Source organism: Aythya marila (assembly GCF_965140915.1).
Source record: "Aythya marila genome assembly, chromosome: 1".
In the NCBI taxonomy this organism is placed as follows: Eukaryota; Metazoa; Chordata; class Aves; order Anseriformes; family Anatidae; genus Aythya; species Aythya marila.
This window is the reverse complement of record NC_139042.1, coordinates 160,460,378-160,529,155: the sequence shown is the minus strand read 5'-3', so window position 1 is coordinate 160,529,155 and position 68,778 is coordinate 160,460,378. Positions and strand designations below refer to the sequence as shown.

General features: G+C 43.9%; 2 protein-coding genes across 4 annotated transcripts; one reads left to right on the top strand and one right to left on the bottom strand.

Annotated features, from left to right (window-relative positions):
* Positions 1 to 28,420: 28,420 nt before the first annotated feature.
* Positions 28,421 to 46,992, top strand: USP44 (ubiquitin specific peptidase 44). Of its 3 annotated transcripts, XM_082784425.1 has the most exons (7): positions 28,457 to 28,477; positions 31,574 to 31,636; positions 32,833 to 34,347; positions 42,703 to 42,901; positions 43,404 to 43,512; positions 44,275 to 44,480; positions 44,872 to 46,992. In XM_082784425.1, the coding sequence occupies exons 3-7, from the start codon at positions 32,914 to 32,916 to the stop codon at positions 45,066 to 45,068; spliced, it is 2,145 nt and encodes a 714-aa protein (XP_082640551.1). In that variant the 5' UTR covers positions 28,457 to 28,477; positions 31,574 to 31,636; positions 32,833 to 32,913; the 3' UTR covers positions 45,069 to 46,992. The 3 variants fall into 3 exon arrangements, with proteins under 3 accessions (XP_082640550.1, XP_082640551.1, XP_082640552.1); XM_082784424.1 differs by lacking the exon at positions 31,574 to 31,636 and having other exon boundaries at positions 28,421 to 28,477; XM_082784426.1 differs by lacking the exons at positions 28,457 to 28,477; positions 31,574 to 31,636 and adding an exon at positions 30,055 to 30,276.
* A 2,251-nt stretch (positions 46,993 to 49,243) lies between these two features.
* On the bottom strand, positions 49,244 to 68,277 carry METAP2 (methionyl aminopeptidase 2). Its single transcript, XM_082775356.1, has 11 exons — positions 67,975 to 68,277; positions 67,386 to 67,487; positions 64,139 to 64,204; positions 63,708 to 63,810; positions 57,313 to 57,474; positions 55,431 to 55,612; positions 55,255 to 55,349; positions 55,071 to 55,167; positions 54,477 to 54,580; positions 52,169 to 52,284; positions 49,244 to 50,921 (listed from the first exon to the last, which is right to left on the bottom strand). Exons 1-11 carry the CDS (start codon positions 68,141 to 68,143, stop codon positions 50,669 to 50,671), a joined length of 1,449 nt encoding a protein of 482 aa, XP_082631482.1. The 5' UTR covers positions 68,144 to 68,277; the 3' UTR covers positions 49,244 to 50,668.
* Between the last annotated feature and the right edge of the window lie 501 nt (positions 68,278 to 68,778).

Here is a 68,778-nt window from a genome sequence, read left to right as displayed (position 1 = left end):
CCCAAGATACACACAGGAGACCTCTTTGCTCTTTCTGGTGTGTTCACCCATAAGCTCTTCAGAGAAGGGGGACACCCAGTCCTGCCAGTGCAAGTTTACGGGATTTCAGTCCCTCCTTCTACTGTGTATCTCCAAACCCAAATCCCGTGACATGAGGGTTGTCAGGACAACATACTAAACTAAATAATCTGCTGAGCATGTGCAGATTTCTCTGCTGTTGTCTGCCGTCACTGCTACCTGTGGAAAAAGAGCAGGACGAGCCACAAAGATTTGCCCAATAGTTTTCACTAACATGGCGCTTGGTGTTTGGAGAAGGCCGCACCCCACATGTTCTTGGGATACCCCACGTCCTCCCTCAGGGACATATGTTACACACACAGTTTCTTGATAAGTAAAACCCTGCCGGCAGGGTGAGCTTTCCCCTGGCTCTGCAGGGCTCAGGGCTGGGCTGGTGGCACGTGCGCAGGGCCCGTCCTGGCCAGGTGTTGCTCTCAACAGAGGAAGGCGCTCCTCCAGCCACCATGGAAAGTTACAGGCGTGTTTAATGTAGATGTGCTGTGGGGAGAAACCTTCTGGGATGCGACCGTGCTGCTGAACGTGACTGAACATCTGGTAGTACCAGACTGCCCAAACGGAGAGCAGGGCCAGTACGGGTAAACAGAACAACTCGGGAACAAATAGCTGCAGTGTTGTGTTGTTGGGTTTGCTTTTTTGTTTTTGTTTTGCTTTATTATTTTTTTAATCTCTATTTTTAGTTATAGTATTGACTTTCAGTATCAACAGCGGACAGAATAAACATCTCAGAAATGTCCAGTGGCTGCTGCCCCGGCGTCCAGAGGAGCACTGGCTGTGGTACGGCAGGAGGAGGCCGGCTGCCTGAGGCCCTCCTGGACGGATGTGTTGATTTTTCGATGACGGTGTTTCCAAAGCATGCCTGTACCCAGGGGTCACCGCTTCTTACCGCTCTTTTCCCACAGTTCAGCACGGAAACATTACAAATGCCTTTTATTGCTGCAAGGGAGGGCAGTGAGGCCTCAGCAAGACTCACGAGCTGGGAAATGTACTATATATGGAAAACTTGTTGGCTTATTGCAAATGTTAGCGTGGTCAAGAGGGTAACGTGCAGTACCAGGCACTGGGGAGCTGCTCTGCATGCCCAGCCCAGCTCCAGGCCGTGCCCAGCCCCTCTCTGCTCTGTCACTGCAGTGGCTTGTTCAGAGCAAGAGCAATGCGGGGTGCTCACAGATGTGATGTGTGCACAGACGTGCTGTACTCATGGAGGTGATGTGCCCACAGAGGTGATGTGCTCACAGATATGTTGAAGCCCCACTGATGCACACAGGCCAAAGAAGATGTTGGCATGCCCAAGTCTTGTTCCCTGCAATGTGACCTGCAGTTCAAGGCATTTCCAAGCTCTATGGGGACACTTTCTGAGCAGTAGGAGAGGCATACAAGAAGGCTGATTTGGATGCCATGCATCCCAATGGGATCCTTGCTGCTGCATTTCTCATATATCTTTTCTCTGCTCACATTTCCGAGCTCGCTGGCCTGGGCAGGCTGCTCACACTGCCAACATTTCTTCCTTTGGTCTGTTCTCTCAGTGCTGTGCGTAGACTTCATGTGCACTCACTGAATACAGGACCTACATTCTAAGTCATCTGGAAAGCAGGGCTGGCAAAAGGCCCTTGGGTCTGTATGAAAATTAATGAGAAGAATAAAATTGCTTCCTAAAACATTAATGACGTTTCCCTGAACTGATTTGCTGTGGATGTGCACCCCTTTCAGCAGGTGCAAAATCCAGTCCAGCTTCAGGCATGGGACACATGCTGAGATACTGAAACAAAGGAAAAAGAGATTAAAATCAGGCATCCATCCATAAGGCTGGCATTAACCTCTAAGGACAGGAGTAAAGATCTTTCATCACTGTATTTCCCATGCCTGTATTTCCCATGCTGGATTCACATGTCTTCTCTATGTGGTTCAGTAGGTGATATCTTTAACATCATTACCTTAAAATTTATAGCTGTAGAAATGCAGTTGCTTTGTTTCTGCTCTTCATCAGAGCTGGTTCTCCTCTCCTTTGTTTGCATCAGGTGTAACTCGTGTTTGGACCTTGAGCGTTTGTATGGCCTCCATATGGTCACATCTGCTGCATAACCTTTATGTGGGCTTTCCTAACACCTGCAGAAGATAAGCAAACTTCATTCCACATACAAAGACAGGGACCGGAGCTTTGCCCCCCTGACATGAGGTGGCAGTGGCAGGTGCCTGTCATGCAAGAATCCCCTGCACCCACCGCAGCCGTAGAGAGACCCAGAAGCATGCTGAGAGGGGCGTTACAGCTGCCCACTTCCCCCTGCAGGGACAGGTCTGCAGGCCAGAAGACACAAATGTCCTTTGGTAGCTCAAAAAGTGCCACCAAGGGCGCTCAGAAAGCAGAGCAGGGGGCTGAATCCACCCTCACAGGGGCAGGGATGTTAAACAGAGCTGAAGCACAAGCGGGGACATCAGCAGCTGCCCGCACTGCTGCAGGCAGGCGCAGGGACGTGGGACCCCAGCCGTGGCTGCCCTCGCCCCTTGTGTTCCCAGGGCTGAGAGCTGCAGGAGGGCTTCCTGGCCAGCGAAGCGGGGAGGCCACAAGCTGGTGGCTGGTCACTGACGTGCATATGGCAGGCGGCCAGCCGCAGGCACTGAGCAGGCTCGGCCGGTCGGCACCCGGCGGCCCCCCTGCGCCGCCAAAGGCCCTCGGCCTCCGGAGCAGCCTGGCCGTGCTGGGGCATTTCGGGAGTGACCCCGCGGTGGCCGTGCTGACCATTTTGTGGTATGGTGGATCACGTGCCAGCCAGCGGAAAATTTCCTGAAAGCCGTGCAGCTGAGCCGCGTGTCCGTGCCTCCAGACAAGCAGCACATCCTGCCCCGCGCCTTGGCTCTGGCCGTGGCTAATAGCTCCACAGGCAGGAGGAAAAAAACAACAACAACAAGAAAACAGGAGCCAAGTTATGCGGCCAAGGGGACAAAAATATTTTCCTGGTCACGGCGGGTGACCGGCAGAAACCCTGGAACGTGGTGTAAATACCATTCAACGTGACGCGGAGGCAGCTGCCTGCAGCAGGCCGGTCTCAGCGCTGGCTCCCCCTTTTTGGGGGGCCCTGGGGCTGTCCCAGCTGGTACATGGGGTCTGGACCCCTCCCCCTGCCAGCAAGGTGGGGTGGCCAGCACCGCCAGTCCTTCTCGGGGACGTAAACAGGACACCCCACCCCGGCTGATACCGATCAGATGGACATTGCAGAGCGGGGAAAAGGTTGGGCCCCGCCGCCGCCACGCCGGGTTTTGTCGGCCCGGGTCTGTTCCCTTGCCCTCGCTCTGTGCTGGTGACTATTTAACTTTGACACATTAAAAGCAATAACTACCGAATGCTTCTGAGCAAAAAAGCACTTATAATTGGATAATGGCCACAGAGCATCAGTTGCTCGGTTGCCTAACGCCTGAAGGAAAGCACGAGAATTTTTTTCCACCCACAACCCTATTATGAAGCTGACAAGGTCCTGCTCCCTGCAATTCCCATTAATTTTACTGCTGCGCTTAGAGATTTATGACAGCTTTGTCTGACATTCGTGAGCCAGACAGGTATTGTTACATGCCGATATAACCCCAGCAGCAGCCAGGAGTTCTCCACAAATGACTGCGTCCCAGGCAGGCTGCAGCAGCGCTGGAAAACTCCCGGCTTTTGTACAGGGAAATGCTAAATAAGTGAGAACCGCCCTGAACTGCAGTCTCCCTTTCCACCCCCAGGGAAGCCCTATGCATGCCGGAGAACAGGAATCGCTACTCATCCTGTGTTCAAACAGTAAGCAAGCTTAAATCCTTAGAAATCCTTGAAGAGCTGGCAGATGATGACATGCACCAAGGACATACCATACATGTCATTTAAACCCCCTGTGATCTGGAAAAAGTCAAGCACGCACCAGTTATACTACCCAGGAACACAGGAGGAACGAGCAGCTGGCACGCTCAACCTTCTCCTTCCAGCACTCAGTTCTCTATAGATTCAAGGATTCTTTCCTTCTTTATATAATGTCCAAAATAGAGAGAAAATAAACAGAACTAATATAGCAGCAGTAGAAGAGAAAATACCATTGGGGTTCCTGTTCACAAGGCTATCCTGGCATTTATCTGAAGCTGTTGACATATTTAAGAGCCACCCAGGCCCTGCCAGCTGGATGCCAGCATCAGGCTCGAACAGATGACCGACATAACTTGGTGCTTCATCCTGCAGGCTGTGTGAGGTAGCAGCCGAGCGTATTCTGGGGCACAGCTCTTCCAACCAGCAGCACTCTCATGGTGCGGGCACCGCCGCACTCGCTTGCTGCCAGCTTGACACAGGCTTTGTAGGATGCTTGAAAGTCAACTGGGGTTACCTATGGAAAATCAAGGATGCTGTGTGGTCTTACTTGTGGCCAAGTGATTTTGTCCTAATGACTGCGTGCTGCTGAGCATGGCCTCCAGGCCCATTCCGTCCTTCCTGCTACCTGAAAGAGCACAATCCTAATAATAATGAGCCATAAAGGTTACTGGCTCATCCTTTCTTTTTTGGTTAAGGAAATGAATTAGTCAATCATCTTAAGCATTGAATAACAACAACAACAACAAAATCCTGTCAAGGGATCTACTGCATTGCCCATTATAGGCCGAGAAACAAACCTCAGGTATTAGTTCCCAGACTTTTTTAATGTGAGGGGTACACAATAAAATCCATTTTGACTCCCTATCATGTTATGTGACAACAGAAGAGAGAACAAACACAGATAGTTGTCTTTACAGTGCAAACAGCCACAAAATAACACAGTTTGTACATTTTTTCCCTCAGCCTTGCCTCCCTCACATTCCCAGCCTTGGAGCCCTCTGGTATCTTTACCCGCTGATATGGTGGCAGCTCTGAACCCCGGGGAGGTGCCTCCTGGCACCAGCTGCTGGCATGTCCTTCACGCAGGACCACCAGCAGAGGTCCTTGGAGCCGTCCATCTGGGACATTCGCACGGCAGTGGTGGCGATGGGGACACCCTGACAGGCACCCAGGCCTTCATCATCCTGCTGCTGAGCAGGGGGACACACGGCTCTCGCTGGGCATCAGGGTGCTGCCACGGGGACACAAAAAAAACAGCTTGAAAAAAACAGCTGTCATCATCTCACAGGAGCAGTACCAAGGGCTTGGGCACCTGAACGAGCTGAACACCCCACACAGGGCCAGGGGCTGGCTGGCTCCTGGCCGGCCCTTCTGCGGGCAGCCGAGGGCAGCGCAGGGCTCGCGGTGCTGGGTGCCAGCCAGGGCCTGCAGGGCACTGCCCACGCTCCCTGGGGGGTAGGGGATGTGCGGCCATCGGCCCTCAATTTGCATTTAAAGAATTCATAAAAATTCCAGCTTCTGCGGAGTTTATAACCTTGACATTTTTTTATCACCCCCTGGCTTGTTTCTTTTTCCCTTTGTGACCAAACAAACCCATACAAATTAGTATTCAAAAGTATGCAATTAGCAAGCTGCTCCTGCAGCTATGTGGCTCTCCTGCCACCCGGTTTCCCAACGGTGGAAATCAACAATAAAGAACAAAGAAAAGAATTTGCTGCCTCATATTAATGACTGCTTTTGAGGACAGCATTTGTATCTTAAATGAATAGCTTGCTGAGGACAAAAAGGTCAGAACTGCAGTTTACAGTGGCGAGAGAGGAGCAGGAGGGCAGAAGAAAGGCAAAAGCTGCAAGCAGACAGGCAGAACAACATGCTTTGCTTCTGGAGAGGCTGAGACCAGCAGCCAGCCACTCTGAGGCCACACGTTTAGGGATCAAAATATGGGCACGGTCCCATGAAGTGCTGGGGAGGGTGGTGGGAGTGGAGCACACTCACCTCCCAGTCAAATGAATAAGCCCTGTGGCACACAGCATGGTTTGGAAGCACTTGGCACAAAGGGTGCTGCTCAGATCCCCTCAAAATCCCTTCCCTCTACCAAGCCACAGAGATCCATCTACCTACATGTAGAAATTTTTCATCAGTGCTCAGCTCCAATGCTCTGAACACACTGTCCGCTGAGACATTGTCTGTGGTTGTGCCATAAAGACCCTGCCAAGATCCACCAAGAAAGTCAGTGCTTACATGTTGAGTACAGCTACCTGGGAATGTGTCCTTTTCTACCTTAACTTCTTCATATTGTCTAAAGGTAATGTGAATTGAGAAACCCAAATGAACCGTGATTCTGGTTCAAGTTATACCATGAAACTCTAGGCCTCATCTGTGGGCATCTGTCAGGAGATGATCTCAACCTGCTGGCTCTTGAAATGTGCAAGCATGGATCCAAGCATGATCCAGCATGGGAATATTTTAACCTATAATATGCAATGAGAATGAAATAGCCACACCACATGTGGTGGCAAAGCCAGCTGGAGAGGAAAGCGGAGGTCTCTGAATGGGTCCTAGGATGCCCCAAGGTGGACACCTGTTGTGGTGGGTGCAGACTGTGCAGTTAAGGCTGGCTGATCGCCAGCTTCTGCAAAGGCCCGGAGAGGACCATGTGGCTTCTCCAAGTGCAAGGGGTTGTGCCACTCATCTTTCCACAGCACTCCAGGATAAAGCAGGCCCATGACCCCCCAGGCCATAGGAACTGGCTGGATGTCTGCAACAGGGCCATAAAGCTCTAGCGAGGGCTGGACCGTCAGCAAAAGCACCCTGATGCACTGCTGGGGAGGGCAAAATCCACCCATCTTGGGCCACCCTTGGAGGACAGAGGTCCCTTTTGTCGCCAGTTCACTACAGCACTGACTCCAGGGCAAAGCTTTTCAGGAAAAATTAGGATATGCTAAAGCTGACTGACTGCTGAGCTCTCTTATTTACTGTAATAAGAAGTAGAATAACATTTAATTAAGTGCATGTTTCTGCCAATGCAACAAGCCCCTACCTGTGATTGTGTGTGAAGCACAGATGGCCTAAAGGCATAGTACCTGAAGGAGAAATTCCAGTCCCTTGAATAACATATTAACATTTTTAGCATACATTCAAAGCATTTAATGCAGTAGGAGAAACATGTGTTCTGGTCTCGGTGTCCTTGATAAGAGACAAGAAGGAAGACTGTAGCTTTCAACCAGAGTCTTGGTACACATCCCTTTTGGAAATGTTAGAGCCAAGAAAGCAAGCAGAAAATCATCTGGAAAATGTGGCTGACCAAGCAAAGAAATGCACCTTTCAAACCAGACCAGTTCTGAACATACTCCTGGAAAGAGTGATTGCAAAACTACAAGCCAGATGAAACCAGTCCTCTGCCACCCTGACCCCCACCCCAGTGCTGCTGCTGCAGCTGAATCACCCAGTGGCTCAGAGCTGCTGGCACCAGGCTTGAGAGTCTGCCCTGGCCTCTTTCTAGGCAATTTGGCACTATGTGAAAAAAAAATCTTTGGCTAGGAAAAGGAGTAGCTAAAAAACTATCGCTTTAAATAGGTGTTCTCAAGGTACATATTAGTTCCTGCTTTGGCCCTGCTTTTTAAATTCAGGCAACCTTAAAATCATGACTCATTTCAGACATGCACAAATCAGTAGGAGCAAGGTGTGTTGGTACAGTTAAACCACCTGCAGAGTACAACTTGCAGAGATGACTTAGTTTTTGCCTTTTTTTCTGTGCTTGTGCCAAGGTTTTGCCAAGCTACAGCCCAGATGCCTGACCATAACACCCCTAAATACTCTGCATAAACTGTGTTGAAGTTCAGCAAAACAAATTTGCCTGGCACAAACAGGAGAAGGGAGGCAGGAATTCTTGAAAAGGCTAATCATGTCTCAGACTTGAACTATTTTTGCCCTTCTAGCTGGGAAATCATTCTGCTTTAAAAGTGCAGGCAGAAAGATGATGAAGATTTTTTATTATTATTTTTTTTTATCAGCCTAGGAAACGGTGGATGTGCATAAATTTTGTTCTGCTTCGGTGGCTTAGAAAACCCATTTAACCCCTTTTTTGTGTGTGCGTAGGTGAGCTTCACACTTTGAGACTGGAAAATAAAAAGGTTGCTGGCCTCTGCTTGCACCATGAGACTCAGTAGTGTTATGGAGATGGAGACACCTGGTCTGCACCCATTTTACTCCGTGTTGCAGTAATGTGAATGATACACATTTGCAGTGTATAAATAGTGGACTTAGTGCTCCCACTCCGCTTGCATGAATAAGTCTTTTAAGCTCCCCTGCCCTTTCTGCCCCACAGCTGCATAGAGGAATAAAGAAAAGGCCTGATTATATTTGTGGTGGCTAAAATTAAAGGCCCATGATAAACCTGGTAAAATAAGCCTTCACACTTGTTCCCTATCACTTTCTGCTCCTTAAATCCTTCAGCTGTGGCTCCGCAACCTAATGGGAGAAGACTTTTGGGAGAGTGTCAAACAGCAGCGGGGCGTTTGCCAGATGTGGTGCCAAAGCCATCCGAGCCTCCCCTCTCCTGCCCCCGCTGGAGGTGCCCCCTCCAACCCCAGAGCTCCCACCTCTCCTCCTCAGCTCTCCCTTATTCCCCCTCCCTGGGTGTTTTGGGGAGAGCAGCCCATGTCCCCTTCCTCTCCCTTGCTTTGTCCCCAGCAGGGAAAGCAAGGCCTGGGCACAGCCTGGCCCTGTGGAAGATGCGCTCAGCAAGGTACCAGCAGCCATCTTCAGGAAGGCCGTGCAGGGCAGCCCTGAGCTGAGGAAGGCATGCGACCTCCCTCAACTGTGGCCTTGCTGCCAAGACACACTCCTACATCTTCCCTGCAGCTTCCAAAAAGCACAGTCCTGGAGCTGGCCTGAGGGAGTGGGTCCATGGGGCAGCATCCGACCCAGAGCTGCACCTTACCTACAGATACCACCCCCCCCCCCCCGCGAGGCTGATGCCTCTGGGCTTCACAGCAAAGATTGAGGCTCACTGGGACCTGTGGTCCCAGAGCTGTGAAACCCCAGCTTATGGCAATGTGTGTCGTTCAGCAGCTCTGCAGCATCGTGATCACTACTAGGTGGAGCTTGAGCTTCCAGGGGACACAGAGCTGGAGCTGGGATGTCCAAAGTCCCATACTGTTAATGCCTGCCTATGTAGGTGTTAGCAATATGTAGGATCTTGCTTCTTGCTTGTCCTGTCCTCCCTGTAACTGCCTGGACTCCTTTGTGCTGTACCCATCCTCTCCCCAGGAGTTTGCTTTGATTTCTGTTGTGGAGTGGGAGAAACAGCAGGGGATGGACCTACAGCTTGGTGCCCTCAGTCACCCATAAAGTCAAGAGAGTCAAAAAAAGAGTCAAAGTTACCCATAAGAGTCAAAATTAGGGGCTGAAGGGCACAGCAGAGAAGGTGCTGGAGGGGAGTGGGATGGACACCCTCATCATCCCTCTGAAACCCTCAGAAACACACAGCTTCCACAGCTTGCTTCAAACTCCAGTGTTAAGAGATTTAGACACCTAATGGCTGATTGAGCTCTTTGCAGCTTTGACAGGTGCCCAGTGCTGTCATCTGCATCCTTCCCCCACAACTCCTCCAAATACTTCTCAGTTTAGTGCCTGATTCCGGCATATCCATCTGCCTCATAAACCTTTCCTTTTGCAAACTCACGGGAGTCAGAAGTTCCTGTAGACACCTGGCCAGTAGCACACTCCTGGCTACAAGCCTTAGCATGACTCTGAGGTGCTCAGCTCCCTGTCAGAGGAGCACAAAATAAGTTCAGCCCAATTTTTTATGTTATTCCATTAATTCCTTGGGAGATGAGACCATCTCAGTGGACAGACAAAGACCCAACACTAACACTATGCTGCTTCATCTTTCCTATGCTTACTGTCATTACAGCAGAAATTTTCCTGCTTTGCTAAAGGGATTAAGAATATCAGTATCCAGGCACTAAGAATTAAGAAAATATGGGTTAAAAAAGCCATGCAGTTGGGTCTTCTTTTGAAATGTCTGTACAAACATACAAATGATTAGCACACAGAGATCAAAACTTCAACAGTAGTAAATAAGAAAATGGACTTGGCACTTTTTCTTAGACTAAAATGTTATGAATGTAGTGAAGTTTATTTGTAGGCAAAGACATTATCATAAAAACAAATAGGTAAATAAATAGAACATAAACTTTTAAACCAGCCAGATATCTGGAATCATAATTTTGTCTTTCCTCATTAACAAACATCAGCAAATCTGTGATGTAGCCATCAATATTAGAAGTGTCGGGTACAGTGGCTTCTTTGTGAATGAATGTGCTTTCTCTGAGAACTGGACCGCTGGTAATTAATTATCTCAGTGTCTTTGATCTATTTACTCCGCACATATTTCATCTGTTTTGGTTTGTTACTTGCATTTCAATGATCTCACATTAAGGACTAATTCCTTCAGTTGGGAAAATTGCTTTTCCCTTTCCCATGGGAGCATGCCAGTGAACTAGCTGCTCCTCCGAGATGACAGATCCATTTTTTACTTCTGTGAGCATGACTGCACAGATTTAAGGAATCTGCCCGAATACAGCTGAGGAATGTTGTTTGCTCTTAGGAAGCCTCTGCATGCATTTATAGCCAACTGCAGACTCCCATTTGACTGTGAAGCTATTGGCTCACTCTCTCACTTTGAGTCTCAATTTTAAAGGTAAAATGGCAGACAGAGATGACAAAGAACCACTGTCATTAAAGATTTTCTTTTGCTCATCAAAAGCAAGATCACCTCTATTTCTAACTATTGGCTAACCCTTAACTGTATTTAACAAGAGTAAAAATTACAGTAAGACTCAGTACATATTTGACTGACCTCAGATTCTCCCAAGAACAATTTTATTAAATATTTCATGTTGTGTCTTTGAGCTCAATATAAAAGATTTGCACCTTTTTTAAACTTTTTTTTTGGGGGGGGTCATGTTAGACAAAAAAACAATGCTGATGGCATGGGGGTGAAATAGCATTTTCTCCTACCCTCCCAAAAATTTTGAAATCCATGTAGAGTATTTTTCAGAGTATTAGTGTCAGAAGAGGCTGTGACATTTTTGATTCCTTCCTCCCACAGGCAGCTATTTCTGCGTATCTGGTGTTTTATCTTTAATAATTTATGTTATTACATTATATGTGATAGTAAAAGTAGACTTAAGGAGAGAATGTTGATTTTGTTTGTTTGTTTCTGTTCTTAAAAAAAAAAAAAAAAAAAAAGAAGAAGGCACCAAAAAAAAAAAAAAATCTTTAACTGGAACTACCAAAACCAAATCATAGCTAATTTTGTGTCAGAAAACTATGGCAGAGCCCAGCTCTATCTGTCTATAACCCTGCCTGTTTCTTACTAAAATCCTGCCTCAAAGTTAGCTCCAGGTTGAACTAGAGTGGAGAGGCTGAGTCCAAGACAAGGAAAATCTAAGGGCATGTTAACGGAAGAGAGGTTTTTCATCATGTCACTGCAAGAGAGGGACTGCTGGACTCTGCAGACGATGCTGATGTACAGGGTGAGCACAGGGAGCAGACCACTCACCAGGCAGGCATACCCTGTGCAGGAAACACCATCAGGCTTCACATACTTCCATGCCTGAGCTGGGGGAACACATACCCAGAGGTTCATCGCCAAATATTTGTAAGACAGGACAAATCCAGAATCAGCAACTTAAACTTCCAGATTTCACTGTCCTGGCTAAAGGACATCATTAATTTATGCAGTAGCACTTATCTAGCAAACACACACCTAAGATTGCAGTGATTGTGTCAGATTCACCAGAGCTTTATTGTCTTAAAACCAAAATTGTATCCAAAGTGGTTCTATGGTGTTTTAGGTGCACGGGTATTGTTCTCCAACATCAGTGGTCAAACTCTCCCAGTGCGTGCTCAAACTTCCTTGCTCAGTTGGTTCAATAACATCACAAGGAGCTATTGCAGCTTTCCCAGCCTGATGGTCTTTTATAGCACAGCCCAGAGGGCACAGCTCTTTGATTTCTATGAGATCAATTCATATCCTGGAGCTGGAAGCCAAAGCTTTGGTTTCCTGCCCTTGGGTGCTACTGTGATTTGAACATTGAACCTGCTCCTGTGCTCCAGTATCAGTCACCAGCTGGCTCTACAGTTGTCTCCCTCAGTTGTTCTTCTTTCAGAAGAGGCTGAGAAGGATTATTTTTACCCTTCAGGGTGATACTGGGACACAAACATTTGCTCTCTCTTCATTTTTTATTGAATGAACAGCTGCCCCTAAGCTGTGCTATGAAACAAATGTATTTGTTTGAGCTAACAAAAGCATGAAATGTACCCTGCATTTGATAAAGAGCATAGAGAAAGGATGTTTTTGCCTCTGAAAGTTTTGGGTTTGGGCTGAGCCACCAGAATACTCAAGCAAAGGAGAGAGGAAGATGTGATATCACACCAGGACTCACAGCTCTGGAGCTGAAGCCAGCTTCAGGGTTGTGCTCTCTGCTGGCTGCCCCACCAGTCCCTCAGCAACACCTTGGGAGGCAGCAGCTTCCACAGCTCTAATCTTTTCTCTTGGATTTACCTACATTTTGTGCCAGGGAATTGGGCAAGAATGGCAACCAAGGGCTGAATTGTATTATGTATCTGACTGAAAGAGCGGCATCATCAATTTAAGGCGCCCTGCAAGAGGTAGCCAGTGAACAACGCTGTGGGAAGTATCCAGCATCCATTTATCAGGGGCTTATGCTTAGGGGGGGCAAGTGCCTTGCCCAGCTCCACAGGAAAACAAGTCTGGACTTAAGGAGGATGAGATTTTCTCTTCCAGACCCCAGCAATCAGCCTAGCAGCAGGCAGCCTTTCAAAGTCCTGCACCAGGCTGAGTTTTTCTTTTCTGACATCAGAGATTATGTGCAGTGGGAAAAACTCAGCAGGGACTAGCAGGCTAGTGGTTGCCAGCCTGCTTTTGGCAGGACTCAGCCTCCTTGCCAGGGAGCAAGACCTAAGAGATCCTTACAAACGTTTCTCTGAAGATACCACAGTAGACCACATAGTTTTCCTGTGAAGAGACAATTCCAGCCCCATGTTCCTAGTATGAAAATATGACTGTACAAACTTGAGTCTCATCCCTCTGACTCCTGAGTTCAAGCCTCAGACATCACTTTATTTCTCTTCCAGGAAAGGAGGAACTCATTGTATTTACTGTAAATGCTCCCCTTTCATAATCATTCTATGCAACTAAATACAAAAAAAAAAAAAAAAAAAAAAAAAATCCCTCTAAAGTTAAAGTTAAGGGTTTGTTTTGAAATAAATCTTTTTTTTTAATAAGAAAAAATTGTCTGCACAAGATAACTTATTGTGCGGTTATCTCAGGCTGCCCTCTTATGGCAGAACGTTAAACTGTAGCTTTCTTTTATTATTATTATTTTCAAAGGTTTTACAAGCTTGGTTGTTGAAAACTCTTGTCTTAAAAATTACTGAATAATTACTGAACGTCAGAGAAGGTCTGACAACAAAAGTGCATCTCTCATTTACGAAGAAGGTGGCTGATGGTCTCCAAACTCTGCAGGACTTTCTCAAAGCCCAGGGACAGCTGCTGATGAAGCTTTGCTGAAGCTGTGGACAAACTCTCCCTACTGTACAAAGCCCCAGCAAACCAGGGCAGCAACATTGCTGGCCGCTGAGATGATCCTAGAGGCTGTCTCACCTGGCTGCAGATCAGCCTGTGGCTGTGAGAGAGCTCAGCACGTGTTAGCAACCCCAGGGCAGCCTGCAGCCTCCTGCCCAGCCCCACAAAGCTGCTCAGCCCACTTGGGTTCTGGCTGCTCCTCCCCAGGCACCCATTGCACCCCCACACGTGGGACTCGGATGGGGTTGCAAGTGAGGAGGGTGATGATACAAAGCAGTTTTTCACCATTTTAGTGCAGGGGGGAGGAATTGGTCGAATCTATGGCTGCTCAATGTCCATTCAATGTGCAAACACTGAAAAATAATAAAAAAGTGATCTCGTACTTGAAACACTCTCTGAACCATAAATGGTAGAGAAAAGACTGCAGACCATGCTTTTGCCATCACCTAAGCCCTCTTGGTCCATGCTGTGGTGTCTGCCTGGACACATGGAGCCTTGCAGTGGTGGCATCCTCACACCTCACGTTCTTCGGATCTGAGGGCTATTACTCTTGACTTTGAAGCATTGCCACCAGAGATGAAGTCTTGCAGCATCTCCCGGCTTTTCTGAACACACCCACTAGAGGACAGCAGGATCGCAACGTAGCCAGCTGTTTGTCACAGCCAGGCATCTATGGCTGGTGCACTCATGTGTGTATAAATACATCAAAAAGAGAAGAAAGTGGCCTGTATGTGTGACTGCAAGTAACCAGTAGCTTGAGTGACACTTTGGCAGTAAGGCCTGGCTCATGGCTGCCCAGGAAAATGCAGTTCTTTTGCTCGTTTGGGGCTTACTTTGTAAAGAAGCCAAAAAAAAAATCTGCCCAAAGTGATACCAGCTCAAGACACCACTTGTTTCTTTTAGGACAGTGCCCTAGGTCTTCTGTAGGTGTGTGACTATGAAATGGGCCAAGGACTTTGCCTGTAGTATACAGACCCAAGCAAAATGCTCAAACACCCAGGACCATAGGGGCAGTGCTGCTTGTGATACCAGTGACCTGGAAGAAAACCCTGTCTTTCATTTCCAACACATCAGAGCCATGGTTATTTAATGCACAGATGTATTTACATCCTCCCAGAGACCAACAGACTCTGATGTAGAGCAACAACTTCTGCTCTAATGCAGGGACATCTATCGACCGCACGGCAGTACAACCTCTGGAAAGAGTTATTCCCTCTCACAGATGATTTATATATAGCGATAGGTGGAGCAGGTGAACACGTATTTTAGTCATTGACATATTTTGCAGTCCCATTTGGCTCCTGGCTCTAAGTGTACATTGCCTTGCCTGAGTTATGAAGTCTTGACATGACCGCTTTTATTTAATTAGTCAGTCTGGAAAAGCAATACCTTAGGCTTTTGATTTCTAAACCAGGAGTAGCATCTGGTTTATGCATTTCAGTCCTGCAAGGAGTGAGGAAGGAGAGCATTTATAGCACCAAACAACAATTTAAAACTTTTCTAAGGATTTGGCATGAGAAACAGTTACATTGCATAAATGTCAGCAGAACATCTTCCTTTGAAATTAAAAGAGTATAAACAAGAAACCACTGAGTTGCCAGGAAGCCAAAATTCCAAGTATTAAACCACTAAGGAAGCAAAATAAATAGAGGTCTGGTTCCTTTGTAATGAGGGGGTGCCCTGCTGCGAGAGCTGTCCCCACCAGCAGATACCTGCTCCTGCTCTCCTGCTCATTCCTCAGCCGGGGAAATGGGTGTGTGCCCTGCTGCCGTGCAACCCACAGGGACCTGCAGTCGGTCGTTTCTCTTCCCCAGCCGTCTGTTTTCCTGTGCACAAGGTGGAGATGATAATCATCAGTTTTACTGCCTTTATCCATCTTGGATGATGGATTGAACGAGCGTGGGGGCTTTTATGGGCTCTGCTCTGCTTGCGCAGGGAATATAACATTTCAGCCTCTGCTTTCCAGGCCACCAGCTTTGGGATGTGCAGTGCAGGCTCCAGCCCCACGAGGCACCCCAGAACCAGCAGCAGGTTTGAGCAGGACATTGCCCCTGGGAGCCTTTTGAAAACTCCAATGCCACCCTGGGGCTCCTGCAGGCACAGTGGCGGAGGTGCAGGCCGTGTCGTGACTTTCCCCAGCTGCTTTCCTCCCCCATGGCAGCATGATGTGTGTCTCTCTCCCCTTCCCCTTGACAGAGAGGCTGGCAGCCCTCGGTGCTGCCCACGCCTGCCTGCTTCTCCAGGGATGGGGCTCCACATAAAGAAAGTCAAACAAGGCTTTTAAATCACTGAAAATGTGAAATACGTGACATTGTTCCTTGGTCTCCATTCTCTTCCCGGTGTCAGTGACCCACGTCTCACACTTTTGACACTAACATCCCAGGCTGGAAGGAAACACGCAGCCAGCGAAGCAGCACGCAAGCACTCGCTTGAAAGGAAAGGTGTTACCTCATGTCTCAGAAACTGTTTCCAAATGGAGCCTTTCCAAACCTATCCCAAAGCACAGAGAGCATGGGGCAGGCAGCATAGGCCCACACATAAGCCCTAAATTCAAGACAGGCCAACTCAGTGCAGTGCAGCTGCTGCTTGCAGCTTGCCCTTGTTCCAGGCTAACCTCTCCTCCGCTACGGGCCTGGTGCAGGCCTAGCCTCACCCCGACGCTCAGGGATGCGCAGCCTTCTCACTCACACCAACTGTTACATTAACCAAGATTAACCAGAAAGACAGTGTCGTTTCCCCATGAAATTAAAAGATTGAAAACCCTGCTCCGAAGGAAGCCTGCAAGACCTCACCGGGCACCAGGGAGCAGGAGCGGTAGCTGCAGCTGAGGGCCCATAGGGGTCAGTTCATACCAGAGAAAAAAAGGGCAAAGTCAGGATTTCATAAAGAATGCTGGCTGGTGTTTAACAAAACTGCATGGGAAAAGAAAAGAAAAAAAAAATAAGAAGATAATCACAAGTATTTTTAAATTTAAAAATAGTGCTGTTAACTGAGGACACCCTCTAAAAAAAAAAGTGGATATGTTTGCAGCCACATTGACTCCTTTGTTTCCCATACAACAGCCTGGATGTCTTTGCAAATGCCCACAGACTCCTGCTGTTTTACCTTTCACTTTAAATGACTTCATTTTAAAGCTGTTCACTGTGGTTGCCTTCCTCCCACCACAAAAAAAAAAAAAAAAAAAACTACAGTGGTCACCCCTGGAAAGCCCCAGCACTTATCAGCAGTTACCACAGTGTTTAAGGCCCCTGTACACTGCAATTCTGCAATTCACTGTGTGGGAGCAGATCAGCAAGTCTGTGTGATGTCGTGTCCCCCCCACACCCCGATCATGCCCAAGATACCACAGCATCTATAATTGGAGCAGGAAATGCCTGTGGCATTGCCCTGGTGAGCACCACAAACAATTTCCTTTCTACTGCTGCTTGCAGAAGCTGCTGCTGACATACCCAAGGAATTAGGTTTTCTTTTTGGCCCTAGCTGGGTTGCAAGAGCAGTGTTTTTTGCTCCACCTTTCTCCCTACTTTGCTGCTTGAATGGTGATTTTTTTTTTCCTTGTTTTTTGAATGTCTCAGTGGAGGGACCGTCCTTTTGTCCTACAGGTGCAGTACCTATGGCTGTGGGGCACCAGTCCCTAGTGGACACAAAGGCAAGATAACTGCCCTGGCTTAGCGGTGTCCATCCTGCCATGAGGCTGAAGAGCAAGCACTGACCACCCACCACAGCACTGCAAACCCGCTCACCATCAGGCTGGCTCTGCAAGTCACAAAGGTTAAAGCTGACTTGTGAAGAGGCCTCCAGTGCGTATCAGTGAGCCCCGAGCAGACAGCAACAGTGTAGAATGCGTAGGTTATACAGGAGAACAACCTTGTAGTGTAGGAGTTATCCCTCTATTTCCTAGTTTAAGCTCTAGGAAAAGAGGTTTGTTTGTTTGTTTAATATCCCCAAAGATGTCATTTTCATAAAGATTAAGCCCCTGAAATGTAAGATAAAAGTAACAGTCTTGTTCTCGCCCCAGATCGCACCATCAAGTTCACAGCATTGGCTTTCATGAGCCAGACTGCAGAGAAGACCACGCAATCACAGGCCCTGTGACCACTTTGGGGAGCAGGCAAGCCACAAGCAGAGGTGTGAGCAGAATCCCAGCTCCTGATTCCCAGGGCCCCAAGGGAGAAATGGAGAACAGCAGGACTAGATGGGCCCCCAGGAAACCCTGAACAGAGGCAGCAGTAAACCACTACCAGATCTGCTCTGATACAAATGAATCTTTTTTTTTTTTTTTTTTATTATTATTATTTTTAATTCAGTGGCAGCAAGTCCATAACCAGTCACTACATTGCACCTCCTCAGCTAGCACTGGTTTGGCCAGCTTGAAGGGAGACACCAATCTCATCTGTCTCTGCCCCATGAGAAGAGCTTCAGGGACCTGGGATGGTGCCTACCAGGGTGTTATTGAGGAGAGGCAGCTGGGCTGCTCGCAGCCTGATGGGAGAACAAGAGGCAATGGGCAGAAGGTTGAAGCACAAGGGTTTCACATGTAGGATATAAGGAACATATTTTTCCCTGTGAGGACACGCAAACAGGGCTGCCCAGAATGGCCATCCAGTCTCTGTCCTTTGAGATTTTCAAGACTCAGCTGGATGAGATCCTGAGCAACCCGACCTCACAGCTGCTCCTGCTTTGAGCAAGAGGTTGGACTGGATGCTTTGAGCTCCAGGGAGGCTGGACTGGAGACCTCCTCACATCCCTCCCAACATGAACTAAGCTGTGTTTCTGTGAGGCTCTGATCCTCCGTGTGACAGAAACAGATAGATATGTTGTATAAGCCAGTCTTCATAGACAGTAAGTATCTCAAGTAGAAATATCTTTGAAAATAGGGCTCCTAAGGGTAGAAGAGGACCTAGTTCGGTGCTTTATTCCCAGATCTGCATACTCTTCAAAGAAAGGTCTGATGAAGTTGATACTGGTGAAAAGCCTGGCAAATTAGAAAGATACAATTACGTTTAAATCTAGTCAATTGAAAATAAAAAATCAAAGTGATTTCAAAGGTCTTGCATGTCAAATGCCCTTTGCCACCATAAATGGTTTCACAATCCCATTTTATTGCATGACTTTCTCACTTTTATTGCACGGAAGTCTCACCCATTTGGTGGAGCACCGAAAAAAAATGAACAACTAGAGAAAGGAGAGGAGCAGTGAACTTCCCTAAACCCAGCATGTCGTTGAGGGTTTCAAGTAAACAAGCGGGAAGGATGTTTCCTTCAATTGCTCAAGTTATAGTACACCGAGGAGGCGGCTGTTGCCGTATTAGGTGAAATATTTTCAGAACTGCGTTTCCAACTAGTATTTCTTAAAGTGACATCTCAAATCCCTCCCTGCTGCTGCCTCCAAACAGCACAGCAGCCTGTAATAAGCTCTGGTTCCTGAGCCGCTTGGCAGCAGAACCACGACAATTGCAGCACCACCCCCTCCACGTAAACCACAGCGTCTCATCTGTTTTGTAATTGCAGCTTTCGTGAAACCTTGCAGCAACAGGACTGAGCGCCTCCGCAGCAAACTGTGCGAAATGTCATTGTTGTATAACCAGGAATGGTCAAAATCCTGGGTTAGGCTGAAAAGTCAAAACTTTGTTTTTTGCATTTTTCCCCGTGAGCAATAAACAGCGGAGGAAAGAGAAGCCTCCAGAAAGTTTCAAAATATGAGACAAATAAAAAGTATTCCAATGCTGACAGATTTTGAAATATTCTTAAAATAGCACAGAGACAGTTGTTAATAGGATCAGGCATTAATTAAAGCACATAGACAGTTGTTATGTGTAGGAAGGTGTGCGTTCACACATGTATATGACAGCGGGGGCAGGCATTATGTTCCCGTCCTCTGTGGACTGCCTCCTCCACACCTGGATCTGGCCAGGAAGGTACAATAGACACATGCACAAACACACACACAGCCCCCAAGTCCTGCCAAAGCTAAATCCCAAAGGCCGCAGAAAAGAGTTGCCAGACAAACAAGGGTGGAGAGCTGCTTTTCCTTGCCTTCCTTGCCCCAGACAGGAAGGTCCCACAGCAAGGCCCCACAGCAAGGCCTGAGGTGATCCTCATTGCATTGCCTGCCCCAGGGCCATCGCAGCGGTGCCAGTGCCACCCTCTGCATTTCCAGGATTGGGCAAGCCAACTATGACTCTGTCCTCACCTCCTCCCCTCCTGTCAGCAACTAAGGCTGGGCTGAGCAAGGGGAGGAACCCCCCTGCCAAGGAACCCAGCTTTGCCCCAGCCCAGCCTGGTGGGCAGGCCCCCAAGTGTCCATGGAGGGGGACACCAAGCTCCTCTTGTGACGTGACTTGGCCCTTCCAACCTTACCTCCAGCACTGTGCGGGGAGGGAAATTCCACCATATGGAGAAAACATAATTAGCTTTCCAGCATGTTTCCAGATGTCCATTATTTTCCTCTTTTCTTTACATGAGGGCTTTCAGAGAGATACCTCAAGTTTTGGAAAGTCAGCTGTCACCCAGAACTTGCTTGTACTTAGCCCCATGCAGGTGAAGCTGCCCAAGAAGCATGACAACTATCATAAATTAAGGCCTTACACTTCCTCTCCTATCCCCTGTGTCTATGTAGTCAATTTAAAACGCAGGCTCCTCACTGTAGGAACTTCCTCTTGCTATGCATTTGTACCACGTCTAAGGGAGCAGGACGCTGCTGGCATCCTGTCACATCTTGCAAGAGGTGGACTTACGTGACTGCTTCCTCACACGTGGAGCAGCATCTTCTGCTTCCGCAGGGCTGTGCTGCAGCTCCCCGCCTACCCCCTGTCCACCCATGAGCCCCACTATCCAGACACAGCAGTGATATGCCAGCATTTTGGGATCCAAATGGAGGGAGGTAGTGCCCACAGCACATCCTGAATAAAGCACAAGCAGAGGGAGACCTGGTACCCCTCTTCCAGGATCTACTGTCAGCTGCCCACTGCTGGTATCTGGCTGGCTCACACATTCAGACATCATCTCGTGCAGAAAATCCACTGTCAGCATCTGAGGCTCTTTAGCCCTGTTCTGATACAGGTGAAAACTCATCTTGCATGAGACACCACCACCCTTCATGGGTATGTGAGCATGCACCCATTCAAATACACAAATACAATGAAAAAAAAAAAAAATAAAAATATATATATATATATATATGAAGCATAAACCATCTTTCAAGACCATGTCTGTACTTCTTGTAAATCCTCAAACTCCCACCGGATTCAGCTGGAATTCAGCAAGCACAAAAAGTACACATTGTGTAGGAGATGTTTCTGTGCTTTTATTACTGCGTGATGGTCTCATGTGAGGCAGCTGTTGGCTCTCCACTGTCAGTGTTTAGGCAGTAACAGAAAGGAAGCAAAACAAAATGTGGCCTAAAACCCTGGAAACACACAAGTAGATATTAACAGCTGGGATGGAAGAGAACCATTTTTTCTAAGCCCACGCTGAGATTTTAAGGTCTTTGCTTCTTCCACAGAGGGAACGCTGGGTGAACGGCACTGCAACCACCAGAGGATATATTTGAACTATTTGGAAGTCATGAGAAGTTGGTATGAAAAACTGTGTACCTAATTGCTGCAAGTTGGAGAGCTAAAACTTTCCAAAGGTGGTTTTTGTTGTTGGGTTTTCCATCTAATGCAGACTCTTTCTCCCTGACTCAAAATACTCATTTAGGCATGCATGAAAAGTATGAAAGTCGAGTGAACACGCTGCAAGCATAGCACCAAGTCTCCAGTGGTTCATTCTGGGGGACGACATCTACGCCAACAGCAGATCTCACTGTCTGATGTGGACTTTCTGCCTGACCCTGCTCTGGTGAGGGGCAAGGGGAGCTGGAGGCCCCCATCACACTGCGATCCACACCACATGACAAACGCGCTGTTGCGTTGCCTCCCTCTTCTGTACCATTCTCTTACACACCTATCTTACATTCCAAAACTGGGCATCACGATCAGCAACCATGCAAACCAGTGTTCTGCAGTCAGGGAAATTACAGAAAAGTTCACTTTTACATTTGGTTATCAGAAAGAAAGTGCTTTTACGACAACACCGCTATTATTTTATGTGCTGCTTTCACATTCTGTTTTTTGTTTCCTTTCTCTGTAATTTACTCAGCAGGAGAGAAGCATATAAATTTCCTGTGCATGCTCTGAGCATTTTTGCCCTCAAGAGATCAGATCAGCATGCAGTGAGCGGGGGCTCTGCAGAATTGACACAGGAGCGGCAAAATCAGCACTGCAATCTGTAGGAAGCAAGGAAGCAATGAAATTGCATTAAGTTGTTATGGGTGTAATTTAGGAAATCTCTCGTTGTCACATACCTTGGAAAATAACAACCACAAGACCCACAATAAGTAAGAGTGATAGCAGCAGTATATAATGGCATGTTTACAATTCAAGTTCAAAAAAAAAAAAAAGGAAAAAAAAAAAGGAAAAAAAGTCTTTTATTGTTTCCCAGGGCTGGTTTCTTGCAACTTGAAATAAAGTACTGGAGCAATGTAGTGTTCTCTTGGGGTTAATGTTACATTAATCAGAACTGACAAGCATGAAAATCATTCTTTGTTGTCTTTAAATTGCTAATTTAAGATTGAAATCTAAAACGCTTGAGCACTGATCGTTAACACAGACAATCTTCTCTCCAATGGGCCGCTACACAATTGTTTTACAGTTGGTTGAGAAAACAAATGCAAAGTCTGTAACTAAATCCTAATGTATCATTTAAGTGTTTCCATTCAAAGACATTCTTTGACTAAACTTCACCGAATTGTACTACAGTTTAATTTAGAAGCAGCATTTGCACAGGCATTTACATCTGAAGGCAGAAATACTGTCATTGTGTCACGCAGTGTGGTGGCAGCAATAATTTCCCCAAATCCAGATTTTTTTTTTGTTTCCATTTACAGATATATTTTATTGAGCTCATTCTCTGCTGACTTACCAAGCAAAGGCTGAGATACTCAGGAACAAACAAAATAGTTTAAATGCTTACTTAAATTAAAAAGAAAAAAAAATAATAATAATAATAAAAAACACAAGCAAAATTATTAAATGATACAGACCAAATTCAGTGCAATAAGGAAAGGCACAAAATAAAATATAGGGGAACAGAGCACTCTTAAATGTGTGGATAAAAATCATAGTACCTAGTAGCAAAACAAATGGGATACCTGGTTAATGGAATTACAGATTGTGTTGGGGGCCAGATAAAGCCCAGTTTGAGATGTGTGAATCTTTACAGGTTCAGGTCTCCTCTCAGCCCCCATGAAGGCCGTGGATGTATGCACTCAGAGATAAGCTGAAGTTCAATCTTCAGCTTGGCTAAAGCTAAAACAAACTCTGTGACCTAAAACCATTTTTTTCACCACAAAACCCACCAGCAGATCTCATCTGGTGTGGCCCCACGCAATAAGGAAGGAAGGGGGGCGCCATTTTGGCAGAGGGAAGGCTTGGGAGAAAGAAGGCCGGGGAGAAGAAGGCCGGGGAGAAGAAGTCTGGAGGGAAGGAAGGCTGTGGGGAAGAAGGCAAGCTGTGCCCTCATTCCTGCCCCTGAGGAACAGGGGAGGCAGGAGCTGTGGCACCCAGCTGCCATTTATCACGGCTGAGCACTCTGCCTTTCTCAGCAATTCCAGTGAAGCGGGGCTGAAGTGCGCTTACTGCATCCATTGAGCTCGATGGGAGATCCGCAGCAAATCCCGGGGCAGGACTTGCCTCACAAAAGATGCGTTGAGACACAAGCACTGTCATGCAGAACAAGCTCTTAGAGCAGAAGAAAAGGGCTCAGCATTTGGCCAAGGAGTGGGGTCATGCACCAGGAGTGCTTTGTGCGCGGGGGAGGACCGGGTATGGCTCCCCAGGCTCACACCCAGCAGAGCCCTGGAGCACTGGGTTCAAAGGACAGGAAAATGCAGAGATTGTGCACAAGGACGCTTTGGGCACCCAGCTACCAAGTACAAAGGTGCTCATGGGCAGTGCCTGCACCAGGGGGCACTTCTCTTTCCTTCTTATCGACAGAGTAGGCGCACAAAACTGCCCTTGGATGTAGAGGCAATCTGAGAAGCATTCCTTTCTTCATTCAATCAAAAATCATTAAGAAAATTGTGCATGGCTAGCCTGAAGGCAAGTCCAACACAAGCATAACAAAATGTCCATCATGTCCCATGCTCCTTCACAGCCCCACTGTGTACAGCACTAGGGCAGACCCCAGAAGTGCAGATCAAGAAAATATTGACAAGTGTGTTGTCACACTGGATTCAGAGTTGTAGGGGGCTACTCCTGAGTTTGAAAATCAAACCAAACCAAACAAACAAACAAAAAAAAAATCACCAGACAGATGTCCTGACAAGGAGCATTAGCAAGATTTGATTGGCACATTTTTGTTCCGTTAAATCCCATCTCTCAAGATTTCCTACATGTGTTTATTTTATGTGTATGGAAGAGCAACAGGAAGAGGATCTGTTTGAGCATCTTTAGTAACAGTATTTGCAGTGCAGCTGAGACTCAGAAGCTGACCACCTGCACAGAGACAGAAAACCAAATGCGTAATAATGAAAAGGAACCTCGGTCTCAGAGTCAAAAACTACAGCACTTGCCTGAACAACTGTTTGTTAAAGTTCTGCTTTTATTTCAAACTATTTAAAAATGAGAAATTATAGGGGAAAAAGAATCTAAACTTCTATTAAGCATTTAGATACATTTAACATTGTCAGTAGGCCTCAAGAGTCCTGTGCCCAAATAATTGCTAAATGTTAAACAATTTCAGGCGCGGGGATGAATTTGTTTTCATTCACCTGGACAAACCAATGTGAAGAAGGGAAGTCAAAGGTGATGAAGAGAAGAATCAGCATACCGTTATCTTTGTCAATAAAATATTTTCCCAAAATTAGTTTTAGAATGAGTATTTTCTGTTTTCTTGATTCTTAAGCAGAAAACTGTAGAAATGATTGGAAAAGTATCCTAATGCCATGTTTACACATTTATTGACTGACTAGCAGAATTTTTGGTTTTGCTTTTAAACCTGGAGATCATTTAGAGACTCAGCAATCCTCCCAGACATTCATCCCATTTAAGAAAAATATGTATTTGCAAAATGCATCTTCTACTTTTGGACCTAACCCAAGTTCAATGGGGTGAGTAGGGGTGGGAATCAGTGCACAAGGCAGACACCCAAATTTAAGTACCTCCCCCCCCACAGAGTATGGGCAGGACTCGGTTGCCTAAGCATAAAGCACCCATTCTTACTGAGGGAGCTGGGCTGGGGACACTGATCCATTTAAGTAACCATCAGCTGCCTGCTTAGAGTTTGCCTGAAGAGATCTCCAGTTCATCTGTCCCATCAGCCAGTGCCATCTGAGGAGCTTTTGGCCATCCCATCTTGTCCCCAGCCACTGCTCCAGAGGGGCACCACAGTCCTGCGGGCCCTGTGCCAGACTGGCCAGCCCTGGCTGAATGCCTCGTACATCAGAAGTACCTCAGATGTAGCTGGTTCAAGCCCCATTGACCCTGATGGGAATTAAAACACACAGCTTGTATGGATGTGTGCATTGTCATCTCAAACTCAACTGCAGCCCAAGTTTCACAGATGCTGGAGAAAATCCTGTGTTATCCTCAGGGTCTCACACAAACAGAATTCCTCTCTGAGCCCTGAATCTGTTTATACACAACTTAAAGCATTTTGTTTGTATTGCGGAATATTGCAACACAACAAACGCCCAGTGATGAAGGTAAGTACGCAAATATTCCCAAACTGTGTAAATATTGGTACATGTATGTATCAAGCTTTTAGATGAGCTCACCAAGATTCCCCTTTTCATGTACTGTTTTTAAATGCTCCCATCGTTTTAGAGAAAAAAAAAAAGAAAAGAAAAGAAAAAAGAAAAGAAAAGAAAAGAAAAGAAAAGAAAAGAAAAGAAAAGAAAAGAAAAGAAAAGAAAAGAAAAGAAAAGAAAAGAAAAGAAAAGAAAAGAAAAGAAAAGAAAAGAAAAGAAAAGAAAAGAAAAGAAAAGAAAAGAAAAAAATTCCTATTTATCATCTAGAGCTGAACTGGAAACCATCAGGCTGCTCATATCAGTCTATGTAGTTTCGTGATTTATTATTCCTCCCCTTGTCCCATCTATATTCTGTGCCTCAGATGTGCAATTAACTCCATACCATCAGTCCCATCTGTTTATGTCTCCACGGGACATGTCTGTACCGTCATAAAAGTGAAAGAACAAATTTCCTGATGACCAATATTCCTTAACTATTGCCTCACACTTCAGGGAAGATGACAGGCTCTCCAGGAGCAGAAATGTCACAGAGGGGCTTCTAGAACTCAGAACAGTCCCAGGACAAGTAGTGCTGGTCCCAGTGGCCTCCCTGAGGCTTGCACCAATACTGGTTTGCATTACTGTGCAAACCAGTATTGGTGTTCATATCAACAAGAGCAAAAGGTCGCTCCATATTTGTTTAAAGTTAACTTTTTGTTTAAAGCTCATTTTTCATTTCATTTAAAATTTCTGGGCATTTATAGAAGTTCAGATGCTTCATTCAGAATAGCATCTTATGATGTCTTTGCCTGTCAGGTGGACTAAGCAAATATTTTTCTGTAAGTGCACACAGTGTGTGTGTATATATGCATATATAAACATAATGTTAAGGGACATTTAAAAATGCATTAAAGTCTCTGCAGTATTAAAAAGGTTTAAACACACACTGTGTGTGTAAGTGGTGTTCTCCCCTCCAGAGAATGTTTTTACATTTAAAAGGAAGACATGAGGTTACATTACTTTTAAGGATTTATTACATTTGTTTGCTTCTTGACAATATCACATATATCTGGCATCCATTTTCATAAATACCCAATGAATTTAAAATTAAATTACTTTTAGGAAATCAATTTCTGGCTGTCTCAATAAATCACAAGAAATCTAGCTATAATGTCTGGATGGTAAAAAGTCTTGTATACGTCCCTGAGGATCAGGCATTCTCTTATCAGCCTTGAATGTTTTTAATGTGGCTATTACCTTAGCAGAATAAATGCATGACTGTAAGAAAGGCTAAAGGAAGGTCAAAAAAATTAATTGGGATGTCACTAAAGGCATACATGAACCAGGACAGATCTGGTAAGAGCAGCATATAGCAGTTCACTGATTTACCTGTTTGGCTGGAGCCAAATCCCAATCCCAAATCAATACCTTGCAGTGGATTAGCCAACATGCAGGAAGAAAGATTGAAGGCCTCCCTGCCCCAATAAGGGTATGAACTGTGCTTAATGAGAATCAGCTTAAGTGTTGTCAAATTAACATGGGGAACTGATGGGGAGAAAAAAAAAAAAAAAAAAAGAGAGAGAGAGAGAGAGAGAAAAGGAAAGAAAAAGAAAGGAGGAACTTTATTTTCTCTTCATCTGTTCTATGTAAAATCAGATACTGCAGAGATAACGGGCACAGCAAATCTCTGTTATCAGTAGAATGGAGTTTTGGAAGATATGCACTGTCTGGTGGAGGGGAAAGGGGTAACACTGTGCACTGGGGACAGTGATAGGTTGCCAGGATATAAAGACCAGCCTAAATGAAAATGAATTTCTGAGGGATTCTTTGAGGGACTTTGGGAATGGCCAGGCCTTGGGTTGTGTCTGACTGAGTTAACCCTTGGCCCTGTGGTGGGCTTAACATCCATGTTGTGGAGCCACCATGTTCTGCTCTCACTGCTGGCCTCCCTGTGAGCATATGAGGACCAAAGCCCCCATCAGACACCCATGGAAAATGGGGCTTGGGATGTCCCAAAGTGCCCCAGGCCTCACCTCGAGCTCACCACCTGAGCAGTGTGCTGGGGTGTGGGGCTGAGGGGCTTGGATGGAGGCAGCCTGGGGGTCACAGCGGGATGGCGATCGGGTCCGTGCCAACACCACTTAGCCGACAGACAGGCATGCAGGCAGGGCTGGACAGAGATACCGCGTGAGAGAGGCACTGGTGATGCAGCGCTGTGGGAGAGCTTCCTTCAGCTAGGACTGAAGGAAGAAACTCTACTGATAAAGATGTGGGTAGTGACTTGACAAAAATACACATGGTAGCTATTTGGAAATAGTGAAAGTTGTCTTAAAAACACCCAAGGATGTGCAAATACATCCACTGTGCAGTTGATTTTCGTGTTTTGAGTAGGCAGCATCATTCCTCACATTAGAGGCTAGAAACGCATTGAAATCACGAGTGAGAAGCTCGGCGAGTCTACTTTTTCATCCCCTGTGGGCTTCTGAGAGCACCACAACAAAGCGACCCTGAAGGAAAACTGAGCTGTGCTGTTCAGCTGCATCCTGCTGCCTGCACCCCGCGGCTGCCCTGCAAGCAGCGAGGGCCGAGCCCCACAACTGGAGGGGAGCGGAGGCAGCCGGGGCCGAGATATTTCACCACAGGTTTTACACCAAAGCGCATTTTCCATGACGACACGAGCAGGAGCACGGAGGCAGATGCACGGAGCCTTGCTGCTGTGAAAAGACCCTGCTGGACGCGGGGGGCTCAGGAGAGGGCTTTTGGTGCTCGTGGCCATGCCTTAAAACCCCCTGGGGGCTCGTGGGACACCATGCTCACCCTGAGCCCGCCCTGAAGCCCCCTGTAACATCTTTTTGGGGCACATTCACACAAAGCACGAGCAAACCCGTGCGTGTATAGGCACAGAGCAGCCCAGCGAGGTTTCGCCGAGAGTTTATTCAACCCTTCCCACAGCACGGGGCTCGCTCCTGCGGGCTGCCACCCGCCCCACAGCCCCGAAGCCCCGCGGGGCGGAGCGGAGCGGGGATCCCCGCGGGGAGGGAGGGAGGGACGGAGGGAGGGGAGCGGGGGGCGGCCGCGGCCCGGCGCTGACGTCGCCGAGGGGCCGGGACCGGGGCCGGGGTTGGGGCCGGGGCCGGGCGGCTGCGGCTCGGGGCGCGCAAGATGGCGGCAGCGGCGGGTGACGGGTGCGTGAGGGGCGGCGGGCAGGGGGCGAGGAGCCGGGGGGCGGCGGGGGGCGGGCGGCGCTGCCCCGGGGAGCGGGGGGGGACAGGCGGAGCTGTCAGCGGGGAGCGGCGGGGGGCGGCAGGAGCGCGGAGTTTATGCTAGGAGCGGAGCGGGGAGCGCGGCTGGTGCTGCCGGAGCGGGGCACGGGGCGCGGGGCTGCGCGGCGAGCTGCGGTGAGGGCTGGGGGCGAGCTGCAGGGCTCGGGGAGCAGCCGGGGGCGGTGTGTGGTGGGGCTGATTTGGGAAAAAGGGCTGTGCGCGGCGAGCAGGGCGGCTGGCTTCAGGCTCGTATCGTGCTCGGTGTCTACAGCTTTCGGTTCGGGAGCTGGCTGTTTGCTCGCCGTGCAGGTGGGAAGCAGGTATGAGCACGGCGAAAATCGGTGGTAACCTGCCCCCGAGTGAGGGACACACACACAGAGACACACACACACAGACACACACCCGAGCATCCACCCATGCTTGTGCACACTTCAGTGAAACGACCTACTGGAGTCTAGCGCTTGAGATCCTGCTCGATTTTTTCCTCATGAGCCAAGCAACTAATTACAAGAGTAGTGACTAAAAAAAAAAAAAAAGATATCCTTCTGTTTCTATCTGAGTTATAATTCTCAATTTAACAGCTGTGAGAGTGAATCTCTTGTTTATGAGTAACTCAAACGGAAGAAAAACATCTATAGTCCTGGCTTCTGATTTTATTACTATTTTTTTTTTTCGAGTACTTTTTCAGCTAACAAGTTACCCCGCAGTGTAGTTTGCCAGCCATCGTGCAGTAAAAGCAGCTAAAGAAATAACCGTGCCTCAGCCTTATCGGCGTGCTTCGGTGAAAATAAATACCATGCTCCGTACACATTCAGTGCTGGTGGGACTTTGGCGCAAGGAGACTTTTGTATATGGGTATTTTCCCAGGCAGCTCGCTCCTTTCAGCCCGCTGCTCTGTGTGTTGGTGCTTGTTATCTTGCTTACTGCCTCTGCTCGGGTCTGTGCTAAGAGCACAGGGGGGCTTGATCTCTGGAGTGCTGGTCAATTAATTCACAATTTCTTTGTGTGTGTGCAGAGAACTGAGCCTCGGGAGAGAAGAATGCACAAGCTGGTGCTGAATAACTTTCTTTAGAGAATTTTAATAGTGTAGCATTTGCTTGAACTGTTTTACCCCAGCTGCGGTTTTCTACTAGGTGTAGCAATCAAGATCCAGTATTTTTTATATTTCGACCATTATCTGTTACTTCAATCCTATTTTTTTTTTCCTCAACCTATTCTATTTTGCAAATTGTTTGTTGTAAGTTAGTAAATTTTCCCGCTTGATTTAGTGTTTTAGTGCTCCTCATCTTAAAACGTTCATGCCGTCAGTGTGCTGCCCGACGTTGAGCTGAAGTTTTCCCGGTCTCGATTTGGCACTATTAGCTTTTTTGTGGTCTTTTTCAGATATTTGTGTCTCTGACCAAACTGTGCATTTTGCTTTCTTTCCATGTTCTTCAAAGAAACTGCCTTCTCCCATGCCAGGCTGGTTCCTCCCCCTCCTCCCGGCTCCTTTCTCCGTGCCTCGGCGGAGGTGGGAAGATGTCGTGCTGGCTTGGCTGCTGGCGGGGGGCAAGGGCTTTGGGGCTTTTCTCTTCAAGGCGTCAGTCGGTCTTGCGCTTTCGTAGAATCCTGTTGCTTTCGCATTTAGAGCTTGGTTGCACAACCCTGGTTTACGCAGCGCTCATCCTGAAATCAGCAGGCTGCTTCTGTCCCCAGTCCAATACGTGCTGAAGTTCAGCCATGTGAGTAGTATCGCTCTCGATGCTGTTTTTTTTTTTTTTTTCAAACAGAAAAAAATACAATATAATACTACAAAAAAAAAAAAAAAAGAAAAGAAGGTATGGAGTGTCTTTAAATGTAAGAAAATTGGAAAGGGTTGGTCTGTCAGACTCGCGGAGTGACAGTATTGCTGTATCCGACAGGCCTGTGGGAATTTTGTTGGTTGCCTTCTGGGAAGCACTGCTACTAATATGTTTTGCAGGAGGGTCTGTCTTGGTTAGCCCGAAAACATATGGATGAATCTTGTCTCTCTGAGTTCTGTCAACCATTTTTAATCATTGCAGCAGACTTTATGTAAGAATTTCTCTAGTATTCCAGGAGGATTTAACATACGTGACAACTCTGAGATTTATGTAAGTTCCTCATATTACGGACATCAGTGTTAGAGAAGCTCAGCTTTGCTGGGGGAAAGCTGTGGGAGAAGACATGGGATAAAATTAGTGGCCTTATTTACAAAAACAGGATTAAGTAGAAACGTAGTATGGACATTTGTAAAAGAATCTCATTAGCAGCCTGTGAATAGACTGCCTTTTAGAAGGAATGAATGTTGTGGACGCTGGCAAGCTGAAAACCTTCAGCAGCTATTATTTTTGTGGTCTGTTGACCGTGGCACTCAAGAGATCTTGACCTCCCGTAGTACGCCAGGGTTGGTGCTTAGCCTGGGAAGTACTGGCTGGGTACCCAGAGGCCACAGCGCCTGAAATTCTTCCCTGCAGTTAGTACGGACTGGAAACAGCTCTGAAATAAATTGAATGGAAATGACTAACGTGTAAAACCGTGTGCACTTCGCTAGTTTCACTGGAGCTGGCTCAACCTTTTCTGTATGACGAGTAATGGCACCAGGCGTGCAGGGCCAGGTGCTGGTTTTGTGCTCAGAGTTGTTGGAGCTCTTCGTTAACTGTATCAGAACATCTTAAAAGACGTTGGCCACAGGACAATTAACCAATCCAAGTCGTTTTTCGTTAAATCTTTTAATGACAAATTTCATCCAGTTACCAGAGGAAAAATGAAGCTACTTTCCTATCCAGCTGCTGCTTGTTCACCTGCTTGCCTTCCTTAGTAGGCATGTCGTCAGATGCTAGGATTCCCCCAGTATAGTGCCTTCTCTATCATGGACATTTTCCTGACTCAGTTAACCTATTCTTGTGCATTTCAGGACTATAGCAGTGGGGAAATACTAACGTATTGAAGGATGATAGCTGGATTAAGAGACCTTTGGATTCTCTCCAGAGCTGGCTAAATCACTTATTTTTTTTGTAGCTTGGCTTACTCATCTGTGAAGCCTCGAGTCCTGGATGTTGTACAGCCTAGGCAAGGTCCACAGTATGTATTTGTAATGGCAAAACTTAGGTCTTGCTTGGTGTAACCTGCGTGTTTCACAAGCGCTTGGTCCTCCTCAGGTGAAGCAACTGTTTCATCTGGAAAGTACTGTGTATGATGTGATGGGTGCTGTGTGCTATGCAGCCTTCCTAGTCAGTGACATCGTGGGCACAAAGGCTCCAGATCAAACATAATTGCTTCCTGACACATCATCTGTCTCCAGATGATATCTCTCAAACCAGATTGTAAGGTCTAAAGAAAGATGGCAAAAACAAAGACTGAATCACTGTCTCTTTAAGTCTGTTAGTCAGAGCCTGCCTGTTTGGTTTGGGTAAATGCACCTTACGGGAGAGAGCAAATACAGCAGCTTTGAACAAATAAATGCTGCCAGATATACTTATAAAAGGATATAAGCCAGGGCAAGCCAAATTTTGTATTTTTTTTTGAAGACGTGCATTAGAAAAATGTTCAAACTGCTATTTTTTAAGTAAGGTTTTCAGCAAATTGAGCTAGATATCTAATGGTATTTCTTTCTTATGAAGAAATCAAAGTCTGTTTTTCCCTGTCACCCTCATTTTTTTTCTTTTTTTTTTTTTTTTTTTCCCTCCAGTGCTGATAGGATAACATGTTAAAGTACCCATATCTGGAAATATGTTATTGTAGAAAGCACTGGTACAATGGGCTTGCTTGAGTACAAAGGTGCAGTGATTTAATTAAGGGTGTGGCTTAATTAAGGGCTTGAGTTATACGAAGTCTCATTTGTCTAAACTGGTCATACTGTGTAAACATAATAAATTGAAGTGAACCTTGCACTCCTGCACCTGTGTGCTTAGGGATGTAATTAATAGGAACATTTTAAATTGTGTTTCTATCCAAATTCTAAAACAGTGTATTTTAACTTGATCAGTGCTTCTTTGGGGGGAAAAATGAAACAAACAAAAACCAAAAGAGGCCAGCATGCTTCAGTCCTGGGCCAGAAAGTACTGAAAATATGAACTAAATAGTCTGAATGTCAGGCTGATGATGGTAACGCTGAGTGTGGCTCCAGGGAACTGCCTGCCATTATGTGTTTGGTGGGACTTGGTTGGATGAAGATCGTGGTCCTGACCTCAGGTAGCAGTGAGGTATATTGACAGCCATCAAAGTGATACAGCTGGGTATTTGTGCACTGTAACTTAAAACGTTTTTTTTTTTTTTAGTTGCAGGTTGAAGTATCATGGACAGAAGATAGCTTGGACGATGTGTTTTGCTAGCGTCTCTCTGCAATTTCAGTTTTAACGATGGATAAGTGTAAGCACATCGGACGTCTGCGACTGGCCCAGGATCACTCCATCCTGAATCCTCAGAAATGGCACTGCGTGGACTGCAATACCACCGAATCCGTGTGGGCGTGCCTCAGCTGCTCGCACGTGGCCTGCGGCAGATACATCGAAGAACATGCACTAAAGCACTTTCAGGAGAACGGTCACCCCGTGGCGTTGGAAGTAAACGAGCTGTACGTTTTCTGTTATCTCTGTGACGATTATGTTCTTAATGATAACGCAACGGGAGATTTAAAGCTGTTGCGGAGTACATTAAGTGCAATCAAGAGTCAGAACTATGAGTGCACTACTCGTAGCGGGAGGACTTTGCGTTCGATGGCGGCCAGCGACGACTCCTACCTGGCGCATGACGGTGCCCAGGCCGTGCTTCGGAATCAGGACCGCATGTTCACGGCGCTGTGGCACAGGCGGCGCGCGTTCATGGGCAAGGTGTTCAGGTCATGGTTTCAGCTGACGCCGAGCGGAAAAAAGATTCTGGAGGAAGAAAAGCGTTGGGAAGAGGAGGAGGAAAGAAGGGACAGAGCTAGAAAGAGGAGACAAGAACGAAAGCGCCAGCTGAAAGAAGAGATGGAAAAGATGCCCCCAAGGAAGAGTTCTCGTTTACAAAACCAGATTAGAATGTCCTCAAAATCAGCACCCTGCATGCAAAAAGCATCACAGAACGTGGAATCTGTGGCAGAGTTGAAAGAAACGTATACCTCAGATGAAGTAAGATTGAAAAAAATAAGTGACTCCCCGATTAAACGAAGGCCCACAGTGACTCCAGGAGTAACAGGACTGAGAAACCTGGGAAATACGTGCTATATGAACTCTATCCTGCAGGTATTAAGTCACTTACTTATTTTTCGAGAATGCTTTTTAAAGCTTGATCTCAACCAAACTCAGGAACTGCTGGCAACGGCAGCCAGTGGTAAAACCAGATCTTCATCTAAACACCCTTCAGTAACTGCCTCAACATTACAAGTGAGTGAGAACCAAGAGAAAGGAAAGGGATCATCTTCTGTGAGGCGGTCTAGTTTATCCTCTGGATTAAGTGGAGGAGCATCAAAAAGTAGAAATATGGAACTTATTCAGCCCAGGGAGCCCAGTTCAAAGCATATTTCTCTTTGTCACGAGCTGCATACTCTGTTTCAAGTGATGTGGTCTGGCAAATGGGCGCTTGTGTCTCCGTTTGCTATGCTGCATTCTGTGTGGAGACTAATTCCAGCCTTCAGAGGATATGCCCAACAAGATGCTCAGGAATTCCTTTGTGAACTTTTGGATAAAGTGCAGCAGGAACTGGAGACTACGGGGACCAGATACCCAGCTCTCATCCCTGCTTCTCAAAGAAAACTTATAAAACAGGTTTTGAATGTGGTTAACAACATTTTTCATGGACAGCTATTAAGTCAGGTATGTTTTTATGATGGTTTTAAGACTTGTAATGATTTGTAGTTATGAATTTATACTGGTTGATGATCAGCACACTTCAAAGGTTAATAAATTTGTAATTACCAAGGAAGGATGGGGAGGATATAGTATATACTATTTTAGAAGAAAGGTCATCTCAGTACTCCTAAAGATTTCAGTAGAAGAGTCACCTGATTAACATAAAAGTTATAAATTTGGTATTACAAAGCACCTTCCTGAAGCTACTGATAAACATCTGACTGCCATTAAACATCAACTGATAAGCAGTAATAAAGAATTTACAATTTCAAGTATCTAGTAGGCTGTGGTGATACCAGAGAAAAGGTGTTATTCTAGTATAAATGGCAGCTGTTTTTTGAAACGGATGCCTTGCAAGGAATCATTTGTATTATTTCAGTAAATAGATTGAATTTGAGATTCATTACTACAAAGTAATTGTTTGCTGCGGTGCTATGTACAATGGTGCTAATCCTTTCCGTTACAACACAAAGATACAGAAGGCTCTGTCAACACAGGAATCAAATTCGTAGGGTGGAGGCAATGGTTGTTTTCCTCTTTTTATGACTGTTCTTTTTTATTATTGTTTTTGCTTTCTTCTTAGCTTCCTGCTAAGTGCTTCAGTGTGTCCACATTCTCTTAGGCACATCCCAACTGTGTGTGCGTGTGTGTGTGTACAAACAACTGAGAACTGCTTGAACCAACAAATGCTGATTTCTGTTGAATGCATCAAAAAAACTAACCGCATTGCAACAGGAGCAGAGGGTAGAAAGGGGTAGAGGGTAGATCATCCTCTACCGTGTGTTTGGCCCAGTGTAAGAGCACTTCTGCTGGCATATTTAGTTTTCTCAGGGCAGTTAACATCTCCGGGGTAAGGATTGTGCTGGTAGAAGAGTCTTTTATATCGTATCATCAAAGTTTATTTGAAAATCACAATCCTCTCCAACATAGTAACTTTGATACGAAAATAAAGAAATTGCCCAAGTATACTGTCATGGCTTGGTTTGCATTCCAAGCCTTCGTATAGGAGTGATTTTCTGGAAGAATTTTGAAGGCTCTGAAGACGTATTATTTTGCTAGCACCACTCCTTTCACTTGTTTTTAGCTCTACGTGAAGAGGCTTGTGGCTAGAAACCCTCCCACCTTCCTGAAACTAGGGAGGGGAACAGTGAGAATTCACTCAAGTGTCATCAAGTGAGCCTGAAAAAGAACTGAACGCGCTCAGGCTGTGCTGTGACTGCAGCTCAGTGCTTCTACCCCAGCTGGTCAGGATCTGTATGCAAAATACAGCCCCGGCGAACTTCACAGTGCCTAGAGCAGGCAGAAGAGGAGGAAGGGCGTGAGGCTGCTGCCTGCCCTGATGTCTCCCCGGCTCCTGGGGCAGTTTCCATGGGTGGCGTCCAGCACTTTACCTCCTGACGTTCCCTCTGTGCTCTCGCTCCTCTGCTCCAGTCCAGTCTTCACCAGCCTTTTGAACAGAAGGGATTTTTGAACAGAAGTGGTACTTTGACAATCCGAACACTTTAAGGGATGTTCGTACTCCTTGTCCCTAAGTGCTTAACCCTATCCACCTACAAGCTGCACGAGTATTACAATTTCTATATTAGATAGCTGGAACAGTAGCCCGCTGCCTTTATTCAGAAAATAGGGTGGGATTTTAATCTAGAATATTTTGGAATTACATCTTTGTTCAGTGAACAAGGGGAGCGGGGAAGCTGGTTTCTGTGCAGCAGTTGCCTTCCATTTTAGGATCACAGAGTTGTTACACTCGCTGCCCATTAGTACCACGAGTATTAGTTAAAGACATTTGATTCTGTGAGATACTCAAGTGCGCTGAAGTCAGTCTACTTGACCTTTAAACCTCGGGAGCTGCTGTTGATACAGTACACAGAGGATCGCTTGCAGTGCAGATAAGCTGTCTGTTTGCTCAGGTTCTGCGTTACTTCCACGTGTGCCATAAAACACAGCCCTTCTTGGGGGTGCTGTGCCATAACCTGCAGGGAAGCCCCAGTCCGGAGCTTGCCATCAGCCCGTTGCCAGAGGGACGCTGCCTGCTTCAGCGCTGCACCTCCGTGCAGAGTGCAGGGCTAAGAGGGGAGGAAATGGGACGTGTGAGAGTCTTGCTCAGGTTTCTTTCTGATAACCAGAAAAAGCTGTAGGTGTTGTCAAAATTACGCCTTTTAGATGAGTTTCTTTTTGTTTCTCTTTTAAAGTTCTGAGCTGATCCAAAGTAAGTCTTCCCCATCTATGACTTCTCTTTATGGAATACATAAACCAGGTAATGAGTAACTCCCAGAATAGCATGTGTGTGTGTGTGGACAATTGGATTGCCTCTTGGCTTTTTTTATCAACTTTATTGACTCCAATATCCTTTGTAGGATTAAAGATTTTTGCTTTGCAGTACTGGTTGTGAAACCTTACTTCCCCTAGATACTGTGGCTATGTCAGAGACAGCTACAAAGCCTTTCCTCTCTCTTCTTTCCTTTTTTTACACGCTAGTCTTCCTCCAGTGGTTGCCTGGGGAAAATTGTGCTGTGGTACTTCTTGGGCAAAAGGAGCCTTCGTCTTGTAAACCCATGCTTTCAGACGCAGATCTGCTGAAGCAGTGGCCCATTCCTCAGCCCCGCTAGGACTGCAAGGAGATGCCAGTATGCCTATTAAAATAGCAGTTATTTTCCATCCCTCCATGCTTGTACTCTTGTGGAAGAAAGGATACCCATTCTCTGCTGTGCTGGAGTGGAAAATGAGGAGAAGAGCTCACTGTGAAGTTATGTGCTGGGGTAAACTGACCTCGTGAACTGATCCACAGCTCCTTGATGTACACTGCAGGAACTGAAGTAGGTCAGCTACCATCTCTCTGGTTTTTATTGGCTTAGGTTTTTTGTAATGGTCCCAGCTAATTAGCACGGTGTGCAGCAGTTTTTAAAGTATGCTTATTTCATTTTCTTCCCAACATGAAGTAAGCAAGGAGTGGTTTTCATGCTACAGGGTGAAAGCCTTGCTGTAGTCAAAATAAACAACATCACCTGTTCTCCACTGCCCGCTGGTGCCCTGCGCTAGCTGCCTGACTGCAGAAAGCTGTCGGGTTGGTCAGGCGTGATTTTCCCATCATAAATCCACGCTGGCAGCTCCTGATCATCTTATCCCTTGGTACACTGGGACATGTTTTCCAGGAATACTTGCTCCCTCAGCCTTCCCACAGATGAAGGTGACGGTTCTCCTGGCTCTGGAGGCTCTCCTCCTCGAAGGCAGGAGTGACACTTGCTTTCTTCACATCCTCAGGGACATCCCGCAGTTGCCAGGACCTTGCCAAGGCTGGAACAGCCTCGCAGTGCCAGCAGCCCTGAATAAATACAGGATTTGTGTCAGAGCTGCTTGGGACCCAACTCAGTGAAGAAAACTGATGCTGAATTGTGTTTGCAGTTTCACTGAACCGGTGTGTGTTGCAAAGCAGCCAACAGCTGTTGATTTCCCTGTGTTGTGCTGTTGAATAACCCCAGATTTAATGTAAATGACGAAAAGTAGCTAGCCAACGTAATTTCAAGATTTTTTTTTTTTTTTTTGATGAGGAGCCCTTTGGAAACCATGCTGTTTGGGGGTGGGTTTTGGAAGTCTGTTGTGAGGGTTTCATTGCCTTTGAGTCTGGTGCCTCACGTAAAGCTCTCGGCCTGGTTTCTGTAACAGCAGCAGCAAACCCAGCAGTGAAAGCGCAGGGCACTGGCTCGGCTCCTGGAGGCCTGAGGTTCCCCTGCAGCAAAGCTGTGAGCAGTTCCCGTGTCCTCTTAGGACAAACCTGCCTTTGGTAAGGAGTCTCTTTCCCCAGTAATTACCCTTTAAATATCCAACACCTATCTGGAGCTGGCTTTTCCTATCTCCAGACACCCTGAAAGCAAACAGGATCCGCTCGATAACCCTGGGGAAGCGGCTGATTGTGTTTAAGGGGGAATGCAGCCAAGCAGTTTGCAGCGCCCTGGGAAATGGATATGCAGGGCCCGGAGAGTCCTAACAAATGTAAATGGTGTCGGGAGTTTCAAAAGGCACAGCCTCCCTGTGCATGGCCTGCTCCATTTACTTGCTCGACTGGGATGAATTTGCGGAGAAAAGGGGAAATGAGCGGTCGCTGGGCTGTTTGAAGCCCTGGGGTTTTGGGGGCTGTGCTGTGAATGCAGGTCTGGGGACAGCCCGAGGGGGCCGTGATGCAGCGCTGGGTGTGCAGGCTCACTCCGAATAACCTGGTAAAGGCTCTGAGGACTTCGGGTCGGTAATGGGAGCATTTACACTCAAACCAATGCACGACCCGTGGGCTGGTTTTCCTATTCCAATCTCTCGAGCGTGCTGACTCCTGTGCTTCCATATATTCTCCCTGCTGCCTGAGTCAGAAGGGGACGGGCAGTTGCTTGCCAGCTGGATGAAGGTGACTTTTTACCTTAATCTCTACGGGCCATTGAATCACAGACCGTGGTTTGCCGTAGTTTGCCTGTGTTGTTCTGTTAAGCACAGATCGTTTCGATGATGGGGTAGTCAGCACCACGAGGTCAGGTTATCTTTGTAAGGGAGGAAACACCGAGTGGCCGTGGTGTTGGAGGTCGTGTTATAGCAATCAAACCCCCCTGGATTACTTTGCTGTGGAAAAATTGCGCTGCTTTTTGTGTGGGTATTTCCTATCTTGTGAAAACCTCGGTAGCAGTGGAAGCCCAGAAATGGGGCTGCCCATCTTACTGCGCTTAGAGCAGGGATGGTAACAGTTGCCTTTCTTCCATGCTGGTGTTGTAGGGACCATAAGCAAAGCAGAGCTGCTCCTGCTGCAGCAATATGTTAACCATTTCCTTCGGCTGCGTTTAGGCTGAATGTCACCCGGGGCAGTGGCTGTCCATCAAATCATTGCGGGCTCAGTGATGCTTGTCTGAGTGGCCTCCGTGCTTAGCTTGAATCAAGCAATCCGATCCAGCTCTTTTCAGGCTGGCCTTTGGCCCATGGTTGAATGCTGAGCTTTAACCAAACAATTGTACATAGCGCCCGCCTTACAAGGCAGGAGAGGAGGAGGTGGATGGTTGGGGCAGAGCATAAAGCAGGGATTTCAGCCGGCTAAAAGCAGTAGTTTACCTTCTTTGCTTTCTAAATGTAGGCTTCTCATGTCATTTTGTTATAATGGCAACATTAAGACTTCCTAAAAAAGCAGGTACTGAATGTAACAGCGAGGTGAAATTAAACTCTGAATTTGTAAAATACAGCAATGAAAAGTAAGCGAATTCACTTCCCTTTTACTCTCACGAATACTCACACCAAAAAAGATGTTGGACAGATGCAGAAAGATTTTACCGGCTCTCTGAGCTCATATTTGTCTTTGTTTCTTTTGTCTTTTTTTTTTTTTAAACTCTCATCTGGTTCCACCTACCTTTCTGCAGTTCATACAGTTTTAACACTTTCAGTGCAAAAACAACACGTGGGTTGTGCTGTGTGAGTGCTGGTGGAGCGTGAGATGAGGGGATCCCGCTGGAGCAGGAGCAGAAGTGGTGGGAGCCTCGCCAGAGGACTGGCGCAGGTGGCTTCCACGGGAGGGAAGGATCCTCCTCCTTGTTGCGCCAGGCCTGGCTCAGAAAAATAGTTTTGATCTTTGTTCCAGCCTCCATTTACATCTCATTTAGCACCCAGTGTGTGTGTGTGCAGGAGCAGTTGCTGCACAGTGGCTGGCAGGGCTGGCCGCATGGTTATTCAAATACTCCGGGGTACTTGGCTGTTTGGGAATTTGCAAATCCCGGGTAGCTCCCAACAGCCCAGCTCTGCAGCACCCAGCCAGGGATGCGTGTCGGGGAGGAGTGTCTTGCATTTGAGGAAATAACTGGAGCTCTGCATCAGGATAGAAGTCAGCCAGCACGAAGCAGCTTTGCTCACAGTTGCACAAGGGGATGAGAAGCAACACTTGCACCAGCTTCTCTTTTCTGAGGAGCAGAATTTGGAAGCTGAACCAATTACATGTCTTTTACTTTGGGATAGCGTTTATTAACTAGTTGGGAAAGAGGATCTTAAAATAACCTAGGTTATTAACGTGGCATGCTAAATTTAAAACCTCAGAGCTTGTTAAAATGATCCATTCTTTGTTCATGTGTGTACTTCATCCTAAGCCCATTAATCTTCAGTGTGCATTCAAGTTCAACAAAATCTTGCTTGAGTAACTTGTCAATCAAGCAAACTTTTGGCTCAACAAAATCACCCATTTGTACAGCAGAAATCTATTAGTCATTCTGTGTTTATGCAGGAGTTAGTTTGAACTGTGGCCAAACATATCATTTTGTCTCCAAGTCTAGATTCCAGCTCTGAATTACTAATAGTTTGTGGCTTTGAAACGTTGCCAGATGTTAGCACTTACAAAAGGAGCTCCTGTCAGTGTAAATTAAAACGGAAGATTCTCCTCTTTTCTGCCATGTAAGTTCAAAGTTTTGTTTTCTAAGAACAAGACAGAGACGTTCTCTTCTTAGAAGTTAGAGCAGCTAACAGCTTTCCTAACGCTGGTGCTAAACACGTGTGCCTGTACACAAACGTCCATGTGCATTAGGAAGCTAATGCATAGATTGGATATAAGCTGCTGTGGCTAATAAATGTATTAAATAAAGAATTGCTCACAAGAATAGCTAGAAGGAAGGTACCATGAGGCGACAGATTTGCCTTTATGTTAATGGTCATGAAATAGCAAAGCAGGGTGAATAATTGTGTAACAGCAAATCTCCACAGGGAAATAAAGGAGCTCTCAAACCCAACAGTGCATCTTCACATTCGTGTAAGCTTGCTAACCTAACTGCAGACCCAGCAGCTTAGAGGCACGCCTGCGTGATGATGATACTTGAATCCCTCACGGATCTCCATTCCTTTTTTGCTACGTCTTTGCATTAGTTGTTCCAAGCAGCTTGTGGTGTTTCCTTAAATAGGAAGCGTGCTTATAGAGATGGTATTTGGCAATTGTTTGCCCTTGTGGTTGCAAACTTGCATATTCCATTGATACTCCACTTAGTGTAGAGCAGGAGTGGTGGTGTTTCATTGCAGTTTTCTGAGCTGATAAGTAACAGCTATCTTGACAGTAGGTCTGATATGAAAATTGTGAGTTCCTGTAGTCCTCCATGGGAAAGTTCAATTGTTGGGAAGAGTTGGGAGCGTGTTGGATGCTTATGGAAGTTTTGTGAAAGCTATTTACCTATCTGAGCTCAATTAAAATCCAGCTTGACACAGAGTTTTTCAGAAGGCATGTATACTAGAGCAGCAAGGTTAGAGCTGCTTGTGGTAGTGGTCAAGAGCAGCTTTGAAGCCAATTAATACACTCCTAACAATAGAAAACTTCTGTAATTACTCTTTAGGATTGTATTGTACTTTGACTATTGCACTGAACATATGAAGGGGAACTTTTTAGTCTCCCACGCGCTTAAGATTTACTGACATTTCTTTATAACCTTTATGAGCTATGTTTGTTACAGTCTATACGGAGTTTCATTACCAAATAGTAGCAGCTTCAACTGGTGATAGAAATTGCTCATTCACATGGATCACAGAAAGGTGGAGGTCTGCTGGAGGAAGAATAAAATGATGTGATGCTCTTCTATTAGCAGCTCAAGCTGGCGTTTAGAAGATTGTATTGCAAATCAAATCCTAGTATGTTGCCATTCTAGCTTAGAAGAGCTACTGCTTTTAACTTACTTTCCTAAATATTAAATAATTTCATACATTGTCTGCATCTGTATTATCTGCATTTTGAGGTAGACTCACTTCACTTCTTGATATTTTATTTATGTTGTCTTACTGCTTGTCCTTTCCCTAGTGTGACGATGGATCCACTTACTGAAAGAAGAAATAATTTATTTTTACCTGTTAATTTTTCTTTGAAGAAGTGTGCTTCCTAATCCAGGCTTCCCTGGAAGACTTACAAAGTAAGAAGGATATGACTTTAAAATCCTGAGCTGTGTTTTTTTTTTTTTTTTTTTTAAATTAACCTAAATTATAGTTTCTTTCTTTCATATAATTTTTTTGTTTTGGAGTATTTCTTTTTAGAGAAAAGACTCGTGATTCTGCCAGCTGATTTCTCTTGGACAGTGCCAGACAGACCATTTTGACACTTCTTTGTTTTCTCAGTAAAACGTAGGAACACTTAGCCATTTGTGGTAACACTGTTGGAGACGCTGCTTCAGAGAAAAGAAATTAGGTGCACCATTTATTTTGTTAGATGACTCTGTTCTTTGTTTGTTTGCATCTATTGTCTCTAGGAAAAGAATATATATATATACACTTATTGTTACGGTACATTTTTAGCAGAGTAAGCTTCTGAGTGTAAGCAATTTGTGAAATATTGTTTTACAGGTTACGTGTCTTGCCTGCGACAATAAATCCAATACCATAGAACCTTTCTGGGACCTGTCACTAGAGTTTCCTGAGAGGTATCACTGCAATGGCAAGGAGATGGCATCTCAGTATCCCTGTCTGCTGACAGAAATGCTGGCCAAGTTTACAGAAACTGAAGCTTTGGAAGGGAAGATATATGCATGTGATCAGTGCAACAGTGAGTAAAGGCAGTATGTACTCATACATATGTTCTCTGTGTAAAATATGATGTAAATTGACAGTAAAAGCATAGAAGTAAAATACTATGAGTCTTAAAAGTATGTTGCATTAAAAGGAAAGTCTTTCCTATGTCCTGCTGTGGTCACTGTGGCAGCTATTACTGTCTAGAAGGGGAATTGTACAAAGAATGTTTTAACGTGTGATGCTTCTCTTAATGTAACTCAGATCACACACGTGGGGATCTGAAGAACCTATCCTTTTTTTTTTTTTTTTTTTTTTTTTTTTTAAATTTTAGGAGAATAACCTAAGTGACCCTAAGTATTTCACACTAAAATCACAAAATAAGCCTTGCAGAATGGATCTCTTGAGTGTATTCTTTTTAAGGAGATGCATTCGGTAGCCATGTAGGTTCACGCAAATACAGTGGCTAAATCGTAGAATGAAATACAAGGCTATTAATTAGCAAGATTTGTATTATGTAACTGTGTGTTTGGCCTCAGCAAAACGCAGGAAGTTTTCTTCTAAACCAGTTATACTCACAGAAGCTCAGAAGCAGCTTATGGTGTGTCGACTACCTCAGGTTCTCCGATTACACCTGAAACGGTTTAGGTAAGTACTACCACAACAAACAGTGTTGCAAATTGACCCATTTTTAGTCCTGCTCTTCTGTTGTTTGGCATCAATCTTCTCCAACAGCAGATTAATTTTCATTTACTGCTATCATGAGAAATATAAACTTATTTTCCTTATTTAATTTAAATATCAGTAAGGTACAATGTAAGTAGAGAATTGACCTTTTGGATTCCAGCTGTTTACTACTTTAATAGTAAAATTATTTCATCCTTCTTTTCAATCAGAACTTACTAATCCTGCTGTGGACTCTGTTGGTAAAAATAGCGTTATCTTCAACAAGAGTGAACGCTCATATTCACTAATGTACAAAATGAGATTGTATTCAGTCAGATGTCTCTCACGTAGCCATCATATAACCAGATACCTTTACTTTAATGCATTAGCCTGAGAGTAAGGAAGTGAAGATTGCATCTCTGTGAGCTCTTGGTCCAGGCCTTGGCACAGAATCTGTCCTGAATAGGAAGAAAATTGAAAATGGCCTGGAGTATGTGGAAAATACCTCCCACTTACCGTTACAGTCAGATTTTAAGATTTTCAGAAGATGAGAACAGTAGGTATCATAGACACGTTCAAATGGTCCCAAAATAAAGGAGAAGTGAAAAAGGAAGCCTGGGGGAAAAATATGCAAATTCACCTTTATTTTGTGCACAAAGACAATAGCAAAGATAACTTTTAAGAACACAGTATTATTTTTTTTTTTGAAAAAAATATATGTTTTCATGTGATTTAATTTTCCAGGTGGTCAGGACGCAATCATCGTGAAAAGATCGGTGTGCATGTGAATTTTGATCAGATGCTGAACATGGAGCCTTACTGCTGCAGAGAATCCCTCAAGACTCTCCTACCTGACTGCTTTATCTATGACTTATCCGCTGTAGTCATGCATCACGGGAAAGGATTTGGCTCAGGGCACTACACTGCCTACTGCTACAATTCAGAAGGAGGTAGGAACCAGTTGTGAATTAAGAAGTGTGGGAGAGAGGTGTTGGTAATTCTAATCTGATAAATTTACAGTCTCTTGAAACCAGAAGGGGAGTTGCTTGTAGCTGAACTGCCTGGGATGAGAATTTCAGTTTTGTAGACCAACACGGTCCAGTTTTTGTATTGGCTAGTTCAGCTTGTTCTGGCTATAAACTCTCTTGTAAATCTGAGGAAGTTAAGGTGGGCTTTTAATACTTAAATATACTAGATCAACAGAAACTGTATACTATGTCAAAGCAACTCTTGTTTAAAAGGGACTGAGCACTAACTAATTAAGTACAATGCATTCGCCTCCAAACAGTGTCGTGATGTGTTTTTATTTGTCTGTTTCTGTGGTGTCTTCCTTCATTCTAGGATTTTGGGTACACTGCAATGATTCAAAACTCAACATGTGCACTATGGAAGAAGTATGCAAGGCTCAAGCCTACATTTTGTTTTACAGCCAACGACTTACTCAGGCAAACGGACATGGTAAAGTATGTCCTAGCACAGCTGAAAGTCAGCAGCACACAGAATTAGCTGACTGCTCTGTGGAGAACAGTAGCAGCTAATCCAAAGTCGATTAACTGTGTGTATGGTAAAGTTTGAATTGTCGTAACTATATATTTTTAAATGTAAGTACAGTATTGTACTTCCTGACTTTGTGTACAATGTTTATATACTTTTGTATTAGGTAAAATACTCTTTACAATTGTTAGTAAAAGTTTTTATTGACAGTAAGTAACTTTCTAAGTAACTAGAATTTCAATACAGCTATTTTTTTAAGAAAAAGATTGCCATTTGCATTTAACTCTTACCTCAGGCTGGTTTTTTAAGCTGTTTTTGTATTTTGATAATCTTTTTGAATTGGTTTAGAAAAATGACTTTCAATGGATAACTGATGTTTCTCTGGTTAATTTTCTGTATATGCTTGTGTACATTTTATAGTGTAGTTTTAATGGTATCAAGACTCTTACTGTCTGCAGGAATTGTTACTAGGTCTTAGAATATTAACATTCATCTGCAAAGAATGTTCTACATGTCAAATAGAAACTGAACTTTTTGTAAGAAACTTTTTGTATGTTCTTCATGACTAAAATGAAATTTATGTGCAGGCTTCTCCCCAGGCTTTCAAGTGAGCTACACTAAAGCTACACTGATGGATTTCCTTAAAATCTGAAATTAAGGAAATAAGCACATACTTATTTTCATATAAGTATTTCAGGAGGAGTGTTCAATAGCACAAGAATGCATGTTTACTGAGACTTGCATGTTTTAGCCTTAATGAGTCTGATGATTTAAAATTCAAGTGCCAAATCCAAAGTACTGATTTTGACAACCAGGGCCTTTTTATTCCAGTAACTTCAGAAAGCTTAAGAAAGACATCTCCACCCTGCCCAGTCAGTGTGACAAGACTGTTAGCATCTCCTTTCTTAAATTGGACAAGCTTATTTAAAATTGTAGCATTTTCTGTTTCACAAGCCATTAAAAAGAAGCTGTAAGAGTTGTAGTTGATGAAACCAGTCAGGTGCAAAGTGCTTTCGTACAACTGCTGTACCTTTTCCATGGTCCTACCACTAGCATTAACAGAAGTGTGCATCGAGGAGAACCTAACAAGTGGGAATCAGTCTTTCTCCACATGCAGTAGTTAATGCCACGTAAATTTTAATTGTGAAGTTATTTTGCATAAGTCCTATGCAAATTGTTACCTCATCTTCTGCAAAGTTTATACCTCAATAAAATGCCTTGATGTGGACATAAAGATGGGTGTCTACTGAAATTATTTAAAAAATTTTGCCTAATGGGGGTTGAGGCATTAACTACACGACTGCTTTGGATATCTGTCACTGATTTAACACTGGTTTTGTTCATAACTTTAAGTTAAATAACAACGGCACTGAAGGATTTATGTTACTGAATGGTGCTATATTTTAGCGAACACATAATCACCGTAGATCTCAAGCTTTCTTTGCCTTCTGCTATCCTAATTAAGTGCACAACAGCAGCTTGGTTCTTTTCTTTAAGCCAAGGACTACTGTTACCTAGAGCAAAGCTTAAGCACGATCTAAATCTACCTGCTTACGTTCTGCCTTCCTCCATGCAAGTATTTTATGGAGAGCTCTGATGAGTCAAAGTCCAGTTCACTTTGCTTTTGCAAACTGCAGTCAAAAGCTTCCGCCTCACCCCGCTCCTTTCGCACAGGCCGAGGGGACAGGCTTCAACAACATCAAAAACTGGTAAAGGCTGCCTCAGGCTGGCAGCACCCACTGCCCACACCCAGTACACTGCAGTGCTGTTAAGGCAGCTGAACGCAAGGCAAAGCAGCTTGGTTATTGTACAGTCAGAAAACTAGCACAAGACTGCATAAAGGTAACAGGAAACTTATTTGGCTGAAAGTATTCAAACGCGATCAAAAAGCAGGAAGGAAAAAAACAACCAGCCACCCCCCCACCAAGAAGAGATGCATATGTGTTGAGTCTAAAATCAATCTCTGGTTGGAAAAATGCTTTCATCAAAACAGAACAGACCGCGTGAGGTTAAACTGTATTCCTTAATGACATCTCTGTCTCACAAGACCTGCATGAAAAGCAACGCACCCACTGCTTCAACACTTGTAATAAATGTGCTCTGCACACAAACCATTACCATTTCTGGTGCTGCACAGACTCGAGAAGCTTTGTGATGATGCCAGTCTTCTGGATACTTCAGTATCTGACTGAAAAGTCTTTGATAAACTTTGGTTTCATCAAGTGACAAAGACAGTGGTGTCCAGTTATCAGACAGCATGGCCAGGACTTTGTGAGGACTTTGTGATTACTTCCAGCAATAGGAAAAGGCAGCCTGAGGATCATGAAAGCACAGAGGAATATTTTTTGTATGTGGTGCAAGGACATGAAAATAGAGCTTGCTTTCACCTCCGGCATGTAAATGCAGAATGGGGAGCAGCACAGGAAGCGTGCATCCAGACAAACTCAATTAAAGTTAATAGAAACAAATAATCCTGGTGTATTCTTCTGAGGCAGGGTGCAACAGATGCAAGCCATTTCCGCCAGGATTGGTTACACATGATATTCCACTTCCATGTGTGGATTAGCAAACAGTAAGTACATCAAAAAGTTACAAGACTAGGCCCATCTTTCCAAGTAATTGTGCTAGTCTGGATCTTCCTGTTTGGTTCTGGGGAAAGAAGAGACAAAAGGAGGAAAACACATCTCTGAGCTGCAGTACCAAGTGTTCCTCATGAAAATGAAAAAAAGCTTTAAACTGTAGGAACAAATGCCAATGAGCTGCTAACAGGCTAGTGAGACATCTGCAAGCAGTGACTGAGACCTGAGGTGGGCTTGGCATCCTTGTTTTTAGCAGTATCTGCAGCAACCACGCTTGTTACAAAAATAGGGTGAGCGAGCTGGAAACTGAATTCTAGCAGAAGCTGTTTGGATTGAGTCAAAAAGCGCATCAGCAGTACGGCCCTGTTAGCATAAATAAAAATAGCATCAGCCACCGCATCCAGCAGCCCTGCTCATCACAGATCCTCTCTAATGCCAGTTTTTACTCTGCGACGTACGAGCACAGGCACTTGCTGCTGTGTGCTGGGAAGCTGAGAGACGTGCCCACACAGCTGCTCAGATTACTTTGAACTCATTGCTGAGATGCCAATACTCCCACATGGCAACAACAAATACAAATTTCAGTATCCTATTACATGTTTCTACAAGCACTACAGTTTAAGCGATACACAGATAAAAACAAAATGCTTATATCTACTATGCTTAAACATCATACAGTACATGACACCGAACTTCAGCTCCCATACCGCAGCTTTAAAAGCTAAATGCAGCTCTTACCAAAATGCAAAGAGGGAAAGAAATGCTGGTTCTAAAATAATACAAACTTTACAACTAAACACAGGCTGTCACCACAAAGGAGCAGGTGAAGCCTCCCTATTTCCTAAGCAGTTACACTTAAGGCAGTACTACTGACCTAGTAAAGCATCTCTCATTTTTGTTACCAGTAGCTATGTAAAATTTAAAACATGAGAGCCCTAAGGTGAACATACAGCATTGGAAGGCAGACTGCGATCTAGGCCTGGAGAGCCATGGGATTTAATTCAGGTTTGCGAATGAGATTCACCAGCAGACAGATAATGACCTCATGTCTAGGAAACACCAAATATTCTGATCAATTTGCTGTATGAAATATCTTCCAAAAGTCAGGGGAAAAAAAAAAGGAACATCTTCATTTTCCCCACAACTGGTCCAATCTAATGTGTGCTTTAAGGAGACAGGGAACCACATCAAAGGAAATTTCACTCCATGCAAAAGGGCACACCCGTGACAAAGGATATAACAGGATAGAAACATACTCACAGGTAGACTTCAGCAAGAAGTTGCACATTGCTGGTAACAGCAGCGGAGACCACAGAACGCAGGCACCTTCCAACACAGAGAATGTCAAAACTGAAGCCTGCCATACTCAAAACCAAATTGTATCACACATCTCTACTTTAGTTGTCATGTTCTGTCCTGGAACAAGGGGTAACTTACTGCCCTGACCCCCAGCACAGACAACACCACTCAAACAATTGTGCTTGGCTGACCTTGGGCAGCCACCAGGTACCCACCAAGCCACTCTCCCTTCCCTCAGCAAGGCAGAGGAAGAAAACACCATGAAGCAACTCGTAGGTTGAGATAAAGACAGGGAGCTCGCTCTCTAGTTACACTCACAAGCAAAACAGACTTATCTTAGGGAAGATTAAATTAATTTATTGCCCAGTAACAGAGTAGGAGAATAAAAACTACAAGCAAACTAAAGACACCTCATCTCCAGGCTCAATTTCAGTCCCAATTCTTTTGCCTCCTCCCTCCCTGAGCAGCACAGAGGGACGAAGAATGGATGTTGCAGTCAGCTCGTAACACCTCATCCCTGCCATTCCTTCTTCTCCTGCTCCATGCGGGTTACCTCCTGTGGGGTGCAGCCCTTCACAAACTGCTCCAGCGTGAACTTCTCACAGGCTGTAGCTCTTCACAGCTGCTCCAGCATGAGTCCCCCAAGGCTGTAGTTCCCGCCATGAAACCCAGTCCCATGTGGGCTTTCTGTGGGCTACAGTTTCTGCCAGAAGTGCTCCTGTGTGGGCTCTCCACAGGCCAGATGCACCTGCTCCAAGGTGGGGTCCTCCACAGGCTGCAGCGTGGTTATCTGATGCACGGTGCTCCTCCACGCGCTGCTCGGGGACAGCCTGCACCAGCACCTGGAGCATCTCCTCTCCTTCTTCACTGACCTTGGCATCTGCAGGGCTGTCTCTTCTCTGCCAGCTGCTGCAGAGTGGCACAGCAGTGTTTTGGTTTGATTTTTTAAAGCCTTTAAACATCACGGAGGCACAAGCAGAATCACCCATTAGCTCATCTTTGGCCACTGGGGGGTTCCCTTTCCATGCAGGTTGGAACCAGCTGTAATCACGATGGGGCAGCTCCTGAACTCTTCTCAAAGATACCACCCCAGCAGCCCCCCGCTACCAAAACCTTGCCACAAACTGAATACAACATTAAAATGCAAAACCTTAAGTTAAGGCTAAGAGTTTCAGTTTAAAGACGAGAGAGTTCCAGTTTCGAGAGAAGAAACGGCAAATCAAGTTTGTAAAATATTTAATAGAGCAGTTTCCCAGCAGACTCCTGACCAGAATCATAACCAGACTTCTAAAAAGTATATATATTTTTAGATCTGAAAATTTGTCTTTATTTTTTATTTTTTTTACAAAATGGATTCCAGGAAGTTTAAAAGGCAATATCATAGAGGACTTAGGCGCAGAAATCAGGTGTAGTCATTCAAAGCATTCAAGTAGGAATATGGTAATATAAATATTTGAAAAGCATCTTTTATCATAAATGTTCAAAACAAAATGTATAACTCATTCCAAACTAAAAATTGAGCTTTATAGCACATATTTCCCTGAACAGAAAAAATAAGTAACTTTTGAAATATTTCTAAAGGCCTGAAAGCTTTTTCCTTGGTTAGTTACATTAGAAGACTTGCCTTTAATTAAATTACTTCCTTTCCAAATATGGAAAGTATTACATCAGTCCACTGTTAAAACAGACAATATGTTGCAAATTAATTCTGGTATAATATGTTCCAACAAAGCCTAGTGTATAAAGGTGCTGAGGTGGCTTTGAGTTTAGTAGTCATCTCCTCGGCTGACAACCTCTTTGCACGTTGGGCGCAGCAGTATAGTGTGCTCAAACTGCGCTGTGTACGAGCCTTTGATGTCGCACAGGGGAGGATATGGATCCACTATACCCAAGTCGCACAGGTTCTTCAGTGCCATTAGGTATTTGCTCTCTCCCAGGCGATCTAGCCATCTGCGGCAGAAGGCAAGAGTACCAAAGTTTTCATTGATAACATTTAGCAAGTGTTTCGCCCTTGGGAGCCTAGGGGAAAACAAAGAAGAACACGTTTGAGAAAAAAGGGGCATCACCAACAAGCATTCACCACAGAAATAAATAAAACACTGATTAAAAAATAGTTCAGGTTCCAAAGTGTGTTAGGATTGCACAGTCCTGGGATGTTTTTCCACACCAACCAGACATTCTGTTCACAAAAGAAAGTGCATTTTCCTACTGAGAAAAGACATCCTTCAAAACAAGCCTGAAAGCTGCCAAGCACACTGGCCAACCATACCAAACAGAGGAAGTTCCATTGTGAACATATCGCCATCTCACTACCCAGGCAAGATGAAACGCGATGGCAGGAATTCATCTCTTAAATATTTAAGGATGTCTTTGTTGTTTTGTTTTTTAAAGAGAAAAGCAGAACTCCTCCCCATCCAAGCTGGTTAATATTCTGAACTGATTTGGTAGTAAGCTCAGTGGTTTAAAATTCCCAAGTTTTCTTTTTGAAGTCAAATACTTGGTAAGTTTTTCACTCCTGTTTCTTACAATATATGAATGTCAACATTAGACATTTATAGACAGACTAAGAAATAAACTCATGTCCAAACATCACTGTTTTTTTTTTCCAACCACTGTGTTAAGTGTATTCCCACCCCTCTTTTTTCATATTATTAGATTGTTCTATGGAGACAGAAGTATCTGGAATAGCATCTCAGCCTGCTATGTTTCGAACCGTAACAGTCTTCAGTTCAGAAAATGTCACAGTCCTAGAAATGCTAAAACACTTACGTTTTTAGTGAAAACTGGAAAACCATGTGCCATTTAATTTTATAGCAATACACCAAGCCTGAAATTTAAAAACCACAAGATACCTACCCAAACAAAACAAGTGACCTGAATAGCTCAGTATATTCTGGGGACAACACTAAGACAAAGATTATGGCACAAAACCACAATAAAGATTTTTTTTTTGTCTATACATCTTATATAGACCGATACACCACCGAGGTCTATATATTATTATAAGGACCAAAATTCCTGAAGATCACGTCTTCTCCATTTTCAGGTACGTAAGAATAGTTCTGTGCTTTTCCAGATTTACAATCTGAGCTCAGGTGCTCGTTTCAGAGCACATTTCATAACAAGAACATTCCCAACAATACCCCTTGAATTCTTTGAAAGCATTATTAACTAGTGAAGGAACTCTATCTTATCAAATCTGAACCCAAAGAGTTCTGCAACTGTAGCACAATATACTGAACAGCAACAACAAAAAAAATTCCAACCTTATTGGCACGTGCCCAACATCAAAGTTCTTCATATAATGAGAACACTCCATGTCATCGTGAACAACACCCTTCCCTGTGCTACCAAAGGTTTCTATAGCATATACTTCACCTTCCTAAGGAAAAAAAGGAACATGTTAATATAAATGAAATAAGCAACACCAGGCCATTCTGATACAACCATATCAGTGTTACAAGCTATGGTTACAAGTAATTAAATGCAAATAGATTCAATCACCAAACCAATTTAGAGGAAAAAAAAAATCAGTAAGGACACTTAACATGATAAATTTACAGAACTCCAAATAATCAGCTGTTTTTATTAATACCATCTTATTTGTTTCAAGCCATAGATATCAGCATGTTTCTAGTCACAATTTGTCAAGTCATTGCAGCTGGAACGTTGTTGAAGCATGTACCATAGCTATGAAACTACACTGCTGCACTGTATTTGTTGAGTGGGAGCAATTCTCCTTTGCTACTCAGATAGCAGTCCTAAGAAATGTGTAGTTTAGACATAGCAAATAGAAGGTGATTACAAAGAATTACTGCATTGAGGAACTTTCTGCTCAATTTCTGCAAGAATTTTCTGGTAGCAGCTGCTAGTATAAACCCTTAACCTGCTCAATTCCATTCCACAAGATGGATTTCTTCAACAAATGAAGGTGATCTACATCTGCAAGGGCATTACCAAAATTCTAGCCAAGAACATGCTGAAATGCCATTACATAAACTCCCTTCTGCCAAGTGCATTCACATATCCTTATTTGCAGGACTGTGAAAGGCACACAAACAGGATAGTGCATCAAACAACTGTTTTTTTTTTCTTCCCCAATTTATTAGACCACTTTGAAAATAAGAAGCCATATGAAAAAGAATAACAAGAGGCTTCAAATTAAATACAAACTCCTAAAGATATCACTGAACACTCAACTGATCTAATAAAAACAAAGACAACCTACTCCAAGTGTCACCAAAAAAAATTCACACCCACTTTTTCAGAATAAAGACTGTCAGAGGCTGTATTCCTCTCTGTCACAAAAAACCTCCCTGGGTTGCAGCTGATACTATACTTAGCACAGTACAGTAAGAGCCTGGCTATGCTCCACATCCTTCACTGGCAAAACTCACCGTCTTTAGTGGTGTCAGACTGTGTCCTAAGTAACCTCCAGAAGCTGAAGAAATTAAAAAATATCTTCTCCCCAGTGTCTGGATATGCAATTAAAGCAGCCTTAAAGCTCTGAAATCTTTAAGTAAGATTTTCTTAAAGAACACAAGTTTTATACTACTGACACACTGATGATGGATGATATGCAAGACCTAGCCATTCATAAAGCTAAAACAAGAAGGGCATGATACAAACAAGGGCTGTTTCCTCCTTGTCTTCCCAGTATTCTTTGCCCTTTCTGCACACTCTTAGAAGCAAGACAACAGATGAAAATACATTTTTCTGCTCACAACATTAAACAAAAATTATCTAACTTTTGGGCAATGAGAGCAAGCCTATCTCAAAAAAAAACAATGCTGTCCAGCCCATACTTGCTCCCATTAAGCTTATACAAGTCTTGTTTACTCTGACAGGCTTACTACTGATCATTGCTTATCGGTGGTCAGGCTTAGAATTAAATTAAAAGCTTCTTATTGCATTACCAATCTTTTAAATCAGCTTTCTCATCTTGTTAGAACAGAAGCTTACATCAAACCAGTGGATAAATCTGAAATTATGCATCTTTCTACTGTCTTTTTAATTTCTATAGCTTGCTGCATCGTATACAACAATCCCTCTTCCTCGATCCAAAACCCTATTCAAACAGCACCTTTCACTTAACCGCTCACATTAACTAAAATATGCTCAACTATTTCACATCTGCAAAGGAAAATACACTGGAAGCTTTTCAAGACAGATATTGTATTTAGCTGTATTTGAAAAGTCATCCATAGCTACGACACTGCAGAAATATTTCCCAAGAATTACCTAGCAAGTGAAAATTGTTAATTTTGTCTTTTTTACAGAGCAGACTAGGAAAAAGTGAGTGACCAGCAAGTCCAAATAGCTTCCGTGCAGCCTCTGGTCCCTCAGGTTCACCCCAGTTCGAGTTCCTGTCCTTATCCCTACTCCTAAGTGCAACATTCCAACTAACACATACACACAGAAATAAACACGCAAAAGTTTCCGTAAGTTTCAAGTTTTCCTCTACAGTTATCAGCCACCAGGATCATGAATATGACCCATTAGGGCCACGCAGGAAATACTTGTTCTTGAAATGACAGTTGGGAAACTTCACCAAAAAATTTACAAACTACTTACCTCCATTCTCGTGGCTTCTCCTCCTTTCACAATGGGCACGGTTTTTCCAGCATGTATCCTGTATGGCCCAATTGAGTGTCCGTTCAAATTACGAATTGGTTTCACTTTTGAAGGAAAACATTAGTATTACAGGCAGCTCCTTAACTAAATGCTAAACCCTTCAATGCAATTTGATTTATTAGCCCATATTAAAACTACAGCAGTGCCCCAGCGTATTGCATAGGAACTAAATGCAAAACTATCCATACATCTTGTACAGATTCCAGCCACGTAAGACTGATTACAGCACACAAAGCTATTATTAAAGACTAGCAACTTCAACAACAATAAGGAAAGCTATTAATAAGCCGGACAGCAGGTATCACATTATTTGTATATTTTGAAACAGTTTCTTATCCCTCATCTTATCTATTAAAGACACACTACTTGGAAGGACAAGCGAAGAACATTCCTTTAAAGTCCAACAAACCAGAGAGAAACATGTATTTATGCAAGTTACGCATACCATGCTTCTAGTACAGAGGTCTTTTCACTATGATACAAACAAATCAGTATTTATACAAACATATATACATAGTAAAGAAAAGAACCTGCCTTGGTATGTTTTGCCATCAATTTCAACTTCATAGGACTCCATAACTTCTTGTATGGCCTCCCCCACATCACAGAGACGTACATCTATTCCCGCACACTAAAAATGAAGTGCAAATGTAAGTGGAAAAATACCTGCAAAGCTCACTGTAAAAGACTCTGTAGACAATTTGCATAACGATCATACCTTTATTCCAGTATTAGTGGCATCCTTTACAGCTTGTAATAGTCTGTCATATTTTGGATTGAATGTGACTGTAAAAGCACAGTCAATAATACGACCTGAAATCAGAAGTTAATTAGTTTCACGGTTTCTGCACTGAAAAATATTTTCAAAAAACGTAATTCAAATGAAGAACTAACCACTAATATGTGTCCCAAAATCTATTTTGCAAATATCATCATACTGCAGCACTGTTGGATCTCCTGCGTTGGGAGTGTAGTGGGCAGCACAATTGTTCAGAGAGCACCCAGTAGGAAATGCAAGGCCTGCGTTTAAGCCATTTTCCTTTATCAGCTTACGTGAGCAGTCTTCAAGTTTTTCACTAAAGAGCACAGGGGAAGGAGAAGAAAAAAAAAAAAAAAAGAGATAACAGTGTCATTATTTCTTTTGATGACTTTAAATAAAATACAGCAAGAACAACACCTCAGAAAAATAGTCTTCATTTGAAATCTTTAAGTACTTCTATGCTAATTAGAAAGAGACCCTAGACTGGAAAACAAGCACAGTCATTATCTTCAATTCTGTGCTGTTTTTTCTACTTTTTTTGTGGGCAACATCAAGCACTTCACTACTGTTTTTAATCTAAATTGAAAAGATGCATCTTTTATAAGCTACATTTACCCTGTTCTTCCAGAGTAAGTTATTAAATTAAAGTTTGCCCAAACTGAATGCCCTACTTTTTTTCCTTAAAGTTATATCCTGGTAACTGTTACAGGAGCAGTAACATAGTCTTCTCATTCATTAAAAAAATCCGATTAAAGAAGGGCTGTACGTTAATTTAACTTAAGGAATAACTGCAATAAAAATACAACCTTACAAGACTAGCACTTGTCCTTGGTTTTTGGCTACTCTCAAGTTTTTGGCCACTGGAAGGCTACAGATGGCTGTCCCTCAGTGCATGCCCCTACAGTCACTGTGAATGATGCAAACTGCAACTCGCATCAGTGCAGCATGTTCTGATTTCATTTAAGAGAGCTATTCACTCAGTGCAGTCTGGAAAAAGAAAAGAGCTTATTTTAATAGGCAAGTCCCCACAGCCTTAAGTATTCTAGGAAGAAAAGTCATGTTTTGAGAAAATTATTGCTTATAACTAAAATAGTCAAGCTACGTACTCAACATGACAGATTTGTTTCAGCCAGAGAACTGATTACTAAGGCAGCTGTCTGTCTTTTGCTTTCCCTGACGGCATATTATTTCCTTCCACTTCCCCTCATAGAGTTATCTTGGGGCTCAGCTCTGATAAGCTTTCTTACTATCTTTCTTGTCAACACAGTCCTCTACTGTATCAGGCTGGAAGCACCTGTATTTGGAAGCTAAACCCTCCTGGATTTGTGCAATACTCAGACAGCAGACATTCACTCCAGATAAACCAAAAGATAGAGAAAGCAATAGTTGGAAGAGTCAAGAGAATCTGTCCAGGCATATTATTTCTTTAAGCTTTACCTTAACCAAACTCACGTTTATTTTTAACCAATTTGTTCAGTTATTTCTTAGAAACTGAGAATAACAGAAGTAGTGTTGTTGCGTTCCTTCAGAAACATTAGTCAGGGAAGATGAAATACAGATGAAATCCTACTGCCCTGGACTGCATCTACGCCTGTGCAGTTTCTGTACCTCCCAGCCACAGACTGCACCTGCTGTGCTTGTCCACGTAACATTTCTCTTACAATTTTGACAAAGCGAGAAAAGCTACCGCTATCGCTGCTTCTCTGCACTGCTGCAGAACTTGCATGCACGAGTAGCAAGGGCAGAGAATAGTAAAATCAAGCTCAAAGTAACTGAGCATAAATGAAAGCTGTTTGGCATTCAGTATGATCTCAGGCCCTGTAAAGCTATGAATCTGCTGTAAGAGGAAACTTGAAGTTAACTAGGGATACTGTTTGCATGCTTCAAACCGAAACCTCCAAAACACTCATGACACAGTCAATTAGGCACACAAAATTGAAACTAAATCCCCCCCCCCATGCTGGAGAAAGAAGAAAAATCAGTAGCAGAAGTCTTTGAGAAGATCTGTGTCCTCACCAGATTTCTATCATCGTCATTCCAGGTTTTATCCAGCTCATAACATATTTCCTCACTTGTCTGTGTGCCTCTGCAGCCTCCCGAAAATCATTCCAGATTTCCTCACTGGCTTGGTCTAGTGCTTTCTTTTCTTCACTGGTTATTCTCCAAGCTGCAGTTCGCCTTCAAAATAAAGCACATCATGAAAAGTTATTGCAACTATAACCACAGTAGAAGTTATAATTTCTGTCTAAACTGCAAAGCATTTATTAACCAGTCAGGCCTACATTCTAAGTCAACAGAAGACATCATTTGTACATTTTTCAGAATAAAGGAAGCCTATAAAAATTAATCAGCACCACATCCTGGCACCGGTGAAAGGTGTTAACCCTGCAGCCAAAAAAATTCATTATGCATACATGTAAGGTTAACTCAGTTATACTGCAAACCAAATTATTCTCTTTACATTTTTGAAAGCCTTACCATCCAACCTTCCAACCTTCCCCAAAGCCCAAAGTAATATTCTTGAACAATGCACGCTGCTCTCCAAAGAGACAGGACAGGCCTATAAAATTCGTACCAACGTGCTCAATTGTACCTTGAGCTTAGCAGAACAACTCACTGCAACACGCTCTGCTCAGGCAAGAGGTTTCTTACTTGTGTGATTTTACTTCCATTCTAGCAGTGCTCAGAGAAGAATCCTGGCACAGAAGCTGCTTGCCCAGAAACCGTCACGAATGCAGACAACAAGCTCCTTCAAAATTTAAAAGCCTGCATTTTCAGCAGTGTTTTTGCCCAGCCTCAGAATACTTATGTAACTATACTTCATGCACTGCATGGTAACTGTGATACCTGCCAGGAAGCTACTTTCGGGATTTGCTGGACTGTAAATTAACGTTTGTTACAGGAAAATACCATTACCCTGGAACTTGGTCTCTTTGATAGGTTCACAGAACAAATACAAGAATAATTTTGAATACAACACTAAATATAAAATTTGTTTCGAGTATTTTTTTGTTCTGCAAGAGACCTTACAACCACAGTTCCAAGAGGAAAAAATAAAGTAATTTAAGCACTCTATCAACTGTCAGAGCCTAATTAAAGGACTACTTCTCTGCCTATGAAATAGATAACCTTCAAATAGCGAAGCTGAAGCCCTGTAATGACAAAGAAAATCCCAACAACGACCCAAAGACCTTTGTACACCTTGTGCAGGAGGAGTACTACTAAAAACATTAAACATCTGCACATCCTCGGGGGTAAGTCATAGAGGAAAAGCAATGGAGGATAAGACAGGCCAAAGATGCTGAACTATGCCAAAGCTTCTGAAATGTGAAACCAACTTTTACCTTTATAGGAGTTACAGTAAATGGGGTTATATCAGCCTGGCAGCCAGTCACTAGTGGGGTTCCTCCACAGAGCTCCATTTCAGGGCCAGCTCTCTTCTGTGTTCTCATCAATGACTTACAGACAAGACTAAGCAAGTTTGTGAGTAACGCTAAATTGGGAGGAGCTGCTGACTCCTTTCAGGGCAGAGGCCACAGAGAGATCTCAACAAATTCAAGGGCTGGGTGATCACCAGCTACATGAAGTTTAACTAGAGCAAGTGCTGGATTGTGTATCTGGGAAGGGGCAACCCTGGCTATATATACATGAGGGGGGATGGGAGGCTGGGGAGCAGCCCCATGGAAATGGGTCTGGGGGCTTTGGTTGACAAGAAGTTGACTGTAAAGCAAGAGCAGTGCAAGGGGAGAAATTCCACGCTCACTGTTCTGAGCAGTCTTCTTGCTCAAATGAGCACTGTACACACTGCCCTTAACTCACAGGACTTGCCTTAAAACTCATAAATTCCACCGAAACAAGGCAACAGGCTGCAACACCTGAGTCTGCAAGCTGCACTTCGAAACTGGGCTACAGCCAGCACCGCAGTCATGTCACACGAGATAGAAAAGGCACACTGCAGAAAAACGATAGGGAGACGGACCCAAGGGCCCTTTCCAGCTGCCCCGAATTCCAGCAGGGAACACCCTCCAGTAGCAAGAGCTGCTGCCAGCCCGGGCAGCTGCCCTGCCAACAGCCGTGGCCTTCAGTGCAAACTCCAGCACACTGGCAGGAAACTGTTCTCACTCTATCAGACTCTATTTCAGCAGACAGTCACTTTGTGCACGACAACTCGGGGACAAAGCAACCTTTGCAGTTAAAGGCATTTTATCAGACCCAAAGTATTTTGCTGCCAAATGGCCATCTGGGAGCTTAGGAAAGGAGGCTACTAGAAATACTGCTCGGGCCGAAGCACTTCAGGACACATGAAGGTGAGAGGGAAAAACAAAACAAGAAAAGATCAATTGAACAAAGGTCTCACCTCAAATATCCCAACAGTTAACAGGCACAGGAGTAGGTAACAAGCTTTTCTGAGGAGTTTCCTTCCTAATGTGCTGGCTACCACATAAACCAACTTAAGAAGTTCACCTCCTGCTCCAAGCTGTTCCTGCCTTTCACTCCAGTTCACAGCCCCCAGTTTTCACTAGTACAACTTTTTCTAGGATTGTGCTGTAAAGCAGATTTTAGTGATCAAAGATCCGAATCCTACAAAAGGATTCCCCCAAATTATTTTAACCCAGATAATAGCACAGAGACAGAAACAAACACGTAGGGACAAGAATTTCTTACACCAGCTTTACCAAATCATGAAAAACTGCTCATAGCTTTCCTGCCCTTCATGTACTCATTACAATCCAGGCATCTTTAACAAAAATGCAAGCCTTCAAATAGAACTCGATATCCGAGATATAAAAACATCAAAGCTCTTAGACTGTTGCCTATAAAAAAATTGATTCTCTGCTATTGTTTCCCCTGAAAATTGAACAATACCCATTTTTAGTTCAGCTTCCTGCACAAAATCCAGAATTCTAGGTTGATGAGAATGTATGTGATATGAAGAGTTAAGAGTAGAAGCACAGACCTTTTCTGAAATCAAAGACAAAACCTGACTGACCTCAGCATGAACAGTAGAAGCGGCACTAAGATGCCACACCAATATAAAATAAATATTATTCAGAGTAGGAAATATTTTAGTGTTTATGTCAGCCGCTAATTTAAGTAACTACTTATGCTAGGAAATGCTGAAGTAGCACCATTAAGATTTTAATATTTACATTAGGAATGAAACTAAGCAAATTTACGCAAATTATATAAAAAACCCAATTCAGGTTCCTTAGAAGAATATATTCTTTCACTGTCAGAAGAACATTTTGAGTACAGAAAAGATGCTCCACTTATATCCTGCTAGAAAAGCTTTTTTCAAATGAATAGTAGCAAACCTAAAGCTAAACATTTAATCTTCAACAGCTGGCTAAGGAACTGAGGTGTAAAAATCGTATGTCATTTGTTACAAAGCTATGAACATGCTTGCAGTGTTTATAATCTAATTTCCTGAAGTACTTAAACGATGCCCTTCTGAATGTGACATATGCATACACAGACAAACACTAAACTCCTAGGCATGAAGAGAGTCATTCCCGGATCAGCCCTTCTGAACTACCCTGTGAAAGCCCTACCATTAGCACGTGAACACAAGTGCGTACAAAGAAGGCAGCCATTTATAAATAAATACGAATATACCTTGTGATCAAACTGCAGTCATTAGAGAGAAGAAAGGCTTCCTCAAAAAGATGTTTTAATTTCTTGGAAGTGAAACCGTATTATCTGTCAGTACCTGAACACAATTTATAGGATGTACTGGACTCTGAACTACACTGCATACTCTATAAAAAACGGGCAATGGCTTTAAACAACTCGTAAGTGTTTCAAACTACTTTTTGAAAAAACACTCACTGAAAAATAACATTTACATTTTGGAAAGCATTGTTTAACTACTGCCCCCCCATTTGTACTTGTGTTTCCAGAGTTTTGATCCAAAGTTTCCTGGGAAGTTTGTAAAATCTTATTTGGTCTTTTCATTCAGACTTTCATGCGTTTCAAGCTGATCTCCTTCCCCCACCCTCCATACAGATAAAAAGTGACCTTCCTCAACACTTTCCATAGGAAAAGTCAGGAAGCTCGCTAAGGCTGGTTGGTGTATTCTATTTCCTAACAAAGCATAAGGCAACGGTAGCACCCTCTTAAATTGTAAGGATGCAGATACCTGTTCTCGTACACCACTACAAGGTTTGGCTCATTTAGTGAAATTGCACATTATTCCCGTGCCACTATGAAATGTAAAAGACAGGGCAGGTTATAACACCTACATATTCATACAAAGACAAGCAAAGTGCAGAATATGCCACTTAGGCTTTTAAATTCAGCTCTCACTAAACTCTCTCCTACTCTGTGACTGACGTGTCCCTACAAAGAAAAAAAAAAACAAACAGTGGACGAACTTATTAGGCTGCCTTTTCCTCTTTAGTTTAACCACAGATGCAGTTGGGGACTACAATTATTAGTTTCCATTATCTCAAACAGCCACATGAAAACTTACAACAAACTATTTGTTATAAATGAGTCTTCTCCTTTACTCATTCCAATAATTTCAGGGAAAAATATTGTTACATTTTAAGAATATTTTTCCCCCTCCCATTTTTGAAAATAAAGTATAGAGGTCTATGCATAGAGGAAACAATTATAAGGAATAAATTATATTAACGACAAAATACTAATCAGTGACATAAGAATAGAAGTCCGGGGAACAGTGAGCTGGTATCATGCAAATTCACTGCTGCCTATCTGTCACCACCTTTCTTTAAGAGCTTAAAAATGGAAGGTACAGAGGCCAATGAAATGACTACAGGGCAACACATACAGATCTTCCCTCTTTGTAGTGCACAGCAAAGACAAGAGAGTTCCACACAAGTGGGATGAATGTAGGAACTAGTTTCAGGTGCCTGTTTGTGCAAACCAGAGCTGGAAATGCATATGAAAAACAGCCCTGTTTAAAAAGTGTTTTCACTAATCATCCGACAACCACTGAAACTCCCTTCTACACCAAACCTACAGTTAGCAATTTGATGCGTGGAAAGCAAGACTAATAATAATAAAAAAAAATAATTAAAAAAAATCAGTAAAAGTTCACAAGTAGGAAGAAAACTATTAAGTGTTGGAGTACTTAGACATCTATACAGATGATCTGGTGGTTTTATAAAAAGGAGTATTTTGTTATGTTTCTTTTATTCCTTTAACATGATCTGGGACATTTCATTTTTATCTATTTCAAATAGCCACAAAACATGTCCCATAAATTCATTTAATCAGGGAAACAAAAAGGAAAACTGGTAGGAAGAATCCTGTAAATGAGGGACTTGACTTTGAGTTGAATCAAATCACTGAAACAAGATTTCCCTTTTAAGCACTGACTTATAAAGCAAAAAAGACCCATGAAGTTTTTTTTTGTTTTGTTTATGGCTATTAATATAAATTAATTTCATTAATTCTAACAATATAAGAATATTTTCCTGGCAGTTTTTCAACTGGCACATCACTTAGTACCTGCCAAGAGTCCATCTTTATTATTCACTTCTCCTGAATCCCCCAGGATTGGGAGCATTATTTAGCTAAAAACAAACAAAAAAAAAAAAAAAAAAAAAAAAAAAAAAAAAACAAGAAGTTTAGCCATTCTCCCAGACAGTTAACAACAGATTTATTCACACTCCACAACTGCCACCTAAGAGTCTCTATACAGTTTCTTCTTCCTCTGGAGTTCTCCTTTTTATTTCTTCAGTAACAGGGGAGAGAGGGAAAAAAGAAATGAAGAAAAAAACCCAAGCTCATCTGTCATACTAGGGATACGCTAGAAAGATGCGGTTATTTTATGATCAAAATCTCTCTCCAACCTCTACCCTTAGAAAAGTCTCTTGCAAAACTATTTGTGTTCAGAAACTTTCACCTCAAGCCTTTGCTACTGGTGAAGAGTTACTATGAAGAAAAGCAGTTAAAATCATGCTCTACACTTCAGTTAGTACTTTTGACTCTACAAGAAAGCAAACTACAGAAGTTACTAAAATGTGAACTTCCTTCTGGCATGCAATGTGAGAAATTCTCCCCTAAAACTGCTGCATAACTATCTCACATCTCACTAAATTTCAAACCTTCTCACAACTCTAATTTATACTACATTTGTCTTTCAAGCGGTCTACTGATATCCTGTTGGTCCCTTGGTCTTAAGGTTCCCTGCTTCATGGTGATTCTGCTCATAAAGGCCATACTTCAATTAAAAGGGCAGGGATGGAAGAACAGTTCTGGCCTGAAGACCTCCATTCAATAAGTTGTTGGATGATCCAATTTAAAAAAAAAACCAAAAAAACAAGGCACATTACGACGTATTACAACTCAACTTTAAATTTGTTCATTTAGTTCCACATTAAACCTTTGCAATTCAACACATCTTGATGACGGTATTTACTTGTTACACTTAAAGCACTCACCCATCTTGCGTTGGTGGATATTCACATTCTTCTCCCTTTGGGTAGATGTTGCTGGGAAATAGCTCACATATTGGAATAGAAGGTGGATCCGTCTGGACCTTAGCTGTTGAGTACAATTTTTAGAAGTTTTACACACAGTACAGTGGAAAGTCTCTTATTTCAACCTTGAAAGTTAGACAACACAAATTATGTAAGATCTCCCTTCTAGAATTTGAGCTTCTACCCAGAAGACATCCCATCACGATGCCCTCATATGACTTCATTTAGCCAGTGCTCAAGGTGGCATTCAGGAATATCAGAAAGAAAACTCAGCCAGTCTACAGACCCAAACCACATCCCAAAATTTGTTTCAATTGTCAAGCACAGCATTTACACAGACTTAACCAAAAATTTATGCAAAGTCTATATTTATTTTTGTGCTTGATACCTACGTCCTTTCTTCTTTTTCTTCTTCTTCTTCTTTTTCCCTGTTGCTCCATCTCCTTCACCCTCTCCATCTACAGAAAACAACGTGATGAACATCAAACAACTTTAAAGAAACAAACGATTTTGAATGGCATGCAAAAGCATCTCAACAATCTGGAAACATCTCTTTCACAGCATAATTTAATGGATTTAAAATATCCAGAAGCTGCCGCCAAACCATTAGCATTTTCAGTCCCTGCACTAAGCACAAATGTAAGAAAATACTTCCAGGAGTTGACAACTTGAGCACACCACCAATCATGGGAAGAGTTCTCAGAGAGTCCTACTTCAAATACCACTATTCTCAATTCACCCAAAATGATGCCACGCATGGGGGATGGCATCAGAGAGAACTGTTTTAGACACCACAGCTAACAAAGAGTTAGGGACCAATACTTCAAACACATCTTCCAGTGCTTTAGCTACAGGAACTTACTGTACAGCACAACAAAAAGCAGTAGCAAGTACAGATGACAACTCTTGAGTCAGAAAGAATTCAGTCTGGAGATAACAGGAAAAGTCACAACCAGCACCGAGTTGAAAGCACCAATTGTGCATGCAAGCACCAAGAATCAGTCAAACCATATTACATTCACATTTGGGAGTTAACAACAACCCCGTGGACCTCACGTTTGCTACATCTGATGCTTAGTTACTTCATACACAAAGAAGTACTTATCGAACGTGACGGTATCTGACTAAACATTCTGGACCTAGCCACAAGTTTATTTCAAAATGGTTAAGTGGTAGTCACCTACACTGAGAACATTTACTTTTATTTAAGGGGAAAAGGAAAATTGAAAGTCCTTCTGGAGTCAATCAACTCAAAACGTTACTATTTTTAATGCATTTATACAGAAACTCACATTTTCTCATTTATTAAAAAACAAAACTGACCAGCTTTCCCCGTCACTAGATGTCACGCCTCTCGTGATAGTCAGCGTCACCGAAATATTTACGTGGTAGTGACTGCTGTAATCCTGCAGATGGGGAAAATCTCAAAAAACGTGTCTACACTCAGCCTTTTTTTTTTTTTTTTAACTTTAAAAGTTAAAAAAAAAAAAAAAAAGAAGGCATAAATACTTTATGACTACAATGCAGTCCAGCCTAACAGATTCTCCATTAGGCAGTATTTCATATGCAGCTGACAATACTTAACAGTGCATATGTTCTTTGTTTATAATGTGGTACATTTGCCACATTTCTTTCGACCTTGAGCTCTGCTCAAACCAAGAAATGAATTAGACATGACTCTAGTTTAATCAGTGATTTTTTTTTTTTTTTTGATCCTTAGGCCTAAACTGCACAAACAAAATAAAACATTTCTTTCTTAAATGTTATCACTGTTGCTATTTGCTTATCATGGCTTTTTCATACACCACTGCACACGAATCTGTCATTTGCAAGCAAAATCTACTGGGCCTATGCTTTCACGTCCTTGAAGATTGCTGCAGAATAACTGTGCTGCCAGAAACATAACTACCGCATCTGACTAATACCCTGTTTGTCGTCAGGTTGTTTAGCTGGTATCGAAAAAAAACCTTCACCAGAAAAGCAATTTAAGATCGTTGTGAAACTGAAGCCCATCCTTATGCTATTGTGGTACAGATATTTAATAACTTACCCCACCACTATGCATAAATGTTATCTATTCACTACAACGGAAATCTGAAAAGCACTTCCTAATTGCTCACAGATTTCAAAAAGCACGTAGGCTAATTTCTGAGGCCACTCTGTCATGGATTTTTTTTTTTTTTTTTTAAAGAGGGTGGTTATTTTATTGGTTTTGGTCTAATGTCTTAAGGAACACCTCTACAACTACGCTATTACTACAACTACACTATTAAGATGTCAAGTTGTGATTACCAGTACAGGCAAGAACATGCAGTCGTCTTCAAAAAAAAAAAGGGGGGGGGGGAGTGGAGGGAGAATTTCCCCATCTTAAGAAATATTATTCTTTTTCTAAAAATATATCCAAGTCTAATGTGGAAAATAGGAAACTATTATTTCAGTGACAGCATCACTTCACGTTTGCAGTTTTAAAATGCTTTCTAATACTGTAATACGAATTGATAATACTGTAGAAAGCATAAAGAAAATAATATTTGTTGAAAGAACATTGTATTTAATCTACTAATAACAATATTTCCCCAAGATGTAGCCATAACAATATTAATCTAAGAATTCTTTCCACTGTATGAAATTTTCACTATCTTCCTCAATACTGCCTACTTGAGTATTAAAGCACAAATCGTATTATCTTTCAATGTTGTAACCTGAAATACAGCATGGAAGAAATAATCCATCAGAATATACTTCTCAGCAAAATTAGTTATATAAAACTGAAGGCTATATATAGTTTAATATGTTTGGTATAGTCACAATTTTATAAATGCCAACACTTTTCTCTCAGAAGAAGTTTCTGCACCTGCTTTATTCAATTAAATTCTGGAATGTGGAATCCCACCAACAATCTACTAATTAGATTTCTGAGCATGATACAGAACATTTTAGGGTGCTGAGACAACTTTTAATGCCGATTCACAAGAAGGAAACTAAAAAAATAACTAGAGAAATGTATTTTCTTAAAAGTCCATTTCTATTTAACACTGCCCATCGAAATGAAGAAAACACAGCGTTTTTTATTATCTGATATTCCCACAGAAAGGTGCATACAGCCTGGATTTCAATACCATACACTTCAAAGTTATTTGTCTTTAACATCACCGGTGTAGCATTGGCTACACACAAAGTGCACGCCTTGCCTGTGCATTAATCTCTCCCCAGTTCAGTTCTAATGAAAAAAATCAGGATTTCGGACAATGTGTCAAGTCACCAGTAAAGATTCTGAGACATTAAAGTGCTCTCTTGCAATTTTCTATTTTTTGTTCTAAACCAAGAAAGATAATTTTGGAACATAACTTTACGTTGCCCATGGTAATGCAAATAAGAGTGATTTATAGTTTGCCTTATCTTAACGTTTCTCTGTGGTAATAAGATCCTTGAAAACAAGATGCTTTAACAACACTTGCGATCACTTAAACTTGTATATGCATGCAAGACAGCTAAATTGCTGCAAAAAATTAAGAAGTGTATATATAGCTGCACCTCATTTTTCCCAAACACAACACAGAGCTCTGTAGATGTGTTAAAATGGAAGTCCAGGTAAAGGCTGAACCTGGAAGCGTCACGTGAAAAAGAAGTTACACTTGCCTTCATCATCATCATCCTTGTCTTTGTCCTCCAGTGTTTGCTTATCCAATTGTTTTGCTACATCATCGAGGGCGCCTTCCACTTCTTTATCCGTTTCTTGTCCTGTTTGTGAAATTAAAATACAGCTTACGGTACAATCACAGCTCTAAGTCAGAAGGTGATAATCCCCAAATATTTTCTAAAATAGCGTGCTGTACTCACCCTACGGATACCAGAACACAGGGATTCATTTTTTTAGAGCAGACCCAGCGTGTAAGAAGACCGTAGGGCCCGACAGGGGCTGTTCCTGAGACCCGTGCACGAAGGGCACCTCACCCCCACAACCCCCACGCTCCTTACCGTCCCCTGCCAGCACTCCACGCCTGCTGGCGCAGCCCCAGCCCCAGCCCGAGCCCCGGCCTGCCTTGGCGAGATAAAGCGGGCGGGAAGCTCCCAAACGCCCGAGCATGGCGAGCCGCCGGCCTGCGGGCACAGCCCCGGGGCCCCCCCAAGCCCCGCGGCTCCCCCCGGGCCGGTTCTCCCCGGTCCCCCCGGCCCCTGCCCGGTGCGAGGCCGCCGGCCGGGGCTCGGCTCGTCGCGCCGCCCGTACCCGCGGGCCCGGCCCTGCCCTTCTTCTTCTTCTTGCGCTTCTTCCTGGCGCCATCGTCCGCGCCGAGCCCCGCCGCGCCGCCCTCGGCGCCCTCCTTGTCGCCGTGCTCCGGCGGCAGCTCGCCGTTCAGGTGCTGCTCCGCCTCGGCCGCCCGCCCCGCGGCCGCCATCTCGCCGCGGCCGCACCGCCTCCCGCACACGCCGCGAGCGCCCAGCGGCGGGGCCGGGCCTCCGCTCTATGGCGGCCGCGGCGCACGCCGGGAAGGCTGGAGGCCGCCGCCGGGAGGCGAGGAGGAAGAGGAGGAGGAAGAGTGCGGGGAGGCCCCTTCCCCTTCCTCCTCCTCCTCCTCTTCCTCCTCCTCTTCCTCCTCGCCGCGCACCGCCCTCGGCTCCTTCGGCGTGAGGCAGCCGCCGGCGGCCCCGTGGGTCCGGGGGAGCGCTGCCCCGCCGGGCCCCCCTTGGCCTTCTGCCCGCCCTCCTCAGCACGTACCTCCTTGGGAAATGCAATAAAAAAGGAAAAGCAAAGCGCTAAAAGCATAGCTTCAATAGGAACAACTCCACGGAGGGGTTTCACAGCGTTCATAGAGTAAAAGGCCAAACGTACTAAGTATGCCACGTGAGAGGGAACTCGTACAGAAAATGTATAAATAAATAAACTTGTTCCAAATCCCACACATCAAAACAAGGAAAATTCTAATACGCAGTAAAGGGCACTGCCCTGACCCATAGCCAGCAGGACCTAAGATGCTAAAAAAAAAAAAACAAGCATTCCATACCATACCAGCATTCACTAATGGCTCATTAA

Bases quoted from the DNA above. Each gene is read 5' to 3' on its own strand.
- USP44 (XM_082784424.1), top strand. From the start codon at position 32,914: ATGGATAAGTGTAAGCACATCGGACGTCTGCGACTGGCCCAGGATCAC. The intron at 42,902-43,403 runs GTGAGTAAAGGC...GTTTGGCCTCAG, and splicing joins TGCATGTGATCAGTGCAACA to CAAAACGCAGGAAGTTTTCT. The intron at 44,481-44,871 runs GTAGGAACCAGT...CCTTCATTCTAG, and splicing joins CTGCTACAATTCAGAAGGAG to GATTTTGGGTACACTGCAAT.
- METAP2 (XM_082775356.1), bottom strand. From the start codon at position 68,143: ATGGCGGCCGCGGGGCGGGCGGCCGAGGCGGAGCAGCACCTGAACGGC. The intron at 55,168-55,254 runs GTATGATCGTTA...CTTCATTTTTAG, and splicing joins CCACTAATACTGGAATAAAG to TGTGCGGGAATAGATGTACG. The intron at 52,285-54,476 runs GTAAGTAGTTTG...TTTTTTCCTTAG, and splicing joins GAGAAGCCACGAGAATGGAG to GAAGGTGAAGTATATGCTAT.